Source organism: Ochlerotatus camptorhynchus, unplaced genomic scaffold (assembly GCF_037179485.1).
Source record: "Ochlerotatus camptorhynchus isolate MF236.1 unplaced genomic scaffold, CSIRO-AGI_Acam_v1.1 ptg000022l, whole genome shotgun sequence".
Classification (NCBI taxonomy): Eukaryota; Metazoa; Arthropoda; class Insecta; order Diptera; family Culicidae; genus Ochlerotatus; species Ochlerotatus camptorhynchus.
Genome location: NW_027040514.1, coordinates 1,469,462 through 1,541,550, shown reverse-complemented (window position 1 = coordinate 1,541,550; position 72,089 = coordinate 1,469,462).

The window sequence follows — 72,089 nt, the reverse complement described above, 5'->3', positions numbered from 1 at the left end:
GCCATGTATTGTGGAAAAATTGTGGTATGTTTCAAGAATATGTGATAGAAGGTGTGCTTGGCTTACGTACGCCATTCACAAACTTGCCACCCACCACCCAAAAAAGCTCGCTTTTAGATGCACTATTTAACGAGTTTTGTCATGGTAGTGTTATCGACATGCTTAGAAATCAATGCATTAGGGATTAGGCAGACCATCCGAACTGAATGTAATCCTTTTTGAAGCAAACTTAGGTCGAAGATTTAATTGAACCACACTATAAAATAGTGTATTCATGGTCACTTGTGGTCTGCAGTAAAGAAGATCAGCTATAATGTGACCATAAAATCTATAAAAATCTGAACGCATTTTTTTATTATTTACACCTGTGTCGTGCACAGGTTGTACATGTGGACGCGACGCCACTGCAATAAAAGAAAAAATTGGGAGAACCTTCATTAAGTTCGGAGAATTTCATGAAAATTACATGCATTTAAAGGAAATTCCGAAAACTTTAGGGTGGTTTCATGAACTTTAAGAACGTCCAGAACAACATGCAAGTTTTAATATAAATTAGCGTAAGTTCCGACAGTTTCAGGGCAGTTCCATTAACTTCATGAAAATTGCAGGACTTTACAAAAGTTTCCTAAGCTGAGAACTCAAGGCAGTTTCATGATAATCAGCAAAATAGTGAGATCCTCCAAGAATTTTCCAAAATTCAACAGTTCCAGACAAAAAATCAATCCGCCTTCTCCGACTTGTATGAATCTTTGCCTAATTGTTTGTTATGGGCAATGATTAACGTATAAGCTAAAATATGGCCATTTTGGATCTTGTACAATTTTCAAAATGACGCCCTTGCACGTCATTTCGATCAGAAGTGCCGTTTATGTGTTACCATTTATTGCAAATTTTCAAAACCATTATTTTGAAAATTTAACAACATCCAAAATGGCCGATTTTTTGCAAATTGAAACTATGCAAGGTTTCATGCAAATCGGAACTGGTCGAGTTTTTTCCGATTCATCATTTGTCGTGAACCCTCTCAATTATAGATAGTCTAGAGAACACCAGGCAAGTTTTGAGAACTTAAGGAAAATGTCGGAAGCATCACAGATGTTCCGAGAAATTCACGGAACTGTAGAAAACGTCGTGACAGTTTTAAAGATTTCAGGACAATTCTTGGAACATAATCAGAAGAGTAGCAAGAACTTCAGGGATGTTCCATGAACTTCAGGAAAGATTAGAGAACTTCAGGGTGGTTCACTAAAATCGTAGCAACTTTCAAGATGTTCCGACGAATGAATAGACTGCCGGATAAGTAAGGAAACTTCTGAAAAATTTCTGGTGCTTCAGGGAAGCTTTGAGAACTTCATGATGGATCCATCAGCTTCAGGGAAACTACTACTGTCTTATAACGAATATACGTTGTATACGATTACCCCGAATACAACTATAGTTCGTCTAATTTTACATTGCATATGCTGTGCAAAATTAGACGGGTCATACGTTGAATACTGGGTACTCGTATACAACGTATATTCGTTATAAGATTAGTAATACAGTAGGAGAACTTCAAGTAACCTAGGTCTACCGATTTTCAGGGAAGCTCAGAAATCTCCAGAATCACTTCAGGAAATTCCAGACTTTCGGTGAAGTTCAAAGGTCTGGGTGGGTTAGTTCAGATCAATTCAGCACCATGATCGTCATGAATGTTTTGAGAAACATTCTGAAGTTCCAGGAATTTCAGGGAAGTTCAGAAAATTCCTGAACATTTTAGGTAAGCTTTAAACATGTACTCTGCTCTTCATGGAATTCATGGAACTGCTCTGAAGTTCCCGGGCTCAGAAAATGGTCATTTCGCCCTAAATCTGTGATTTTTATGACTCTACTCGTATACAGACATTCCATAGCAAAACAATATAGTGGTCAGAGCGTAAAACTATTGACAGCTTAGGCTGAATGTGACAGCACTGCACTATTCAATTCATTCCTCTGTCCAGACCGTTTATACCAAACGGTAAGGTAAAGGAGGAGGCATTGATAGAACCAACAAAAAACATTCAGTCACTCGTGAACAGGCGACTCACACCGCTTACCTTCACTCACACAACATATAATTGAAGCATTTTTCAACAAGGATTGGGTACCATCACCGAAGAATAAACGTGCTGACTGAGCTACTGACTGAGTGCTCGGCTGTCAGTGACTCGTTTACTTCCCAATCATTTGGACTCTCACGAGACAGTGAATGGTGAGGCGGATGGCTGTTCATATTTATATGAAAATGACTCATTGAACCTAACTGTTTTGTGCACTGATAGTGGTTCGCAGAATTTCGTAAAAATTTATTGTTTTGTCCCTTATCGCAGGTTTTTTTTTATTTATTTTGTCATTAGAGTGACTATTTTGATATGAAGGTGACCCAAAATTGTTTTTTTTTTTTCATAAATTACTTTTTGCAAAAATGTATAACTTTTGAACCACTAGGCAAACGTCAAAAATCAAAATTTCAAATGAACGGTAGTTAAAAACATTTTTTTTTTGGAAAAATTTGATCTTAAAAAATTAGTATTTTGTATTGAAAAGCATTGATTGTATTCTTCTTTTTTTATGGTTTTCGTGGTTTGTAGATGCGCAATATGTTTTTAAATTTTTCCTTGAACAGTGAGATACAACCACCGCTCAGAAATGGCAAATCATTTACATTCATTTGCCTCTAACTTGTTTCATCAACAGAACTACACAGACATAACACATTTATTATTTCTCACTGAAAAACATCGTCGCTAAAACATTACCGCCATCTCTTGAGTACACTGTGGTGGGCAGTAGCTGAACAGATGGCGGTAGTGTGCAAACGTCAAACGCAAGGGATTTGACTATGCGCGCCACAGGTGGCAATACTACCAACTACGATACTTTTAAATTGACCGCTTAATGCTTGTTCGATGAACAACTTGCGAGTGTTATGTCTGTGTGAACTCCATGAAATGATGAATGAAACTTTTGAAGGTTTTGATATTAGCTACAACATTTCTAAATGACTCAAATCTGTATATCTTATGCATGATGATCTGGAGCGAACAGAACTTACCTATGTTTTTCAGCGAATGTAAATTACATTCACTGAAAAATAGTAACATGTTCTGCCCGCTTTAGTTCGTCATGCATAAGAGGTACAGATTTGAGTTATTGACAAAAGTTGTAGTTAATATAAAAACCTACAAAAGTTTCATTCATCATTTAACGGAATCCTGTTGATGGAAAAAGTTAAAGGCAAATGAATGTAAATGAATGCACGAAATAAATGTTAATGATTTGCCATGCCTGCCGCCGCATGCCGAAGCAGCATATCCTAAGTTAAAAATCATAGGGAATCGAATGGTGCTGCTTCCATTCAATGCCTGGCCCAACAAGTGCCTAATTTCACCCTAAATTGAGATGATTCTGCTCCTATAGCTTAAAATGGCCGCTGAATGAACCATAGCCAAGGCTGTTTTTCACACAGATGGCACTGGTCTATTGGTAGTAAGTAATACAAATCCCCATACAGATATTTGGAAAAGAGTAAATTATACGCTTTAAATGCATATTCAGATCAAAAAAAAGTGAACGACAACCTACAGAAATTAGTCAGGGACTTTGTCGTTCAGTTTTTTCCCGGAAATTATTATTCAATAAGCTACAATTAAATAAAAACGATGTTTCCCCATACAGTTTAACCTGCTTTACTACCTTTACATAAACAGCCAAAAAATTCAAATTTGATAGAGAAAATATGCTCTCACTACTTCAATTTCTCAACATGTCATATATTTTGATGACACTCTACTTGTGATTTCCCTCTCGCAGACTACAAAATAGAGTACCTGACACTACAAAACATGTCTGGTACCTCTATATATGCATTTTGATTAACATCCGACACAAAACGTCAAATTTGACTACAAGACGCTTCCGGGAGACCAATACAACATGATGATGGTCAGGAAGTTGAAGGTACCGATAAGTCAAATTTTACCGAAAAATTTGGTATGAAGGCCATGGTTCGGCAAGCGATGTGTGAGTGTGGCAAGTTGTCAAAGCCATTTGTGACGAAGGAGACGATGAACACTGAAATTTACGTTCGGGAGAGTTTGAATCGGCGTCTGCGGTCCACAAGTCCCCGGCAAGGTGACGGATAACCTTAGTTTCACGTACCCACTTGCAAATAGTAGATGTCGCCACCCAACATAAACAAAGGGATTGTCCTTCACCGCCGCAATGACATTTCTCTATGGGAATACAACTTTTTGTTTCTCCATGTGTGGATGTCAAACAACTGGCAGGAATGCTATATGATAAGAGCGAATTTATTATGTTCGTGGTGAAATGAAATAATCTAAAGATTTTTTTTTATTAATGTATGTGTACAGGTTCAATAGAATAAACTTTACAGAGCCAAATTGTCTGTTGCGTTATACATTATTAATGTCTAATGTCTAATGTCTAATCTAAAGTTAAAGGAATTGAACCGATTATTCGCGGTAGTCTCGAGGTTAGTGGAGATTTACAGTTTCATGGATGAGGAGAAGGAAAAGGAGGTTTGAAATATGATTTACGATACATTATTCCTAAAACATGAACTTATTCAATTCAACTTGATATCAGCAGTGTAATTCTTCTATTATTACAAAACAAACATTAAAAAAAACCACACACACAAAATACAAACTAAACACAAGGTTAATCAAACCTACTATTTAAAGTTAATATTCTTTAAGGAAACATATATGAGTTTCATAAACTCCAGATCGCGTCTACCCAATATATCCCGAACTGGAACATTAGGTTGTCTACCTCGAGCCCGAAGGGAATCGTACAGCTCAGATCTGACTCCGCGATGCTCAGCACAAGACCAAATAATGTGATCTGCGTCCTGGTAACCTTGTCCACATCCACAGAGATTGCTGTCCGTCAGCCCAACACGGATCAAGTGACCGTTTAACGAATAGTGATTATACATCACACGGATGAAGTCTCGACCCACCTCCAACCCTTTGAACCAAGGAATCTTAATCCAAACAAATTGAAACCGATTGATGGAGGTTCATTTTCTTAAATAATCAAATGACAATAAAAATACTTTGCTGTCTTCTATTTTATTTTGCTGTTAAATATAATCAGCTAGAGGCTAAAGGAATATGCCAAAAACTTTGGAAGCATGAAGAATTCTATCCGTAAAAAACTTACAAAATTAATTCTATTTCGCGGTGAGTAGCAGTTTTGCTGGGCGATGAGGAACCTTTTTTAGTGAATTTGAAGTGATAATCTTTTGTTACACCCATCCGTATCATTAACGTTATTCCTCACCAAACTTGAAGCCTCAAGAAACAGATGAGCCCATAAATTTGTATGCTCTATTATTTAGTTACACAGCTATGGGCATACTGACAATGACAACACTAATACCATGAAGAACTCTGAATAATGAAGTGATCATATAAGTGAAGTGATTGTTAATCAGAATTTTCTAGAATATCAGCTAAAATTGAGCTCACAGATCCGTTGTAGCAAGATATATAAAATTCAGTCAAATTGAATAACAAATAAAATATATAGCTGATGAAGAATGAATCTTAAATTATAATTTTGTTCACTGTACATCATTTCCGCAGTCGCCCTATTCAGATAACACTTCTGAAATTTGTGAGTTTGACAGAACCACCAGCACCAAATTGTCGGGGTACACTGGAAATATACTGGGGCTGCCAAGTTGCCCCCGAGTTGGCGTCAATGTGCTACTCGAAAGACACGGTAGCTTGGTACAAATCAAACAATGTGCAATACGTGCCAAAAGAGATGAATCCTTCGGATTGTCCGAAGGCCCGGTCAATCGAAACTTTATGGCAGCGATCTCAATCGATGAATTTGAAAAAGACTGGACAAAAGTGTCCAAAATTATCCCAAAGGAATCTGTGCTGAAACTCACGGGCAGCGTCAGATCAAAAGCTTGCTCCTTGGCATACGATTAAAGGAACTGCGGATTATTTTCAAAATGTTGGAGCAGGTTCGTGATTGGCGTTAAAAATTTAACCGGTGGGGAAATCCAATGTGGGTGGATGTGTGAGCGTCGGCTTACACTCCAGTTGATTCTTGCACAGAACTTTCGGGCTAGGAGTCACTTCTTTGTTTACTATTAACTTGGGATACACTTTAGGTCTGGTTTTGCTGGATAGCTCGAATTGGAAGGTGGTGTAGGATTGCTGAGTTGTTGACTGGGGATGGAGTTCGTGTGTAGGTGGTAGAGGTGACTGGAGCGTGGTTTCGATTCTATGATGGCCTAGACTGATGAAGAGCTTGGCTGTTATGGTGTTGCACAGACGAGTGGCTAGGAGCTTCGTTGTAGTTATTCATGGTGTGCAGCATGGTATGGTGTCTTCTCTGGCAGTGTCGGCAAGAGTATGTGGATTGGCAAAAACGGTTGGTATCGATTAGTCTTAGACGGTCAGGAATACTCATCCTCTCGAATCGAGGACATTTGATGAGAAAATGACGTTGATTCCAAGCATAGCATTTCGGCAGCTGGTCCTCCTAGACAGTGTGGGTGGAAACTTTATGCGGAAATGGGTTTCTATTGGAAAGGAACTGATTCACTGGTGTGTAAGAATTCTGCGACTGCTGGTTGACGGACATCAACTCAAGTACCCGGATCGGTGGCGTGATCTTACCATGCTTTGAGGGTTCCATCGTCTAGGTGAATGCACAGTAGGTCCTCAAGAATCGTACTCCATTGGTCAACAGGTTCCTCTAGGTGGCGGAGAATATTGGTATGGCGTTCAAATTCATCCACTAGGCTATGCAAAGCCTCGGTCGTTTGGGTAGCGTGAAGTCAGCGTCTGCCAAGCGATGGAATAGTTGACAGAGCTGATGGAGATCGATTCGATTAACTGCGCCGCTTCACCCTTAGCGGCAGCACGGAGGTAATGAAATTTGTGTACGTCGGGGACATCAACGTTGGCGTGAAGTCATTGATTGTAGTCGCTATCGAACTCTGCCAACGAAATGGTGGGAGGCTTGATGTCAGATAATCCAGCAGGCGCAGGGTTTGCGCTTTGAGTCGGAGGATTGGCGGGTAAGTAGGATCGCAGAGCAGCCATTGCTTTGAAGTATAGGGATTCGAATTTGTCACGAGTTTGGTTGGTGGTCACTTCTTCTTCAATTTTCGACTGAACAATTCCGTCCACACGTCGTTTAGGTTCTCTATGTGTAGCTGTATCTCCCAACAAACAATAGGCTATTGAAGAAACGACTTGTGGACGATTTTATTCAACTGCTTGCTTAATAATACTTGTACTATTTTTAATAATAACTTCTGTTCAGGCTTTGTTCACACAAATCTGAAAAATGTATTCAACCACAACATCAAAATATTTGGTGTAGAATAAGGTATGTCGAGAAGCTTTTATTCGACTTACAAGAGTTGTAACAGAGCTTATTCGACCAAATTTTTGAATATTCAGCGTTTATTAGACATCATAACTTCCTTAAACAGCGATGGGATGGTATAAAGGTGTATATAGAGACGTTTGATTCTCATGTGCAAAGCACATGACAAATCATTTATTCAATATATATGCTTATTTGTGACTCTGAATTGTTTGTTGGGCTGAGCTTGGTCTCGATCGGCCTGGTACTTTGAATCGAACTGGTCGGCTCTGCACAGTGATGTTGTTAAGGCAGTGCGACGGTTCGTTAGCTGTAACACCCGTTATTCGTCCATGGAGATGCGGTTGGAACGCGACGTAGCAAAATAGCGGTTCTAGGTGGAAGAGACACGAAAAGGACCCGGTACTATAGAAAACATTTATGAGGGGGTTAGAAGGAAAGGGGTGTAAGTGACTTTGATCGATTCTCTTCATCGGCTTTCTCTTTTGATAGCCACAGCTTAATAAACAGATTTTGCGCTATTTCTGCCACATAGTTTGATAAAGGAGGTTTTCATCTAGCATCCAGAAAGGCACACGAATCAAGGAATGTGTTTGCAGCTGAATTGTTAACGAAAGAGAAAGTCGATGAAGAGAATCGATCAAAGTCACTCACACCCCTTTCCTTCTAACTCCCTCATATATGAAATAAAAAAAAGTTCATTAAAATAACGTTGTTTTATTCCAATAATAAACTGTGCCTATACTTTCTGGGACACCCTATATATTGGTTTTTGCTCTAGGTGTCTTGTTTGGATGTATTCGTACAAACCGCCCTGACATATTTCGACGACAATTTGATGCAAAACCCAAACCATTTTGAATTTTCCTTATACGTGTAACCATAAAATAACAACTCTCTGAAAAAAAAGGGATAAATCAGCAAATAATTGATTCAACTATTTTCTTCTTAATGAGTTGTCACTAATCGTATTTATTTTTTGTTTATTCTTCCAGAGAACATTCACCACGTTAGTCGGGAAATTATCGGTATGTAACCTGCTTGTGAGTTGTCAGAATGATTGGACCGTTTGAATGAGAGAATCAAGTTACAAAGTTGCACCAGAAAAAAAAACCAAATCATCGTAAATGTAATTCCAATTCTCTAAATGACATACATTCTCGTTATCGTTGAACTTAATCAAATTAAGTCACCAGTCGATAGCAAATTACGGTTACCCAACTCAATTAATTTGGCAACGTGGGTGTATTACCGAGTTCCACCAAAAGGGGGAAAAAAATTATCTCCACATCCGATCCAACCACCACCTGATGCACTGGTTGTAAAAGTGACTCCGCATGTGTTGAGCAGCATAAAATCGTGCACCACTCAATTTTTTTTTTTTCTACCTTCAACCTTTATTGTCGTCATCGTCGTCGGTCGCCGAGGCTCATCAAATTCACATTGCAGTTTGCCGAAGGCAAAATGCGTTACGTGACAAAACATGAAACACCTGCGCCCAACAATGGCAACCACAGGCTCCACCAAACCACGACCGTCCCCCACCCCCGAAGAGTAAGTCGATAATCCTGCTTGGGAGCAGAAGAAGAAAAAAAAAACTGCCGGAAAATCCCACGCAAACTGTGTACAGCTTCGCATTTGAAAATTTGCCAACAGTGATTTAACAAAGCGGTTAGTGTGCTTCGTGCATCACGTTTCCGTTCACTCCCCTAATCCCGAGGAAAATAAAACTGGCTAATTGTGAACAAAGTCGTTGATCCTAATTAAACACACTTCACATTGGGAGTCAGCCGGTCGGGGATGAGTAGGATACAATCAAGTGAGCTATGCTGTGACACATCGTAACGCCATTTAGCCTTTCACCTCATCATTCACTCTCATACCCTCATAGTGGCATACAGTGGAAAAGCAGGCAACCTTTAATGAGCAAACTTTCGGTGCTTTGTGCAAAAACTAGGAAAACAAAGCACTCTCTCACACACACACGAATTTTATCGGGGAGTTTATTCTGCGGGGGTGGTGGTGCACCAGGTGCCGTTGAAATTAATTAGACAAGTTTGACTTTGTGCGGGTAAATTTTGCGCGCTCACAACGAAGCGTTAATCGCTTTGTGGTTTGTGTATAAAATCCATCATCGTTGTCACGGTACCACTGAAGCACCTCCCGGATGCAGTGATAGCTTGTTAAATCTGGTCAAAACTTCCTAAACAGGTCCTTTGAGTGCCTTAATGCACGGTAGAATGCATTTTTCCAGGAACTTTTGCTTGTAAAGCTTCGAGTGCATCGGTTTGTTTGTGTCGAAAATCTGGGTTTGCTGCCACCACAACTTCAGACCTAAAGCAAATACCTATATCATATTAACAATATGATCCATTCATGCCTTTCCGAAATGTTGCAATGGCGACCCACAAAATATTGCTTCACGCACCATCAAGCGTTGAAAAAGGTCAGCAACAATCATTCAATTACAATCGAGGGGTGCGAATATAGCACTTATTACAAAAGAAAGAGTCAAATTATTTTCATTAATTACATTATGTATATTTCTTTAAAATTTATCTGACATGTCACTGTTGACATCAAATAAAATAAAATGCTGAAATACATTCATTTGAAATATTAAACAAATTTTCATTTGGTTTACCCCTCGTGACGATAAACAAATACATGGGTAGCCTTTTTGACCACAGAGGTGCTTCCATCGCTAAAAATTCGGTTCGTCAGCTAAGCGAAAGAGTGGATCATATTGTTAATATAATATATTTGCCTAAAGGCTAACTAAAAGTAAATGTGCGTACAAAAAACAGACCTGTAATTCGTGATTCAATAATTTAAAAAAGTCCATTATTTGTTGCTTTACAGTACTTTTCATAAAACTTCAAAGTTACAGAATTAGATGGTAACATGTCTCCAGTTCGAACGAAATCTCGAACCTTCCTCTTGATGGAACCCATCAGCGCCCGCACAGTGGAATAGGACACGGAATCAACGGATTTCTTCCATTTTGCCCGCATTTGCTGGATGTCCTTGACTGCCCCACCGCTTCGTCGATGTCGCTGCTTTAAAATTTCCCACTGTTTTTCGATTGGTCGTAATTCCTTGCAATTCGGAGGATTCATTAGCTTGGGGAAAAATCGATCTTGTTGGCAGTATACCACTCCAGAACCACCTTGGAGTAGTGGCAGCTGGCCAAATCGGCTTTGCCCCTATGCTTGCGGATGAACAGCAAAACACGCTTTTTCAGGCATTCTTCGATGTAAACTTGGGATTTCATCGTCGAGAATGTGATCAATGGTTCCGTTTTCAGGCCACAACAGCAAATCGCTTGCCAAAACATGCCCTTCTGCGCGAACTTGTCGGCAAACAAGAACTTGAATCCCCACGTCCAGTTGCGATGTAAAACTTTTGGCCGGGAAAGCTGCTGAAAATCGAGTTTGACGTATGTTTCGTCATCGATCAAAGTGCAGTCCTAGTGTTTCGTCAAAACACGATCGTACAAGAGCCTTGAACGCTTTTTGCCCACGGAATTCTGCTTCATGTGCCGGTTCGGATGTTTACTGGCTTTTTACGACTTCGTTTCCTTCTTTCGAGTTCCATTTGACGTTATTTCTGAACGCGATCGACTACTTTGATCAAACTTGCACCAGTTGTTCTCTATAGAAATGTAAACAAACCACTGTCAAAGATTTTCGATTACCAAGACTAAAGACGGGCTAGCGGCGCGTGAGGGGCGTTCCAATTTAAATTTAGTCAGCCTTTACTACCAGATCGTCAGCTTTCAGGCGAATAAGAACTTAAGTTTGCTGCTGTTTTTTTTTTCTTTTTTGTGCATCATCAATATTACTTAAATTTCGGCTGCAGGTTGATGAAGTATTCACAAAAATGTCGGTATGACTCATAGCTTAATCAGCCAAGCCTTTATGAAAGAGAAAATTAAAGCAATTTTGGCAAATTTCTTCTTATTTGACCACCATTTTTCGATCAGTTATTGATTCTTGAAATATGTACACTACCGAAGTTTAAGGACACCCCAAAAAAACCATGCAAATATGTTTTGTTCAATGATCTCTCATTTTACGTTCAATTTTCGATCTCCAAAGGTTAATTGAAGGGTGTGAATGGTATAGCATAAGTGTTCTACTACTACTTTTATTTCAAAATTTGACCAACCCAATTCTGAAAAAATCAGTCACGATTCATCAGAGTAAATTTTGAAAAATATTGTAACTTTGGGTGAACTTTTAGCACACAACATTTGAAAATTATATTGAACAATTTGTCTACGAAGAAAGTTCCATTCAAAACCTTTCAAAAGATCTAAAGAGAACGAAAATTGGACGTAACATGACAGAGATATGAACATAACAATTTTGTCATGTTTTTTTGGGGGTGTCCTTAAACTTATGATCGGGATTGTACAGTAAACTAAATTAGCTCAAATTTGCCTCATATTGAGTCAAAACATTATTCTTTTAAACAACTCCAAATAAACTAAAATCCGTTCCCAACGATAAAAGTTACCACGGTTTTATTTCTATTTTCGCCGACTTTTAATTTAAAATATAGGCGTTTTGATTCTTCATTTTGCAGCCAATAGTTTAAGCACAAACGAAGTGACAGACGGAGCGGCTCGAAAGCTTTGGTGACGAACCTGCTATTGCAATTTTTCAGTGTACCACATGGCAATACTACTACTGGATTGTACCACATGGCAACACTAAATGTACTAGAATGTTTTGGTTCTATCTCTTTCACTCAACTCAAAACTGAAATGCATAAAAAATGACAAAATGATACACTGTCAAAGATCATTGCACACAAAATCAACTTTGTTCAAATCACATTAAAGCCCATCTGGTGGATGATGGTACAAGCTTCTAAGAAAATTATAAAGGGCGAACACGAAATTATTGCGACACCGAAAATGTCATGCCAATTTTCTTATAATGTTTAGAATCAAACCAAAATTTTAGGGTAGTTTATACATATATTTATTTCACAAATCAAAAGAAAAGTTAATCGATGGAGCCTTGAGTGTAAAATTGAACGCATTTTCGCTTGATGCCCTCCATCAAAGTCTTTACAGTGTCATCCGGTACCAGTTTCTCAGTTTTTTTTTCCATTTTCTTAACGTGTCCTTCTCGTCTTTGACTGTCTTCTTGCTCTTCCGAAGTTCCCCCTTCATTATTGCCCAGTACTGCTCCACCGGGCGCAGCTCCGGACAGTTTGGATGATTCATGTTCTTTGGAACAAAATGGACAGAATTGGCCTCATACCACTCCAGGACACTTTTAGAATAGTGGCATGATGCCAAATCTGGCCAAAATAGCGGAGCTTCGTCGTGCTGCTGCAAGAACGGCTAAAGGCGCTTCTCGAGGCACTCAGATTTGTAGATATCGCCATTTACTGTGCCCTGTGTCACGAAAGGCTCACTCCTCAGTCCGCAAGAGCAGATGGCCTGCCAAATGAGATATTTGGAGGCGAACTTCGACATTTTCTTCTTCTTAAATTTGTCGTCCACATCGAACTTGCTCTTGCCGGTGAAAAACTCCAACACCGGAATTTGCTTAAAATCGGCTTTTATATACGTTTCGTCGTCCATCACACAGCAGCCATATTTTGTCAGCATCTTCTCGTAGAGCTTCCGTGCCCGAGTTTTAGCCGTCGATTGCTGCCGCTCATCGCGGTTTGGGAAGTTCTGTACCTTGTATGTATGTAGTCCAGCTCTCTTCTTTGCATTCTGGACGTAGCTCTGCGACATGCCGATCTTTTTAGCCAAATCACGGCTTGAGACGTTGGGATTTGCTTTAATCATCCGCTTCACCTTTCCCTCCGTCTTTTTGCTCTCCGGTCCCGGTTTTCTTCCAGCTCCTTTGCCGTGGTCCAACGTCAACCGCTCCTGGAACCGCTTCAACACTCTGGAGACGGTTGAATGGTGAATGTTCAACATTTTTCCCAACTGCCGGTGCGACAGGTCAGGAAATTCCAGGTGTTTGGAAAGAATTTGTTCTCTCAACTCGCGTTGGTTCACCTCCATTTTCATTGAATCGAAAAACACGACTTCGAGTTTGACAGCATGTACACAATACACATCAATGAGAAAGTGTGCAAAATTTGGTTGATTTTTACCCAATGGTAAAAAAGTTATGCCCTGTTGAATGTGTCGCAATAATTTCGTGTTCGCCCTTTATTACAGTGAACCACATTATTTTAATGGATTTCTTCGCCAGTTAGTCGTCTGCCACTTCGTTTGTGGTTTAAGCATGCTCCTCCAAAAATTATCACGTTGGAGTATATTTTACGCCCATTTGAAAATCATGAGCCATTAGTTTGGATTCCAAAACAATGTGTTTTTTAGTATCATATATTTTAATAATTTTGTTAAATTATTACTGCTTTTGCTTGTGAACGCAATTTCAGATTTATAATGTTTTGACGACATATGATATACTTTATACTTTTACTATATATTTGGTTCATTTTACTTAATAAAATAAAAAATTGAAAAATGGAAGTCCAATAAGAAATTTTGATGCAAAAACTGAAAAGTAACAGCTTCTTGAACTTTCACGGGAAGACAAACAAAATCACGGTGAATTATTTCTACTGTTCAGTTTTGTATATCTTAATTCGCATCTTACCGAGTAGGGGCCCATGCATTCATTATGTCACGCTGAATCGAGTAAAACATTACCCCCTCTCCCCCCCTATCGTGACGTTTTTCCTATACCTAATGCATTGCTTGTCACAAAATCTTAGACCCCCCCCCCTCCTCCATAAGAGCGTGACATAATATATGCATCAAATCTAGTCGGTAAATACGGTGAGTATTTACAGTGCAAGTTATTAAATTTTCAATTTTAAGATAACAGAAGCGAGATTTGTTGATCAACGTGAAAATTAAGCCGAATGCAGTTTTTCCACGAACTAAAGCCTTATTCACGCAAATCATCAAAAGAGAATCCCAAGACACATAACCAAGAACATCAAGTGTGATTCTGTAGAACATTAAATGGAATTCTAGACTATCCCAAGCAGGGCTCTACATGTTTGCAGCTCTAAAATGAACTAGAGCTTTGTCCCTTCCATACAATTTAATTTCTATAACATTCTAGCTAGACTATCAGCACGAAACAAAATTGAAAAAGAAGCACGCTTTGAACGAAAGGCTGACTGTGGATTTTCTCGTCGTTGCTTTGCTCATCACTTTCAATGAAAGTACCGTCGATTATCGAGATGAAACGAAACCTCCTTATGGCTTTCAATTCCTTTCACTGACACTCTATCGCCGCTCTTTCAATTTGTTGAATGTGCGTTATGTCCCATTTTCGTTACCTTTTTTAATTAAATGTGTGGATGGAAGATGAATGAAACATATTACGTGTTATCTTCAAGTACCAATGCTACCGACGACAGGCAGGCAGCTTACATACATGGACCCTACGTATCGACTCATCAACGCATGGACTGGGGACCAATGGCTTTACTTTCGTCGTGATCAGAGATTTTATACCTCAGAAAATCCCGGCGGCGCCGAGTGAGATTGAACCCAGGCTTTTGAGGTGAAATGCAATCACTACACCAGCGCCGCCGCTAAAATCGTCCACTTCACCGAAGCCTGAAAGAAACACCAATGAAGCGACGGGAGAAAGAGAGACAAGCGATTGGAAATTTGTTTGTCGACGCCGACTGAGGTTCTCGAATACTGCGAAGCTGTTCGAGTTCAACAGAAAAAGATTTTGTCGATTGAAGCTGATATTGTGACACCCTGATCCCAAGTGGCATTCTCGGTCAGACCAAAACCCAAAATAAATCTAAGGAAAATTCTAAAGAATTTCAATTGCAATTCCATTGAATCCTAACAGGAGATAATGAAGATCATAATAACGAATTCTGATGAATTCCTCGGTAAATTGAGGAGATATATCTTATTTGGAACTTTACAAAACCTATCGAGCTTTCCATGCTTGGGAATGGAGGCCTGTTTGTTTGAATAAATGTACCCTTCACTGTGCTTTTTGCCACTATCTGGAGGATTGAATTTTAACCCCTCCATTTCCCTCTCCCAGGAACAGAAGAAAATAGAACAACATACGCCCTTCAGTTAGTGTCAAAAAGCGCAGTGAAGGATACATTTATTCATACAAACAGGCCACCATTACCGAGCATTGAAAGCTAGATAGAGACATTATAGTGAATTCCTTCTGCGCGAACAGGAGCTATTGAAATTTGAAACATTTTTACTTTTTTTTCCTCAGTGTGTAACGGCTGGAAGGACCCTCTCAGATTCCAGTGAAACTTTGTGGGTGTATTTATTTCGTTTACTTAAGCAACTTTGCATAATTATTGTCCTTGAAAATAATCCAAACTACCGGAACTTTTCTACAAAAAATATAACTTAAAATTAAATAAGACCTACAAACATGTTTGAGTGATTTGCAGAGAAAAATGTGAGCTTTTATAAAAAATGTCACATAATTAAAAAAAAAATAATTCCACGCCGAATTAAAAAAAAAAAAAATTTTAAATGATTTTTCAGGCATTTTTAATTTAAAAAAATAAAACATCCCAAGATGAGCAAAGGGGAGAAATTTATTCTAACAAACCCTTGTTCGTGTTTGCATTGAATTAAATCTCAGCAGATTACTTTCCCAAGCAACACACATGTTCTATAACAGTTGATATAACATTTGCATTACTGGTATGGGTTGTTTAATTCTACGAATTTGTGTTACTTCCCTAATAAACAAATACCATAAACGAACTGTATCCCGGATGGGTAAACTATCTCACAAATGGTCTGGATGATACCCCGAACACGTCGTTAAGCTCTCTTTTATGGTTATTTTTATTAGGGTTGGGTTCATCTCAAAGCAAATACACTTCATTCAGATGCCTTCCAAATTAGAAGCAAACATTGCTGGTGCAAACATTTTGGCTAATTAAGCAATTTAAGCTAAGTATGCTGGAATTTTGACGTAGAACTACGTCTGTGATTTCTATATAGGGGTACACTTTGTGAAAACTGAAAATGGAACATTTAACGAAATTATGAAAGATTTTGATTGTTAATAACTCAGCTGCCCCTGGACCAACTTCAATAATTTTATCACCAACCGATCAGAAATATTTCCACGCATATTTCCATACTAACTGTTGATTTTTAACAAGAAACTATTGAAAAGTGGTAAATGTCATGCATTGTCCAAAAGCGTCGAAATAACTAACAAATCCACCAACTACGTACATGCATATGCTGCTTCCCCAACACAGGCATCAGAGAATCGTTTCTAGACAAAACATGTCGATTTAGCATTGCTGCTTCCCCAACACTGTCGTCAGAGAGTCTTTAGTAGACGAAACGAGTCGAAGTGGTATTCACGTCCGATCTTTGGGCGTGTGCGAATAGGGAGGATGTAATTCCGTAACATTGTACACGCTCATCGCCATATTCAGAACCACACGCCCCCAACGACCGCACAAAATGCTCTTCAGAGTTGTAATCTTGTAACCAAACTTGGAAACAGGGGTGCAAGTGATTCATTCTCTTCATCGACTTTCTTCTTCGTCAATAACTCGACGGCAAACACATTCATTGATACTTTTGTTGTTCTGGATGATAGAAGAGCATAGCAGAAATTGTGCGAAATAGGTTAGTAAATAACACTTTTTCGCATTATAATACCTATTCCAAATATCTATTTAGCTGCAATAAACCGGTAATATTTCGATTCCTGTATCCAACAATTTTAGTTAGCAAATTTCAGCAATAAATTCAATAGTTTCTCTTAGAACACGTTATATTAATAGCTTCATTGTTATCTGCCTGTATATCATTGTTCGTCGTTCCTTTTGTCATCGTTGACAGATCGTCCTACAGCAGGTTCAACCGTCACGCATGAAGAACGCAGCTCCTTCATCTCATTGCGTGGCCGGGCTCCCAGCTGGTCTGTCTTTGTGGCATCAATCTCCCTCCGGTGGAACCAGTGAGCCTCCTTGGTTCCATATTCCTAGACCGGTCTCGAAGCTTGCAGTTCGTGATGTGGCCAAGGAAGATGGAACCAAGGAGGCTCACTGGTTCCACCGGGGGGAGCAATGACGCGAAGGAGCTGCGTTCTTCATGCGTGACGGTTGAACCTGCTGTAGGACGAACTGTCAATGATGACAAAAGGAACGACGAACAATGATATACAGGCAGACACCAATGAAACTATTAATATTTTATATGTTCTAAGAGAAAATATTAGTGAAATTTGCTAACTAAAATTGCTGGATACTAGAATTGAAATATTTCCAGTTTATTGCAGCTAAATAGTTTTTTGTTTATTGCAGTTTATTGCAGCCCTTGTAGTTTTTTTTATTCTGTGCAGTTTAACAAATAACAAAATTTTCTCGGCACCATCTAATCGAATTGAACTCACCAACCTCCATCTAATTCAGGAGGATAGCGGCGCCGGTGGTGTTGTGGTAAGCGTGATTACCTCTCACCCCAGCAGGCCTAAGTTCAATCCCAGTCGGCGCCGCCGGGATGTTCTAAGGCTTAAAATCTCTGATCACGCCTTCCTTCGGAAGGGAAGTAAAGCTGTTGATCCCCGGTTCATGAGTTGATGGGTCGATAGGTAGGGTCCAGGTGTGGGAGCTGCCTTCCTGGCGTCGGTAGCATTGGTGCTAAGCACGGAAAACAAGATCAACGGAAAACAAATCAAGGAAAAAAAAATAATTCAGGAGACCTTCAAACCTTCGGGATGGTGAATAGTTCTACTTGAAGCTAGATGGCACTAGTGAGCATGTGAACTTTCGAGTTGGGACAGCAATCAGGGGCAGATGCCGAAATTTATTTTCGACTTCGGCGAAGGTTAATGTACCGTAAAATGTTATAATAATATTGTATATTATGTAAGTGTCTGTGCAGCTACACACTCACTGCACAGATTTTACTGATTTGATTAATTTGGAGGGGTGGGCTTTTATTTGCACGGAATCGACGGCTAAGGCCATTGTTTACAAAAGCAATTACGCCCCTTTGAAATATTGGCACTGATTTTCTATTTGCGTCTAGCTTGTCAGGCAGGATCGGAGTTCGGATTTAGTAAGACGTCAGTCATACTTTTGGTGTGAACCTAGAATGATTTTATTGAAACGAAATATGGAGAAGGCAAGTTCGGAGAGCGAAGCGAAGAGTTGGTGACAATATTTGTAAAATAGAGTTTATTGTTGATGCTCATGTGGTAACAATTACGAAGGTCTCAAAATAAGGCAAACGGAATAGGCTTAGCTGCTGACTGTGAGGTCGCAGTTTTGAATGCATAAAGTGTGTCATAAAATCTAGGACACACACAAGGAAGTATGAATCTATATTGTTGGGTTTTGACACATGTTAGTCATGTGCGCATTATTGGATGCTACTTTACATGGAAATTAAGGAAGAGTAGTATGGCTACTACACTTGGCTTCGGAAAGCTCATCGATCGTATTTCTTTTATTTTTTTTAGCATTGCATACCATATGCCAGATCAGCGTGAATCCACAAGCTCGCGCAACAATGCGATAGGCGAATCCAATAGAAACTAAATGATTCTTTCAGCCTCTGGCGGTCAATAGGGCAACCCTCAAAAGATTGACGAAGAGAAACATATTTTCACCTTTTCTGATAAATGTATCCATCGCAGGTGCTTGAAATCGTCATCCACGTGGAATATTTTGTTTTCTGTATAGATTTTGCAGTGATCCGGCTGCTGCTTCCATATATTTTTGATGAGAAAAATTAAGATTTTTCAATGAGTAGTTATTTCAACTGTAAATCAGTTTCGATAATCGAAAAATAAGACCACTCTCGATGGAGATTTGCAAGTTGTGCATCAAAATGTACAGTTTTGAAATCGTCATATTGATGTAAACAAATGGATTGGATCAGTTTTCACTCGGCTGTCGACAAAAGCAGGCCACTCTCGATGTGTGCCACGCGATCGTCTGTTTTCTCGGCAGCAACCATTGTGTGGTCCTCCTCATTGTTCTTCATCAGCAGTTCTTTCGGTCGTTGCGTCGTCGACTTTGGAAAGCAATTGTTTCGTGATGAATGTGAGAGGGCTGACCATGTTTTGCGTCCATTGCTGCGCTCTGACCCCCGTTGGCAAATCTTCCATACAATGAAACCACTGGAAGCGGCTTCCGTTCTGGTGGAGGAGGCTTATTGGATAGCGGAAGATAAAATGTTTATTGTGTTGTACCTTTTGACTATAGTTTTAAGACGTACTGTATAGTGAACAAGGCTCTGGAAAGTTAATTCGGTTGAGCCTTATCAAATCTTGCTTGGGACTTCGATGAGGACGTCAGAGGATTTCTGCCTCTCAATGCTTCATCAGAACAGGAACTCGCTGAAGTGGAGTCCATACCCAACAAACATTGATCGCTGAATAAGAGCTTATTCAGGCAAAAATATGCTTCTTCAGCTAATTAATAGCTTATTCAGCATTTAATCAGCTCAAATTGTGTGTTGGGTACTGTCTGCTGGATTGAAGCAAATCAACGATCTGGTGAACACGAATCGTAAGCTTCTTGACCTGGTTCTCTTCAGTGACTCCGATTTCATCGAGCTGTTTGAACCACCCTCTGCAATTATGAAAGTTGATTGTCACCACCAGGCGTTGGTTCTAAAAGTTGACTCCCGTTCGAGAGATCATCCGCTCCCGTACCCAGAAGCCCACAGTGAGTGTAATTTTGCACAATGTGATTTCGATGTTGTTAACACGAGGATTGCCGCCTTGGATTGGGTACAAATACTTGACCAACCCACCATTGATGCCGCCGTCTCCGTATTCTACGACAACATCTATAAAGTAATCCAAGATACTGTTCCGGTGAAGACACGAAAATCTTGTTTGCAATTCCAACAACCTTGGTGGAATCCGCAATTGCGTAATCTGCGTAAAGCTCGAAAACGTTACTTTCGTTCCCGGACCGCAGCAAACAAGTATACGGTGCAGCTAGTAGAAGCAGAGCATAATAGTTTGCAGGAAGCTCGCTTTCGTGAGTACGTCGACAACCTCCAGAGGGGTTTCAAGGAAAATCCATCGTCGTTCTGGTCTTTTATCAACTCTCGGAAAAGATCAGCTGGTATTCCCGTGGACGTCACCTACGGTAGTAGAAGCTCCACCACCGACACCGCTTTTGCTGACCTTTTCACTGACTTTTTCCGAAGCGTTTTCGAACCCGATCAAACTCCTCCACCGCAGCAATACATTGATCAGCTACCTGCAGCAGCTCATCTTCAGTCAAGACGCTATTCTCAAAGCCCTTTGCTCAGTCGATCCATCGAAAGGTCCAGGCCCGAACCGTATTCCATCGTCTTTCGTCAAGAACTGTGCAGCATCGTTGGCCACTCCCGTTATGTCTATTTTCATTCGTTCGCTTAAGGATGGCGTTTTTCCGGATGCCTGGATGCTCGCCTCAATTACACCAATCTTCAAGTCCGATAACATGCACAAAGTGGAAAATTACTGACCTATCTCGATCCTGAACTGCTTGGCCACAGTTCTCGAAAGTCTTCTGCATGAGAAGTTGTATCCAGCTGTTCAAACCATCTCAGAGTTTCAGCATGGATTCATGAAAAAGCGCTTGACAGTCTTTAACTTGATGACTTACACGAACACTCTTATAGGTAGCATCGAGAAGCGTCAGCAAGTGGACTCCGTTTACATCGACTTCTCTAAGGCTTTTGACAAAGTCTCTCACGACCTAGCCATTATGAAGCTAAACCAAAAAGACCAAGGCGTCCACCGTGGATCGTTTGTTGGTTGAAATCATACTTATCATCCAGGAAAGCTTTCGTTATGGTACGTGATTCCAGATCAGAGGTATTCCATATACCATCGGGGGTTCCACAAGGGAGTCACCTAGGACCTCTTATTTTCGTTCTGTTTATTAACGACGTGTGTGATATGCTAAGTTCCTGTAAGGTGCTATATGCAGATGATCTTAAGCTGTACCGTGAAATCAAATCGATCGTGGATTGTTGCGCACTACAATTTGATATAGAGCGATTGTCATCCTGGTGTCAGATGAATGGAATGCAAGCCAATGCTGCCAAATGGAAAGTGATTACCCTTACCCGCTCTCACTCTCCGATCATTTTTGATTACTCTTTGAATCAATCGCCGCTGGAGAGGGTTAATGCCATTAAGGATCTTGGGCTCATTTTGGACAGCAAACTACGGTTTAACGAGCACATATCCATGACAGTTGCAAAGGCCAACTCCATGCTAGGATTTTTGCGCCGCAATTCTGCACAATTTGACGACTTGTACGCCCTGAAAGCGCTGTACTGCTCTATGGCCCGCAGTGTTCTTGAATATGGAGTACAAATTTGGGCTCCATATCATGCTGTTCATGTACTGCGCATCGAGAGAATCCAGACACAGTTTATAAAGTTTGCATTACGTCGTCTGCCATGGACAAATCCAGATAGCTTACCTCCGTACGAGCATAGATGTGCGCTTATTGGACTGCAAACACTAACAAATCGCCGAGTCTTTCTCCGAGTCTGTTTAATGATGTGTGTGATGTTTTTGATTTTAATATAAGTAGACCAGTTTTTAACAATAGGATTAAGTCACTTTAAACAGTTTGTATGGCTTAAATGTCAAAGATGGTGGTTAAATAAAAAAAATTAATAAACAAATGGATTGGATGACTTTTCCTTTGGCTAGCGCACTCTACATTGATGGTGCCTATGGCGGATGAACTTCTTGCTTGGTAGTTTCACAGAGAACAGACATTGAGGCTCGAACAAAAATTTTCTAAAAACTAGTGTGAAGATTCCTATTTGACTTAAGCACCACTAACGGCGACTTCCCCACTTAAAAGTCTTCTTTGACAACATGATGGCGCTGATGTTGCAAAACTTACACTAGAAACTAAGTGCTTGTAGCGCCAAGAGGCAATTTTCAACAGATAATGTATCGATACTAGCGCCCAATTGGTAGAAAGTGATAAATTTATAGAGGAAATCAGGAGATGCTAGCGGCACGTAACGGCGATGTTCCTACCTATCTTTACACAAGTTTCTGACCGAAGTTGGACGTCTGTTCTCTGTGAAATAAGTGCACTGAACCAAAACATCCGCAATACTTCGAATGATTATTGCATTGCTCGAGCCCTTTAAAAATATGCATTCGAATTTCGGATGATTTTCTTTTGGTTGAATTCGTCGTCCATATGACTGTCATCCAAATACAGGATGATTTTCGTTTGAAAATTAGCTATAAAACATACGGCACTCAGAGGACAAACATTTAAGAATAGTGTGACATGCAAGTGCTTTTAATAAGATTTATAATTTGATAATCTACAATTCCATTCTGAATAGCCATTATAAGCCATTCCATTATGCATACAAAAAATTTTCGTGGTGGAGAAAACCTCCTCCACCACGAATTAGCCAAACATTGGTTTTCATCCTTTACCTTTTTTTCGTAACAGCTCTGATAGCGATGCATATGCTTCCACCTCGTTTGTCAGCTCAGATCAGCAAATGACGTTCGATAGAATTATTTACATCATCGTTTTGAATGATTTGCGTTATTGGGCTGAACCAATACCATATGCATTTCCATTTAGTATGACAGTCATTCTGCAGAGAGCATTACGCATTTCAACTGAAGGCCCTATTCCTTCTCATAACAAGTTTCATCCTGTATTCGAGAGGAAAATCATCTGATTTCAAAACAACCGTCATCCGGTTGCAGCTATCATTCGAAAAAGCGATTTCGGTGTTTTGTTTTGAATAGTCTGAGGTTTCATTCGATCAGAGGATGATGTTTGTGTACAGTGTGTGACTTCTGAATACGCATTTTCAACTTTTGCCGTGAGACTTAGGAAGCGGAATACTTTTTCAATTTATCTGTTAAATTGATTCAGTTGAAATGCTCCCAAAACTTGATCTACAGTTGAAAAATGTAATTATGTATCGTTTTTGCAAAAATCCTGTTGTTGTTAAGGCATATGTTGCTGAGAAAAATGGAAAATTAAGATAAAGCTTTGGTGGTCTGCATGATTTCTTGTGTGAGAAAAGTTTAGGTGCAAATCAGTTCAGATCTGTGGAGAATCGTAAAATAAGACAATTACTGATGAAAATAAGCTGGATATCCAATGAAAAATGCTTTAATTTGCGTTGTTAAAAATCCTTATTTTGATGTAAACAAACGGTTTGATTGACGCTTCCTCTCCAACTCGCATGGTGCACTCTAAACTCTTAACACAGGCCTATTTAATTACAAATGTAATTTTCTCAAGGAGTATTTTCAGCAGGGCTGGCAAATGTCATTTTCAATGAAAGATCTCACGCGATATTTACAGAGATACTTCTGTCACTATCATCGGATGAGAAAACGATGGTAGAGATTTTCTTCAAAATCTCATCGAATGTTTTGTCATGACAGAACGTGACAGTGCTGTGATCATCGTGATTACTAGGTCATGTATTGCTATTGAAGTTACTTGTACCAAGGAAATCTTAAAAATATATTCACTTTACCGATTACACATGGTTACTTGGTTAAGTTCATCTAAATCAGTTAGATATATTGATGTCAAAACTGCATACGAATTATTCTCATGAGTGCTTGATCATTTGAAAATGACAAGAAAGCTAATGCTCGGTAATTTCGTCTCGTGACAGTGAGAGGACCTGTTTTCTCATTGTCACACGATCTGATTTTCAGGCCGTTTCCATCTTTTTAGACGGTGTGCCTTTTCAGGATTAGGACACTTTAGAAAGTTATTCCATCGCAAAAAAAAAAACTTCAAAAGAACTAAACCCCATGAAAACACCAACCAAATCAAACCCCTACACCGGGAATCCAATTTGCCAACCAATTTGAAACGTCCAAGACCTTTCGGTGTCAACTTAGGGTTAACATTATTCCACACATGCAGCCACATGTTGTTGGCGGCGGGTTTACCTATGGGTAACCTATGCAAATGCAAATGCGACAAAAATTCCCATGCAAGTCACAGGCAACCTTCGCTTGTTTTCAGCTCCCAAGCACGTAACGAGAGATCCCTCGTGAGGGCGGTTTAACCTTTTCTTGTATCTCTTCTTTCGTGCCAAAAATCCACTACATCTACTCCACATGAGGGTCGTGAGGTGCGAATTTATGAACAGCACACCGCGAGGGACGGAAATTACACACAACTGTCGCCAACATGAATGCGGAGGGTTGAACGAGATTGGTGGGTGGTAATTAGCTAGATGGAGGGTTGTCTTGTAACCGCGAGACAGTTTTTCCCCGAGGAACGAAAGGCGTGGGATTTGTTTAATTGGATGGATTTGGAAGGAAATTCGGAAAATCGCTTCAAGGCTTGATACAATATTCTCTTCATACTTTTACGAGGTAGATAATTTAAGCTTAGACTAAATGAATGTCTCTGGTAGGGAAATAAGAATTAAATGCTAAATATTCAATGTTTAATCGTAGCAAAAATTATGCCTAGCTTGAATTGCACCTAAACCTAACAGTAGACCAGTAAGAACGGCGGGGGCTTCAGTCCCGCAACATTTTTGTACGAATGGACTCACACAGCACAGTTGGCTATTGGCATTTTTGAAGCTCACTGGAGCGAATTTGTGATTCTTGAGACACGTCGAGAGTCGGTGGCAAAGATGGATTGTGTGGGATCCAGAATAGAAAAAAAGGAAAACTATTTTTGTAGGAGACAGTTTACAACAACACGCTAAGCACAATAGACGTAATAAGGTATTGATACATTAATCAGAAAACTCACAACAACAGTAGTCAGTCAAGCACTAAATATATTCGTAGATGTTAAGCAAAGAGTTCCATGAAGCATAAGCCTGGAAGTGATTGTCCGGAAAAAAAAACATTAGAACCGATCTTCAATGTTCATTGGAGGCATGAACCAGATCGGTGGGATGGGTTCAAGTTCATCAACCCACGTCCGAGAAATTATACCATCACATCATCCGTCAACCCTTCCGGCCCTTGTGCATGTAATGTGATAATTTCCCAATAAGAAAAACAACGGTGTTTCGAAAGTGGGATTTTCCCCAAAAAAAAAATGGGAAAATTCTTGACCTTTTCCGAGAGCCGTCAGATGAAATAAATGGAGTCCCTAGGGGAGGAAGTCCCCCCTCCGAATGAACCATCTTTGCCCACGTGGATAGAGATGCTTCACCGGTAGATAATTTATTGGGAAGTTATCTGGAGCCACATAGAAAACTAAATAAAATAAAAGCACAGGGGTCCGGATGAGGAGCTCACGGCACCGAAAGCTGGCATGTTGGCAGGTAAAAGTGTCAATATTTATGCGTCTTCGGTTCGAACGCGATGGGATCACGTTTGTCGCATGTGTCGAACGCCGAAGATGATGGCATTGGAAGGGAATGGGACGATAAATCGACCTGACGAAAATGAAGTAAGGCGTGGGATGGAAGGCAAGCACGAACCGCCCCTCATGTTGGATGACGAAGGATATGTGGATATGAAAATGGGATTTTGATAAAGGTGAGATGAACGATGATATCGAGACGAGAAGCTTAGCTCGTAGCGATGGTGCTGGGTTGCGGTGGAAGCCATAACCGGTTGAGTTTAATGGCCATACATTTTTTTTTTAGTTTTCGAGTTTGAGCGCTAGGCGAGTTCGAAAGGAAATGTCAACCAAACCGTTTTTTTTTTAACATTAGAATAAGGATTTTTACAACGCAAATTAAAGCATTTCTCATTGAACATCTAGCCAATTTCCATCGGTAATTGTCTTATTTTACTATTTTGCACAGATCTGAACTGGTTTATACCTCAACTCCGGAAATCCGGAAGATCATTGTCACTAAGGCACCATTAAAATTTTCCATTTTTCGCAACAAAAACTTTTCGGAACACCAGCAGTATCGTTGCAAAAACGATACAGAATTACATTTTTTTTTCAACTGTAGATCAAGTTTTGGAGCATCTCAGATGAATAAATTTATCAGGAGCATGAGCATGAGCATGAGCATGAGCATGAGCATGAGCATGATTGACCGGTCTCGGTTGCTATTGCCAGATCAGCTGTAATTACACAGAGAACCAATAGACGATGCTTGGGAATAGCAATCATCCTCAATTTGTAAAAACTGGTGATCTCAAACTAGGCAATACCAGCGCCGTCTACGCCCGAACACAGGTCAAGAAAAGAATGGGTAGGAATATGTTGACCTGACACTCGCTTTGATGGAAGCCGAGAACACCTCTGCACTTCCACGAGGAATCACAGCAGGGTTCGTTTTGGTAAACGATAAGCTGAATTGATGTCTGAACGATCATATAACGCGAACGAGCCTGAGATTGAACCCACGGTCTTCTGCTCAGTAAGCAAAAACGTTTGCCACTAGGAAAATGAGCTCCTTTTAATCTTCGAGCTGCTGTTTTTACCATATAGTCATAGGGAAGAGCGCTACTTCGTCGTAATCGCCCATTTCCGTTCTATCGAGTAGAAATCATCAATAATATCAATGATTTCACAATGCACAAAACAATAATACGTTTGTTCCGATGCGTTAGTTCATTAGCTACAACATAAATCCTATTAGAGCGCATTGTATGCACATTTACGCTCATTGTTCTCAAAACAAAAGAAGCGCTCCTAGCGCATCCCCTTTTTCTCCGTTTATCCGTAGGACGAAGAAAATCTAATGGCGTTTCAATGCGTTTGGACGGAATTGAAACGCGTAGGACGAATTTAGAAGCAAGAAGCAGTGTTAGATTTTTAATAATATCTCAACATTGTTTGACTCTTTATCAAATCCAACGGTACGTATGGAAAGGTGGATAAATTTAGAAGTTATCTTTAATGAAAACATTCCGTGTTTTGTTCAAACCCTTTCCAAAAAGCGTGGTAAAGTGCGCGATGTCCTTAGTAGGACGGAAATTAGATCAAAAACCCTATTAACAAATAAAATGATTGACAAATCTTGAATGTGGATGGGTTTGAGATAAGACTCACGATGTTCTGCTCAGTAAGCAAAAACGGTCGCTCTAAGCCCACCGAGCCCTTCATATCACAACATACCGCTATTCGAGTTGTTGTAACCCTTCAAACCTTGATGGAATGCACGATAAACAAGCGATTTGACCATAAATCTCTTTAATATGAATATTCATGGGACTGTATTTTTTCTGTTCAGAAAGCAAGCCACTGCAAGTGATGATTTTTCAAATCCGAAAACTAAAAGCTACGAAAAAGCACTTATTTCACGCGACGTTTTTTTCTTTTCGATATGAAATACACAATATAAAAATACATAACTGGAGCGATCACTACCCGAGTCTTGCCACTACTAACAATGCACACAAAAAAATAACAAGGTCCAAAATGCGTTCCTTTGCTTACTGAAAACTACTTTTCTAGACTAGGGTCCGGTGAAAATTCCTACTCCAGTAACGCAACACCAAAATTTTATCTACCAGCGTTACTAAATTTAAAAGATAAAAATTAAAAAAAAAGGAACGAACTCACCAAGTTTAGCCAAAGGCAGCTTGAGCTGTGTTGATTGGAAGTCCAAATGGTAGACGGTCCGCTTGACAAAGACCAACATGAACTAGTCCAGTTTGTGGTAGAGCTTGCTGTGCACTGTCTTCTTAATCTTAATCACCGTTAATGTTGATTCGAGCAAATCAAAACAAAACAACTATCGAGCAGCCGCACCTCAAAACTCGAACACTGATCTCACTTTCCACACGATTTCGAGCTGTTTCACTCTCGCCCACACAAGCATAAGTTTTGGTCACTACACTGTTGGCGTTTCGACACTCCGGGAAGCTTCTCGTGCCTTTGGTGTGCGAGCACACTTACACACCGCTGGTCACAAAAAACACACCCGTGCAAATGAACGGATCCAATAAACGTCACTCTCGCTAAAGGAAACACGTCGTCGACGAACAGCGAAAAAAAAGAATTCGTTGAGCAATTTTGTGATACGCAATTTCCACTGAAAATCAACCGGGAATGTACGAATTTTACAACACCCAACTGTGAAACACGTTCAGAAGCACTTTTAGTACACTTTCGATATCAATTACGGTTGAAAATACTTAAATTTTTTAAAAAAATTGTTGCTAGCGAACCAACATCAACACTTACTGTGCCGAGCTCTTTCACGCACCTTATAACGCGTAAATAAACTGAAATTAAAAACCATCACTCGCGATGCCACAAATTTCTGGTCCGGGAGAAGAAAAAAAAAACAAACAAGCAACGCAGATAGAAACATCTCTTCTGATGCTTGCAAACCCGATGAATCTCGTTTTCTTTCTTGATTCTAAAACTTTCCAGAAAGCGAGAAAGCCACAAATCACACACATGTAACCGTCCGAGAGGCAAAGTGCCAGCGCTAATCAGGCAAATGCAGCCGAAAACTATGAAAGCGAACGCACGCACAAAACAGAGAGTAAACTTAAAACACAACCGTATCCGCGAGGGTTCGAAACTGCACTCAGATGAATAGATTTATCAGGACAAGTGAAAAAGTGCCACGCTTCCTAGTTCTCATGGCAAACATTTCTGCTCACAACACTCTTTTTGACGTTCTTCTTTTCACCACCAGAGGTTGAATCTGTCAATTTGGCAACCTACCAATCCGTTAAAAAAAACTTCAGAGCTTGAAGCTACAGTCTATTTCGACTAAGAGGGTGCATGTCCCTTTCGTCCAAAGTATCCCTAAATTAGGGCCATGCCTTAACTCCGGGATAAAGCATTTTTAGCGTATTTTCTTAAGCAACCAATAATAGCCATTTATATTATCGAGATAACCTAGTGCTCAAGAAATACTAAATAACAGCACAGACTTAACACTTCACTCTTAACACTTGGCAACAGACCACTTACATCCACTCCCACGTCCAGTAGACCAGTAGAAAAATTCGTCCCCTTAATGCTACAACTAGGTATCTCAAAAATCAAAGTTTTGAGAAAAACGCATTTCAAAATTTGACCTATTTTAAAGAAGATGGCTCACGTGTCAAAAAAAAGCGTAAAAAGGTTATTTCTACGCAGTATACATGAATTATACTATTCCCCATTCTAGCCAGGTGAACATTACGGTGCCTTTGTGGATGTATGGGAAAAAATAAAGATATTTAAAAAAAAATACCGAGTTACCTAGTTGTAGCATGCACAGCTAAACATTTTCTAGAGCATTTGTTCTGAGATAGCGGTTTTTCTGATGAATGAGAAAGAAGTTGTTAAACGCAAAATCGAAATATTCATTTATTTGGCAACTTTTAATGTATGTATTAACACGTTTAAACGTTTTATTCGCACTTTAAAGATCTTCTTCACTCTCCTCAGAGCTGTTATCTTCGTACTTACCTTACCAATCAGGCTAAGGCCTTGTTGTCCTCTGCTGTCCGAAGAAGTCGTCTCCACTCTACTCGATCCATGGCCACAGTTCGCCAGCCTCGTAGTCTGCGAAGGGTCCGCAGGTCACCTTCTACTTGGTCGATCCACCTTGCCCGCTGCGCGCCTCTTCTTCTTGTTCCTGTTGGGTCGCTTTCTAGAACCATTTTCACTGGGTAGTCGTGCGGCATTCTTACGACGTGCCCAGCCCACCGTAGTCACCCAATTTTTGCAATGTGGACGATGGATGGTTCTCCCAGCAGCTGGTGCAATTCGTGGTTCATTCGCCTCCTCCACGTTCCGTCATCCATCTGCACTCCACCGTAGATGGTACGCAACACCTTCCGTTCGAAAACACCAAGGGCGCGTTGGTCCTCCACGAGCATAGTCCAGGTCTCGTGGCCGTAAAGGACCACCGGTCTAATCAGCGTCTTGTAGACAGTCAACTTCGTGCGGCGGCGAATTTTATTCGACCGGAGCGTCCTCCGGAGTCCAAAGTAGGCACGATTCCCTGCCATAATGCGTCTTTGAATTTCTCTGCTGGTATCATTTTCGGCGGTCACCAGTGAGCCCAAATACACGAACTCATCGACCACCTCGATTTCGTCACCGTCAATCTGAACTCGGGGTGGGAGGCTAACATTGTCTTCCCTAGAACCTCTTGCTTTCATATATTTTGTCTTTGATGCGTTGATGGCAAGTCCAATCCGTCTAGCTTCAGCCTTCAGTCTGATGTACGTTTCCGCCATCATCTCAAAGTTCCGTGCCATAATGTCAATGTCATCGGCGAAACCAAGGAGCTGGATGGACTTCCTGAATATCGTGCCACTCGTGTCTATCCCAGCTCTTCTGATCACACCTTCTAACGCGATGTTGAACAGCAGACACGAAAGTCCATCACCCTGCCGTAACCCCCTTCGAGATTCAAAGGGACTCGAGAGTGTCCCCGATACTCGAACAACGCACGTCACTCGATCCATCGTCGCCTTGACCAATCGCGTCAGTTTATCCGGAAATCCGTACTCGTGCATAATCTGCCATAGCTGATCTCGATCGATTGTGTCGTATGCGGATTTGAAATCGATGAACAAATGATGTGTGGGCACGTTGTATTCGCGGCATTTCTGCAGAACCTGCCGAATCGCGAAAATTTGGTCCGTGGTAGCGCGGGCACCCATGAATCCCGCCTGGTATTGCCCCACGAACTCTCTTGCATATGGTGACAGACGGCGGCATAGAATTTGGGAGAGTACCTTGTAGGCGGCGCTCAGCAGTGTGATCGCGCGGTAGTTGCAGCAATCCAACTTGTCGCCCTTTTTGTAGATTGGGCATACGACACCTTCCATCCACTCCTCCGGTAATATCTCCTCCTTCCAAATCTTGGCAATTACCCAGTGCAGCGCTCTAGCCAGTGCTTCACCACCGTATTTCAATAGCTCACTTGGTAGTTGATCTACACCAGTTGCTTTGTTGTTCTTCAGCCGACCGATCTCCTCCTCAACTTCTTGAAGATCAGGGGCCGGTAGCCTGTCGTCTTCTGCGCGTGCTCCAAGGTCTGTTGCCGTGCCACCTTCGTTTTCTGCTGCTTCACCGTTGAGGTGCTCGTCATAGTACTGCTTCCACCTCTCAATCACCTCACACTCGTTCGTGAGAAGGTTACCGTCCAAGTCCTTGCACATATCGGCTTGCGGCACGTAGCATTTGCGCGAACTATTTAGCTTCTCGTAGAACTTCCGTGTGTCGTTTACGCGGTACAGATTTTCCATCGCCTCGCGATCTCGATCTTCCTGCTGACGCTTCTTCCTTCGGAAAACCGAGTTTTGTCTGTTCCGCGCTTGTCTGTATCGCTCCACATTCAATCTCGTGCGGTGTTGCAGCATTCTCGCCCGTGCTGCATTCTTCTCCTCTACTAACAGTTTGCATTCGCCGTCAAACCAGTCATTTCTTCGGTCCGGGATTGCAGTACCTAGTGCCGCTACAGCAGTACTACCTATGGCTGAACGGATGTCCCTCCAGCCATCTTCAAGAGAAGCTGCGCCAAGCTGCTCTTCCGTGGGTAGTGCAACTTCCAGCTGCTGCGCGTAGTCCTGGGCAACTCCGGTGTCCCGTAGTTGCTCAATGTTGGGTCGTGGCGTTCGACTTCGACGTGTGTTATGCACCGTCGAGAGTTTTGAGCGCATGCATACTGCAACTAGGTAGTGGTCCGAATCTATGTTCGCACTGCGGTACGTGCGGACGTTGATAATGTCGGAGAAGAATTTCCCGTCGATTAGAACGTGATCGATTTGGTTTTCTGTGTGTTGGTCAGGTGATCTCCAGGTGGCTTTGTGGATATCCTTGCGGGGGAAAAAGGTACTTCGAACTACCATACCCCGGGAGGCTGCAAAGTTCACGCATCGTTGGCCGTTGTCGTTCGATACGGCATGCAGGCTGTTTGGCCCGATTGCCGGTCTATACATTGCCTCCCGTCCTACCTGAGCGTTCATGTCGCCGATGACGATTTTGACGTCCCGTTGCGAACAGCCGTCGTACACCTGCTCCAGCTGCGCATAGAACGCTTCTTTCTCGTCGTCGGGTCTCCCTTCGTGTGGGCAGTGCACGTTGATGATGCTGTAGTTGAAGAAACGGCCCTTAATCCTCAACTTGCACATCCTCGCGTTGATCGGCTGCCAACCAATCACGCGTTGGCGCATCTTACCCAGCACTACAAAGCCGGTTCCCAGCTCGTTGGTGGTGCCACAGCTCTGGTAGAAAGTAGCCGCTCGATGCCCGCTTTTCCATACCTTTTGTCCCGTCCAGCAAAGTTCCTGCAGTGCTACGACTTCGAAGTTGCGTGGTTGAAGTTCGTCATAGATTAACCTATCGCAACCCGGGAAGCCGAGCGATTTGCAGTTCCATGTTCCGAGTTTCCAATCGTAGTCCTTATTTCGTCGCGTAGGTCTGTGCCGATTGTTCCGATCCGTATTTCTTTCTTCGGTATTTGCAACTTTGTTTTTTTTCCAGGGCGGCTTGTTGGGCCTGCCCCAACCCCCTGTCTCGCCGGGGGACCATCGTGCACAGCTCTGTTTAGAGTCCCACGTTGGCACTAGGACGGTGATCAGCCGCTCCTAACATGGAGAACAGACGCCGTTTTGAGTCGCACCTCCATGGTGAGCAGACGCTCAGGTTTGGTGAAGCATTTCCTCTATCACCGTACTATGGTTACCGCGCCAGTGTTCGCGTCGCACCTCTTCACTTTGCTATTGCCGGACTGGCAACATTGCCCAGGCTACGCCAACCAGCTGTGTCCATGTTTCAGCTGGTAGTCTTTTGTTATCATATGACTCGAGGAGGCGTGAAGTAGGAACTTGTGAGGACCAGGGCTAGGTATTCCGCTCCTTCCAGGTTGTCAACTCACCATTTTGTAGCCCATCTTCGTCTTCGTCGTTATCTTCGTCGTTGACTTGATTGTCGTATGGCAGATTCATATAGAACGATTTGTAGCAATCTTTAAGGGCAGGTGGTTTCAAATTGAAGAGAGACTTAAGGTCATTGTATTTTGCTGTCGAGATTGGTATCGGTGAACGGTGAAGCTGCTGTAGAGGCTTATGTAATTCTCTTTTACTCCGCTTGTTGAAATCAATGTAGCGAAACTCCTCTTCATACGATGTTTTGATGGCCATTTTGTATGGCTCTGATTTCAAGAAACGCATCCAAATCATTTTAGGCCACGAAATGATGTCTCCACTGGTGTCCTTCTTGCGCGAAGTCATGTTGTGCTTGAAGAAGGTTTTGTAGTCCTTGATCTGCTCTTGGTTCAAATCATGAACCAAGTAGGGTTCATCGTTCCCCCTCCGTGCGCTACGAGCTATTTGTTTCATGTCCTCGGCCATGAGGCTTGGCCAACGCGCTTGAGTTCGGTACTGATGGCCGAATGCATGGAATCGCACTCCATTTCACTGTGGCCAGATGCGAGAAATTTGTGATCTATTTTCTCAATATGTTCCAACTTCTGCACTGCCTGCATGAACATTGCAGCAACGAACTTATTCAAATTCTGCCCTCCACATCTATCACTGTAGAATGTTACTTCCTTAGTTTTTGAAGGAAGTGACATTAAGAAGACGTTAATACAGCTGGCTATTTCACAACTGCCTCGGCCACCTTCGGTTTCATTCCACATAAAACAATTCCCTTGCTTGTTCACCATGTCATAAATCGTAAGGTTATACGTTGAAAGCTTCCGCTTGTAAAAGAGAGCACTGTTCTTCGGGTCGTAAGGTACAAGCAGAACTTGCTGCAGATCAAATGAAGCACATACTAGCTTACCGTTCGATGATTCAGCTTGTAGTTTATCGTTCCGCTTTTCATTTCTAACTCTTTCCTTTTGCGCCAAATGCAGGTTGTGTTTATCTTTCAATGAGTCCTTCAACTCATTATCGGCATTGTCATAGTAATTACAGACACGGCATTGATCTTTTTTGGGGTTGTGGAACCCCATGTTGAAATATTCATTGAAAATTTTGCGGTACGTGGAGGCGTTAACCTTCTGATCTCCTCCAGAGTCGCAATACTCACAATATAGACGATACATTAGGGTGATATTCAGCGAAGGATCAAGATATTTCCGATTAGTTTTCTCCCGACAATAATGCGACGGTACAACCGGAAAACTTTGTATGTGACGTTTCACATTTTGTACCACTGATGTAGGAAAACAGTATTTAACGTGTTTTCCACGTTTGTCATCTTTCATAACATTCTGCAATGACCGCTTAGTCATGGCGATATCCACAACCCCGTTTTGTATGCCCAGTGTGTTGAGGAACATGGTCTTACATACCTTAATTTTGTCGCCGATATGTGGAAGAAAATATTCGACAGAAAATGTTCTTCTTGATGCAGTAGCAGCAGTAGTCACACATTTCTTCGGTTTCCTTATGGTGTGGCTGTTGATGAACTCGCGTTGCCGGATGTAGTCAGCAAGTTCGTAGTAATTTGTGAATATCTCCAAACGTTCGGCTTCCAACATCTTCTCCTGGCACTTCCACCTGCATTTCTTACAGGAATCTTTCATCACTGCAGCAGGAATGACGCGTGTTCGCGTAGATACATAGGCTTGTCCAGAAAGTCGCTTAATCTTACGGACATTTCGTTCCCACTTGCCTGGACACCTCGTACGTTTTCGTGGTCGATTTGTTTCTTCTGCGAAAGTCTCCATTCCCTCTAGCATAATGCTAGGCTCACCAGCTTCTGAGGTCTCGGTAGTCTCGATCTCCTCGCCAGGTATATCAGACATTTCTGAGAGTGTAACGACTTCTGTCGTAGCTTCAATGCTCACACCACTCTCCAGTAATGCAGACTGATTGAAGCCGAACGTATCAAATGAATCAACTATGGATTCATCTGAATCGATGTTTTCAGGAACATATTCTGAATGATCCGTGGAAAAATCATCGTCACTTGAATTCGAGAATCTTGTTCGGAAAACAAATAGCTTTCGTCTAAGTCATCATCAGAATCCGTAGGAATGGAGCCGATTTCTCTTTCAGAATCATCTTTATAGAAAGAAGAAGCAATGCTTTTAGATACTTTAAAAATAAAAACACTTAAAATGAGCAGCAAGCTACCTTTCCCTGATTCCGTATCCACCAAACTTGAGCCAAATGATTCATCTGATGACATAGATTCGGTATCTTCACCATTTTCTGATTCTGACGTCGAACTAAACATCAAGGAATATTTTGGTATCATCACTGTTTACCAACATTTTTCTGTCTCTTTTACTTACACGTCGGTTGTATATTCAGATGCCGATCCACTCGAGTCCATTTCTCTACAATAACAACTTGCAATTCACGAATCACAACAATGCCAGAAGTACGAACAACGCAATGGTTAAATCGCTAATGGGTGCTGATGTTATGCGTCCTTTGCTATTATACGTCACTCAGCAACGATGTTCATTGTCTTTAGCGTATGTTTGTGTGAGTTTTTCTTCTTTTTGGATCTCGCGTCTATGGTATTGCTGTTTTTGCTGAAGATACCTAGTTGTAGCATGTAAAACAAAAAAATCTCCGTGAATAAATTTCAGTGCAACAACTGGATAACTTCAGTTATCTATTTGTAGCATAAAAAGCATATTATAGAAAATGCTGGTGATTTGAGATACCTAGTTATAGCAAAGACAATTTATAAAATAAACTTGATATTTTAAGTTACCTAGTTGTAGCACCCAATATCGTTGTTCTATGCTGAGATACCTAGTTTTGAAAACTAAAAATATCTTCTTTGTTTGTTATCGTAATAAGACGATCTTTTGATATATTATAGAGCATCAAAAGATGAATAATTTGGTATACTGTACTCAAAATCGACAAATTTCGAGTTACCTAGTTGTAGCATTAAGGGGACGAATTGTTTTTGACAAAAGATCAGTAGGCTATGCTTCAAAGGCAGGCTTTGCATTGGAAGTACTTGGATCACTTGTGATTATAAGTACCTTTTTTAAGCATGTAATTATACCTATTTAATTTTTAACAACATCTTAATTAAACCAAATTAAAAATTAAATGCGGATGTTTCCTCAAACTAAGGATGTTAGCTTATAAGACAAGTTGTTATAATTCTTAAATATATCGGTATATGAGTATTGCATTCGCCAAGTTGGAACATTCAATTAGTAGTAATACCAACAATCAATACGAAACTAACGATTTTAAATTGGCTCACCACTTTAGTAGCCTATTGGTCCCAAGCAAACGATTAACGTACCCTATTCTAGTTGAAACTCTATTACTACACTATGTTTGTTTTGATTCGCTATGAAAGTTTGACAGATAACATCAGGGGTGTGTGGATTGATGCAGAACATGCAGGGGTGAGTGAAATAGCTTGGGACTGCTTGGGACCGTTGTTCTGGTACTGAGTGAGCCAAAAATAATAATGATTTTCTTCGGGACCCAGTGGTCTTAGAGTTACCTCTATGGTAATACCAACCGGTGGAAACTAATGATCTAAAATTGGCTCCCTACTTGACTAGCCTATTGGTTCCAAGTACATCTATAAGCGTACCCCATTCTAGTCGAAATTCTAGTACTACACTATGTTTGTTTTGATTCACTATGAAAGTTTGACAGATAAAATGGGGGGTTCGTTGATTTCCTATGTTTCGAGGGGTGCATCGATTAGCTTGGGACCGAAGAGAGTACCAGAGCTGAGCCAAAAATTTGAGCACATTTCATGGGGACCTTCTGGTCTTAGAGTTACCTCTATGGTAATACTATAGAGGTAACTCTAAGACAAGTAGGTCCCGAAGAAACGTGCTCAACTTTTTGGCTCACCTCTGGTACTATCTTCGGTCCCAAGCTTGTCGAATCACCCCTCGAAACATAGGAAAAACCAATAACCCCTCATTTTATCTGTCAAACTTTCATAGCGAATCAAAACAAACATTACGTAGTACTAGAATTTCGACTAGAATAGGGTACGTTAATCGTTTGCTTGGGACCAATAGGCTACTAAAGTGATGAGCCAATTTAAAATCGTTAGTTTCGTATTGATTGTTGGTAATACCAACAATCAATACGAAACTATCGATTTGAAATTGGCTCACTACTTGACTAGCCTATTGGTCCCAAGCAAATCGATTAACGTATCCCATTCTAGTCGAAATTCTAGTACTACACTATGTTTGTTTTGATTCGCTATGAAAGTTTGACAGATAAAATGGGGGGTTCGTTGATTTCCTATGTTTCGAGGGGTGCATCGATTAGCTTGGGACTGAAGAGAGTTTCTTCGGGACCTACTTGTCTTAGAGTTACCTCTATGGTACCAGAGCTGAGCCAAAAAGTTGAGCACATTTCATCGGGACCTTCTGGTCTTAGAGTTACCTCTATGGTAATACTATAGAGGTAACTCTAAGACCAGAAAGTCCCGAAGAAACGTGCTCAACTTTTAGGATCAGCTCTGGTACTATCTTCGGTCCCAAGCTAATCGATTCACCCCTCGAAACATAGGAAAATCAGTGAACCCCTCATTTTATCTGTCAAACTTTCATAGCGAATCAAAACAAACACAGGGTAGTACTAGAATTTCGACTAGAATGGGGTTCGCTTATATATGTACTTGGGACCAATAGGCTAGTCACATAATGAGCCCATTTAAAATCTGGTTTCCACCGGTTCATTTCATTTATCGCAAATTTAACAGGCATGTGTCATATTGGTTCAGTGTAGATTTCTAGCAAGGGTTGCAAGATAAATTAGGTGCAAATCCCTGCTGCCGAATTGTATTTTGTTTTCTCCGCCCATCTCTCCCTCTGAGTATTTCTAGTTGACCGCCTTTTTCAGTCAGGCGCCACATTTTTGTTGCCAGTTTCTATTGTGAAGTGGCAAATCTATGTTTTAATTATCTAAGCTACAAAATACATCCTATTAGAGCCCATTGTATGAATATTTACGCTCATTCTAGATAGAGCTGGAATTAGGGCGTAACAGCCTTTGTAAACAATGACTTCTCTCGATGATTTCTACGAATTCAAGGCACGCCTACATAAAGCAACATGTCCATCGAGTAGGGGAAGTCTTCCCCTAATCGCTGGGGATGTCGATTTGCCAGGGCGAGCAATGACTTTCGAGAAATCATCGAGAGAAGTCAATGTTTACAAAAGCTGCTTCGCCCTAATTCCAGCTCTATCTAGCATTGTTCTCAAATCAAAGGAAGCTCTCCTAGCGAATCCCCTTTTTCTAAGTTTATCCGTAGGACGACGAAAATCTAATGACGTTTCAATGCGTTAGGACGAATTTAGAATCAAGAAGCCGTATTAGATTTTTAACAATATCTCAACAATTTGTGACAGTTTATCAAATGCAGGAGATTTAAATCACTTACTGCTCCAAAATTTGGCAAATTTGCGTAATAACCCATCCGAGTGAAGGGTGGGACAGTTTAAAATTATTGCTCACGGAAATCTGGATGAAAAAAAATCTCCGGAGGGAATTTCCGTAGCTTGCTGCGAAAGCGTGGGTTTGGATGAAATTGAAACACGCACACGCAAAAACGTTACCTAGGAACATATGTACATTGTTGAACTTGTTCGCGAAGGTAAATGTTGATTTATGTTTTGAATGATGATTTTTTTTTCCTGGAAAGCATCGAGTGTGATTGCGATAAGTACGAGGAGGAGGAACTTTTTTGTTGTTTCTCGGTGTAGCAAAATAAACTCACACGCACGTTGTGGTGTCATGTGTGACGTCTCTCGAGATCAGCTGCTTTGCTGGGTTTTCCGCCGGAACTGGGAACCGGAAGAAACGTGACTGCGGAAGTGGAATGGGGCGGATGATTATAGCCGGTATACCTGAAGCTAAAGCTGTGCATAAACAGGCTATGAATCATTTATGAGCAATAACTTTATGATATAGGAGGGAAGATTTTTTTGCAGCTCTGCTGCCATCTAGTCGGTTTACCTGTAGGAAGACAAATACAGAGGGAGAGAGGCGGTGGGCAACAGTAATGCTGTGAATTGGGAAAAAAAAAGTTATTCTGTGGCGATGGTTGAGGTACAATTTTCCACATCTCACCGAGACCGAGAAGGTGTGTAATGCATTGAGACTACGAGACAACAAAGGAAGTTTTTCCCGAAAACCCCGGAGATCAGACGACGACGGTGTAATTGTTTTCCGTATATGCTGAGAGTATGACTCGGGAACTTCTTGCACGTTGTGCATGTGGTTCGGTTGGCTCATGTTAGTTCTGACGGGGGACTAGCCACGTCCAAGTGAATTAGGATCGATGGCTTGGTAAAAGTGGAGGGAATTCGGTTATTTATTTTCCTACACATTGCAAAATTGATCAAATATTCATTCAAGGTATGGCTATAAAACGCTGACTGGTTGAGTCATTGAGGATGGCGATAAAATTGAAAAGAATGGACCATTGTTTGTCGTCCTGATCAATTTCACCGCAGCCAAGAGGAATGGTCGATCCTTAGCTGACAGCGAATGTGATGGGCGTAATTTATGATTTGATGGAGGTAGTATTTCCAACTGAAGTGAAACGTTGACAAAATAGTGAACTTTTACATTATCTCATTTTCAACTGCAAAGCAAAAATCAACAACTAATAGCAACTATTTCCTCGCACTCGCATTGCGGTCTAGCGGTTTGTCCGTGTCTCTTGCTGGCATACTTAATTGAATTGCTTCCAACGATAACGGTACCTAGAAGCAACCTGCCAATGCTAAGGATCTTTTCCGAAGCAAATCAACGAGAGTAGTTGCAACAGTAGAGAGGAACAAAAATATACACCGCGTTTACACACACACACACACACACACACACACACACACACACATGTTCACAGCCCCATTCACCATTTATTCAAACGATCATCAACGGTAAAATGTGAACATTTCGTTCCATCGCGTGCCGCCTCACGTTCCTCTTGAAACCATCCTAGTTTGTGAGTAGGGTAGATGAGCCAGTTCTCGCACTTGCTCCAGTGTTTGGCCCTAGTGACAATGGCAGCTGAATGAGTTATGCTCTGGACAGTTGTATTTCTAGTACTTAAGTTCAGTCCATAAACCTTGATTTGAACAGCTTTATTTTGACTTCCAAATACACAGTTCAAAATAGTAGTGTAAAGTTGGGTTCCATATGATGCCCTTTTTTAACTAAATTTTTTGTTTATTTACTTATTGTCTTGTGGTTTCCAATTATTGTACATTTCAATTGATTTAGCCCGAAAGCTCTTCATTTTTGGTGATTATGTATGTAACAAGTTTTTTTTATCCTCTGTTCGAGACATAACACCACTGCGACCAGCAATTTGATCTATTGTAATATATCCCTGAGACGATGTTTTATAAGAGACGCACGGAGAGAATAAAAGTAAATCTGGTTGCACGGCCATCTAAGTTATTTTGTCTGTCAGGTTTGACAGCCCACAATTTTGTGTCTGCTTCGAGTGACTTTTAATTTAAGCGAATACTTTTTACATCGTTTTGAAAGTATCCAAGGGGTAATCAACTCTGCACACTGTACCGAAACACATCACGGCACACTGCTCGAGACTCACAATGAATGACAAGAATGACACAGAATATATTATAAAACGGCATCACTGTTTTTTGCTGTCGATTTTTCAATAGTTGCTAAGGTTTCACACTTTGTTGACAGTCGCTGATTTAGCTTCAGGATGAATTTAATAAATCCATCGGACTAGACGATCGTATCCCGGATTAGAAGTCAACCCTATAGGACTTTGCTCGGATCTCTCCTGCAGCCAGTACTTCGTCTAATTCCCTGCAAGAGTTGTTAAAGTGTAGTGATAAATTGCAGCGCCGAGATCATAACCAGCAAAAGCAATAACATCCACTTTTGCAACCAACATGATTGCAACAATTCCTTGTCGTTTCCGATAACGGCTTACATTACATCACACGGTTCCATTCCACAGTCACGGTAGCCAAATACGTAGCATGATACAAATCATCCTCCTTGGATGAGCGATCTTCATAGCCACCGGTAGCTCATCCTGTTTATGAAACCCTACTGTGCAGTCTTCGACATATTAGATAGGCTTTCTTTAAGCATTGTTTTATGTTTTCTTATTCGTCTCACAATACAGGTATACCTCAATATAAAGTAAACGTTACTTTTGACTTCCATCGCCGATATCTCACAAATAACAGTTCAATTATTCAAACGATGGTTGCTTGATTTAATGGTTGTTAACTAGAAATCAGTGATGGAAGTCAAAAGTGACAGTTACGTTACATCAAGGTATACCTGAATACATTTCAACAACCTACTTAAACCCTATCCTCAACCCATTAGAACCTTATTAAACATCGTCACTGGTATATCCCGTGTCCTTAGTTAAATGCATGTCGTATTACCATAAAGGTAACCAGAAGGTCCCGAAGAAACCTGCTCAACTTTTTGGCTCAGCTCTGGTACTCTCTTCGGTCAAAAGCTAATCGATGCACCCCTCGAAACTTTCATAGCGAATTAAAACAAATAGGCTAGTCAATAGAGTGATGCAAAATTTGAAATTTTCGCTCCACAATACTTAAACGATTCCAAATCGGATCCTGACTAACCTCTCAAAATTTGAACCCATTTGGTGAGAAACTGAGATGGCACAAACCATTTGAAGTTTGTATGGGAATTACTATGGTAAAACCAAGATTTGTGTTCATGTCTATCTAATAATTCACCATATCGGTCACCATTACTTGTAGGAAATTTTCCCAGCTACAACTTTGCTGGAGACCACTTTTTGATTAAATACAAGGATCGAAAGTTATCAATGGTTCAATACGCTGATGTCTTATGATCACGCTCAATCAACTGCTCAGCAGGCAACATTGGTGTTTCTAGGGCGTTGAATAGGACACACAAATCATGGCTACTATGTCACACTGCAAAATATAGTGTTGCCTACAGAGCAGCTGCTTGATCATGTCATAAGTTTACCAATCTCTTAAATAATTAATAACTTTTTCCTGTCTCGTTTTACATAGAAACAATCTTGAGCAACGTTGTAGCTGAGAAAATTTTCTATAAGAATAGCTATCGAACTGTTTCGCAGCTCATATGGAAAAAGACTAGAAGGCAATGAACAAATAATAATTTACATGCAAACTTCAAATGGCTTGTGCGAAGTCTGTTTCTAACCAAATGAGTTGTAACTTTGAGAGGCAAATTTTGCATCAGCCTACTAGTCAAGAAGGGAGCCAATTTAAAATCGTTAGTTTTCACCGGTTGGTATCACTCCATCACTGTTGAGAAATGATGAAGTATTCGGTATTGATACAGTTGTCATTCTAGCCTTCATAGCAAGGAATCGATTGTAATTGAAAGGTTCCGCTATTTATACCCTTCGAAGTGTTGGAACAACGTCCCTTTGTCAGTCGAAATTGGATTCCTTAAGGTACGTTTAGAGTTTAGGGTGAGAGGCAGTTGCCCTCCCTTAAACTCAGCAACGCAAAGGCTTTCGGTGAAATGGCGTTCGGTGAAATGGCGTTCGGTGAAATGGCGTTCGGTAAAATGGCATTCGACCAAATTTTCCATAGTAAATTTTTTTTTTCACCCCTCCCTAGCTCAAAACCTGGCTACGCCCTTGGTTTAGACTATCTGATTTGTTGGTCTGATTCGAGTGGACTGTTCGATAATTTTGTCGGATGCAATGTGCGAATTCGTTCACACTTTTTCGACATGATGATTAGATTTGACGTTTGATTTGTGATTAATTTTAATTCGATTCGTTCAGCAAAATGGGTGCAAGTGAAATGAAAATATTGCTTTTTTTTTCTTCTAAAATTTCATCGATTTGATTTGTGTTTTGATGGCATCCAGCAGCAAGGTAAACCGATTTCAATATTCAATGTGTATAATTTAATTGATTTTTATTTTCCAGTGTGTTTGACCGTCAACAAAACAGTGTTTATATAATACGAAGTATGTATTATATAAGAATAAGCATGCCAGACAGCAGGTCTGAGAGCCTAATAAGAATAGTTTAGAACTTCAGATAGATTTGGAGATTTACTGATAATTTTTTTGAGCTTCAGCTTAGTTCGCAGATCTTGAGAACAGAACTACAATACTTCAGAAAATTTTACAGTAATTAAAAGAAATTTGCGGTAATTCAGAAAAAAAATCACAAGAGAGATCGTAGATCTTCAGAGTTTGGAGTTTAGAATTCTACTGAAAAATTATTGAACATCAGAAAAGTTCGTTGATTTTCAGAACAAAGCTACAGAACTTTCGAAAATTCTCATACTACTACTACTACTACTACTACTACTACTACTACTACTACTACTACTACTACTACTACTACTACTAATACTACTACTACTACTACTACTACTACTACTTCAGATAATTTTTAGGCCTTCAAGCAAGAGTGCAGATTTTTTGATTTATTTTTAGAATGTCAGACATTTTAAGGGATATTCAATAAAATCCTCCGATCTTCACGGAAGGTTTGAGGTTAAAACAAAATTTAAACGGTTTCAGGGAAATTTGATGATCTTGAGAGAAACATTCAAAACTGCAAGGAAGCTGAACTACTTTCAGCTATCTGAAAGTAGTTCAGCTTCCATGAAGTTTTGAATGTTTCTCTCAAGATCCTCAAATTTCCCTGAAATCGTTTAAATTTGGTTTTAACCTCCAACCTTCCGTGAAGGTCGGAGGATTTTATTGAAGATCCATTAACATTTCTGACATTCTAAATATAAATCAGAAAATCTGCACTCTTTAAGAACTTTAGGTAATTTGGAAGCTCTGCAGAGACATTTTCAGATGTTCAGAGTAGCCCGAGAGCCTACAGAGGAATTTTCAAAACTTCAGACAAGTTTGCAAGTCTACTGAGAAATGTATTGAGCCCCAAGGTAATTCGTAGATCTTGAGAATAAAACTACGGAGCTTCAGACAACTTTACAGAACTTTAAAGGTATTTGCAGAACTTCAGGAGATTCGATATTTAGAGAAATCTGAAGAACTGCAACTGACATTCAGTGATTCAGTGTTTCAAAAAAGTACTCCAATTCCAAAAACAAATCTCACCGAAGAACGAAAGTCCAAGATTTTGCAGAACTACATGGAAGTTGGAAATAGATAGCTTGAGCTTGAGCTTGAGCTTGATTGACCGCCCACGGTTGCTACTCTGTTACTGCCAGATCAGCAGTAATTACACAGAGAACCAATAGACGATGCTTGGAACTAGCAATCATCCTCAATGTGTAAAAACTGGTGATCTTAAATTAGGCAATACCAGCGCCAGCCGCGCCCGAACACAGGTCAAGAAAGGAATGGGAAGGATTGTGTTGACATGACACTCGCTTTGATGGAAGCCGAGAACACCTCTGCACTTCCACGAGGAATCACTGGGATGTTGGATAAGAGGGTTGGGTTTGCAGCAGGGTTCGTTTTGGTAAACGATAAGCCGAATTGATGTCCTAACGATCATAGAACGCGAAGGAGCTTGGGACTAAACCCACGGTCTTCTGCTCAATAAGCAAAAACGTTTGCCACTAGCCAGACGAGCACCTTTTTAATCACCGAGTTGCAGTTATTACCATGTAGTCATATTAACAAATAAAACGATTGACGAATCTTGAATGTGGATGGGCCTGAGATTAGACTCATGATGTTCTGCTCAGTAAGCAAAAACGGTTGCTCTAAGGCCACCGAGCCCTTCATATCACATAATACCGTTGCTCAAATTTGTGTATCCATTCAAACCCGGAACCAACGACAACAACGAGTTTCGCAAAATACACGATACACAAGCGATTTTACCATAAATCTCTTTGATATGTAAGGACCTGGGACGGCGTTTTTCTGCTCAGTAAGCAGGCCACTGTAACCGACGATCTTTCAAATCCGAAAACTAAAAACTACGAAAAAGTACTTAGGCCTTCATTAGGTTCCACTTTCACGCGACGTTCAATGACAGGGTCCTATCCAGGATTACATCTGAAAAATCCAAATCTGGCCAACGCCCACCCTAAACCTAAACCTGTTCTAATCCACCTGAAATGACTAACGAATGGAAGACTTTGACTACCCAGCCATGCAATAGTCTCATTCCGTGCCTTATGGCAACTTGATGATTCTATTGCGCTCATCTTTTGGCACCACCCAGGGGAGACTTGGTCCTGTACCCAATGCTTAACTTATCTCCATTCCACTCAGCTACTCGCAATTTCTTGTGATATAGTGGGCGGAATATTATTATATGAGACAATTCAATGCAGACGTCTTTCCAAATTTGGCAGATCGACAGGTAATCGGTGAGTTACCACGATAGTTGCTATTCAACAAATCGACAACGTCCCATCGTAAACGCCTGCTATGAGAATTTCCCTTTGCAGACGCCAACGAAATGACGTCATTGAGCTATCGATCAACTACCCTGGTTATCGCCTGGTACTTTATAGAACGATGCTAGGAGGCAAACCGGAAGAATCGATGAGCTACCTCTCCCCCATGGAAGTTGGAAATAGATAGATCTGAAGAACTTCCGAAAAGTCCATAGACCTTAAGAAAAGTCTGTAGAACTTCAGGAACTTCGTATATTTTTAGAAAAAAAATGCAAAACTTCAGCAAAACTCACAGAACTTCTGCAAAGTTCGCCGATCCTTAGAAGTATTTACACAACTTCAGAGAAGTTCAAATATTTTAAAAAAATTTGCAGAGCTTTAAGAAATTTCTAAGAATTTCAGATAAATCTGTAGAACTTTATGGATGTCCAAGAATCCACAAAGAACTTTAGAGAAGATCTGCTGAAAAATCTGCAGAATTTTATTCAGGTTCTTGGATTTTAAGTGAAATTCACAGAACTTCTGGGAAGTTCGCTGATCTTTATAGATATTTGCACAATTTCAGAAAAATTGGTAGATCTTCAGAGACCTTCCTTAAATTTCCGGGAAGCTCAAACATTTCTAGATATTTTTTTTACTTAAGGGAATTTCGTAGATGTTCAGAGATATTTGCAGATATTAATTGAATCATGATAATCTACAGAGACAATTATATAACATTGGAGAAATTCGTAGATTATTAGACATGTAGTGAACATCAGAGATAATTGTTGATATTTAAGGATCTTAAACCTACATGGATTCAGGAACTTTATAAATTTTTAGAGAAATTTGCAGAACTTCTAAAGAACACACAGGACTTCTAAGAAATCTGCAGAACTACTGGAAAGTTTGTCGATCTTCTAAGATATTTTACCAGAGAACAGAAATAAAACTTCTGGGACGTCCGAAGGTCTTCAGAGAAATATGTAGAATTGCGATCTTAACAAAAAAAATTCAGAACTCAAAGAATCATGTAGATCCATAGAGACCTTTTCCCACTAGCTTGCCGAAAGCTGGTATCGACATCCTGACAAAGTTTTGAAATCCCTTTTTCGTCTTAATATCGCAGTTCTTGAAGGACAAGATGAGCCAGATCCCTGCCGGTGTTCCTCCTGAGCAACCATTTCATACTCCACAAAGTTCAACTTCTCATTTTATTTAAAATAATAAGAGCAAATACGCCTGCCAAATCTAGAGCAATTTTCCGGAAGCATTTACTTTTTAACCCGGATACAATTTTGTTTTGAAATCTAAATTGACAATTATTTCGACACGTGTAAGTAGTGTGAACACCAGCAAACAGGGGGGTTCGACAAAGTGTGTCGAAAGTAAAATCGAGCAGATTTTTCATTATGGCGGCGGTCAATGACCATGCATCAGAACCCTAGTTTTAACCACTTCAAACTATGGAACAACGAATAGAAGATTAGTAATCACATAGATGAAGACTAACTAACTCATTTTTCCCTTGTTTCAAGACCACCCTCGGTGGACAAAGCCGGGTCCACTATCGACAAGGCATAAAAAGTAACAAGGACTAAGATGTGTTTCTTTGATTACTGAAAATCATGTTCCCCTAGTTTTAAGTAGTCAAGACTAGGAATCGGTGGTAGATCCTACATCCCGTAACGTACCACGAAAAGGTGAACTACCCACGTTACGGGGCCTGTAACAAGTTACTGCTCGATTTTAGTTTTACGAACTGGCTGGTTTTGATCCAAACGAACTGTCAAAGCCAGAACCAATCGAGCAGCGCCTATCTTGATTGCATTGGAAGTATTGCTAGAAACCATCCAGGCATAGGGTTGACAAGGCAATTTGTTTTGAATCCGCTTCTCTCTTATACTAGACCCTCTCTAGTTTATGTACATTTTGCTTTCAAGGAAAGTATGTTTGTTGATTTTAATTAGAAAATTTGTTATTAACGAGCCAGAACCCTAATGATCTGTTGATCGGAACGCATGCAGCAATTTTTGAACCTTTTGATGGTAGCAGTTCTCCGTAACGCCAAGGTCTGAAGACCAGCCAGGTGGTGGACCTAAGAATTTCTAGTCAGCGGTGGACTGTTGAGGATCATCCTCAGGATCTTGTTCTGGATCCTTTGTAGTTTGAGGTGATGAGAATTTGCGCAACTCTCCCAGATTGCCAACCCGTACTCTACGACGGGAAGGATTATTTGCTTAGACAGTTAGATTGTTTTTCAGGGATAGGGTGGATCTCCTGTTCATAAGCTGGTACAGCCACCTTATCATGATGTTGTATTTTGTTTTTGTTTTGTCAACATACCTGAAAATCAGCTTGACCAGCCTCTTTTGAAAAATCCACCAATGTGCCGTTCAGGCAGATTTTATTATTCTCCGAAGGAACAAGTTTCGGAGATTCAGAGGGTGAGTCTTTGCCGTGTTTATACAGATCTTCCGGCTGTTGAAATATTTAGACAGGACGTCCAGTCCTCTCTGAAGTTTGACTGTCAGAGCTCCGATCACCCTACCCTTGTATACGATGGATGTGTCTTCCGGGGACAGAGACAACGATCAACCATCAGGGAGAGCCAGCCTATCGTAGGTGAACAGGTTGAATAGAAGGGGGGCCTAGGATACTTCCTTGTGGAACCCCGGCATCGATGTTGAATGCAACCGATGAAATGCCATTCAGAGATACTCGGAACGTCCTTTCCTATACATAATTTTGGATGATCTTCACGATGAAGATTGAAAGACCGTACTGCTGCAATTTATAGACCAGGCCATCGTGCCAGACATTGTCGAACGCTTTCTTAACGTCCAACAATGCCATGGCAGAAGTTTTCTAAACAGACTTGTTCCTACGGAGAATGTTTGTCACTCGAGTCAGCTGGTTCCTGTTCCTCGAGTAATAAGTTGAGATCTTCGGCAGATGTGTAACAGTTGGGGTACTCCCTGTCCAGCATTAATGAGACCCCCTCTACACTGCCTCAGGGTCGGCATACACGTGTGACTTTCGCGACCAAGGAAACACTCAAATACTCTTAACCCACCCCGATGAACTTTCACACAGGTCTCGTTTATTTCCCTAACTTTCCCACTTTCTTATCGGTTATCTCCTACCTTAGCCTTCACTAGTTCTTCCTTCGTCTTCCGTTGTCGATGGGGGACCCCTTCTCCACCGTTCCGCTACACCTTCACCTTCACTTTCTCCTTTCCTTTGCTTCTGTTCTTCGTCCCTCGGTTTCGACTGTGGGTTGCCCAGTCGATTCACCTCTTATTACTTCACTTTCCTCTCCTCCTACGGGTGCTCCCGCGGTACCGTTTGCGCCACGACGCTCAAGGCAGGTCCACAAAGGCGATGAACACGGACTAGTAAACGCGACTGGTTCGCGCCGTAGATAAATTTAAACGGTAAACTACGGGGTCCTGTGGGCACAATAGGATACCATGATGGCGGTTAATGATGAGGACAATTCGGGTTTTGACTTGAAGGGGTTTTTACCTGGATATTTCAGTAGGTTGGCTCCTCCTCCACTACTGATCGAGTTTCACGCCTCAAGACTCGGGCAGACTAATAACTTTATCTCGAATAACGATCTTTCACTATGATGTATATCACATTCGATTTGGGGTTTGTCTAGTTTGGTTTTCGACTACCACTTTTGACTTTTGCCAGGCAATTAGCTAGCAACGATGGCGGGTGATTTCCTTGCGCTCTCGATCGTTGATCCATTTTCCTTCAGCGCAATTTCGCCCCATCATGGCCCCCTTTACACCACCTCCCGATGGCCTCCCAATCCTGCTGTCAGTGGTATCTGGCTGTGAGTAGCGGAACATCGTGGAGTGGTTGCGTGCTGTCCAGAGGGTGGTGGGTGGTGTTGGCACTAATACTTGAATCCTTTCCTGGCATTCATAACATTTAAATCGAAACACTAAATTCGTGACAATCTCAACAATCTTAGACAGATAGACACACCACTGGTTACAGATGTTAGTAGCCGATGATAGACTGCCCTTGCGAACAGTTTGGATAACCGTGAGAGAAGGCTGATGGGTCGCTAACTTGAAGGATCCTTCCCAGGTTTCCGAATGGGGATAACTTTAGCTAACTTCCAGCACGAGGGGAAGAAGCCAAGTCGAAGGCACTGAATGAAAATCAGTGCCAGATGGTTGTAAAATCTGGCACTAAAGTGCTTGAGCTCCAGATTCAGGATGTTATCGAAAACTGGGACCTTTGTTTGGATGTGTTTGTTTTGAAGTTTTGATATAAGCCAACAGTTCGTCAGCCGTGATCTCAGATTCCTTGGGAAGGATGTTAGGAACCTGGTTACATTTTCAGTAACCTCAGCTGCGGGATGGCTGGTGATGTTTTGTTCGATATTGTGGGAGCACTTAGTTCGCATTTTCCATTAGCTTTTTTGAAAAATGAAATTTAAATAAATAGGACAGGAACATTTTGAGATATTTGGGAATATTTTTTTAATTTTAACTCAAAGTTTAAAACAAAATTTAAAAAATAAAGCATTTTTGGTTTATTTTAAAAAGAAAGACATTTTTTCCTGTTTTCCTGAACAAATTTGCATCAGAAGTCAATTTGATCAGAAATGCCATTTCCAATCTACATTTTTTTTTAATTTTTTTTAAGAACGCCATTTTGAATAAAACAGCAAAAAAAGGTTATCTTCCATTTAATTCCACTTAATTAATTTTGGTATCCATGACAGATACGTATTTCGACTACAATGTGCAGTCTTCATCAGTGTCATTCCCACTAAAGAACTTATCAAAATCTAACCCCCTTAAGTACTCATCCCCTAGGTATAAAAGTCAAGATCACAGGTATATAAATGAAACTACAATGTGTTGAATCGGAACCTACCTAACTAATTAAAACCAAAGATTTAAGTAAGCTAAAGGAGAAAAATCTATTCAACTCTCTAATAAGGAAAATCCCAAAGGCTTGGTAGCCATCATAATGAAGTAATGAAATTGGGTTGTTAGCGGAATGCTTTAATAAAACAGCAAAAAAAGGTTATCTTCCATTTAATTCCACTTAATTAATTTTGGTATCCATGACAGATACGTATTTCGACTACAATGTGCAGTCTTCATCAGTGTCATTCTGATTCCGCTCAATAGCGGTGCAGCTTCTTCCTCGTTCCATGGGTGCTCATGTGGGCTGCAGCTCGCTGCTTGCACGCAGCCTTTCATTGTGTACTGGAGAACAATGTTCAACGCAACGCGTGATTGGAACTGAATCCGGTCAGCGGTTGAGGGCAGCCTTGATACCTGGCTGCTTGCAGGCAGCCTTTCGTTGTGTACTGGAGAACACCACCACTCACCACGCGGTGATTGAATAAACACCGTTTGTTGAGACCGGATGGAATTCAACTTTGAAATCTGTGTTAGGGAAATCACTTTTCGCAGGCAATCGGTGATTATTTTAATTGTCATAGCAACAGTTGCACATTTGGGCAATTTTCAATAGTGACATTTTGAAAAATCCTGAAGTATTAAATTTAACAGATGCGTAGAAATATTTCTGATCAATTGGTGATAAAATCATTGAAATTGGTCCAGGGGCAGCTGAGTTATTAACGTTCAAAATCTTTCATAATTTTGCTACATGTTCCATTTTCGGTTTTCACAAAGTGAACACCCATTTAGAAATCACAGACGTAGTCCTACGTCAACAGTTCTGAGATTTTCATAGAAGCTCCAACAATTTCAAAGCTTCTGGAAAGTCCCAAAGGTTTAAGCAAAATTCACTCCAGTGAAAACCAACGAGCTTGAGTGCGGTTCCATTAACTTCAGAAAATCTGCAAGAACTTTTCAGTGAAGTTCAAGGCAATCCTGAAAACATCCGTGAAATTCTGGTAATTTTCGAATGCTTTAAGGACCTCCCACATTAGATCCGTTTGCGTTGCGTTGACGAAATTTTTGACGTAAATATATTTAGCTGTCATTTTGCAACGCGTCAGAGCCGGGTCTGATGGAGGTGGCGGTTTAGGGCAATTCCTTTAATTTTAGGAAAATAAGAGGGTTTTAATTTGTGTGGTGCAGTTCGTCCTTGAGTTACCTTGCTAAAGTCTTTACATCGCCTGACCAGTCGTTGGCGAATAGGTGTACTCCACAGCTTTCATATGACTTGATTTAAATTTTACTTTATGTCACTGTTTATTACACAACAAAGGGGTTGCCAAAGTTGGCTCACCTACCCTACCTGTACTCCTCCGGGTCACATTAAATGAACGCATCATGGCAGGAGGAAAACCGCTCTTGTGCAAAACAACTTCACCTTTGTAGCGAACCGAAAAGAAAAGCACTTTTCCCACTTTCCGACGTGAAGCACTTGACTCACACCTGGCAGCTGTTCGCCATCGCCATTCACCATCAGCATCATCAACGACGAAGACGACAACGATAGCTCAAGCAGTCCCCAAAAGAAGGAACGCACACATCAAGACGGAAAGTAATTTACATCCTTCCCGCACCATTTCCTCCTACCGACATCAGGATCGGTTCCGCCTGCCTGAACCGTGCAGTAGGCAACGTCACTTACACTCCACTTCCGGCAGTCAGCTGGTCGGTCGGTCTGTCGGTCGTGCCAAGTCACGTTTGAAATTGTTTATTTCCAACACAATGCCGCCGCCAACACGGTAAAGGCAGTGTTGGGCAGCGAGGGGATGCGGGTTCTGGGTGGAAACGAAGGTAGATTCATGTTTCATTGTGAAATGAGAGCAGCAAGTTCTAAAAATAAAACACGGCTCCGCTCATCATCATCATCGCCTCCACCACGACCACCACCACCACCGTCAAATCTCCTGTAGCACGTTGCCCGGGATTTTAGCAAGTGTACGGATTAAGGAGATCAACCTTGTCGAAACCGTGGCAAGTCCTGTTGCTATTCTCGCCATGATTGCCATCATCGCCGTCATTGTTCTGAGAAAGGTGTAAACCAGTCGAGCAAGTGTTGACAGATTCAGAGTTTTCTCCATGGCAGTTAGAACGACTTTTCAGTGCGAAAATGAGCTCCGCAGAAATTGACTTTTCAATTGAAGCGAGATTTTTTATAAAGGACGCATTTCTATGAATTCGGGCTTATTATAACTACGATACTGATGGACAAGTATTTAATGACACAACTCGGCTGTGCAAGTTTCACAGCTGACAATTATCGCATATAAAAGCCCCCTTCCGGTGTAATGTTTTACGCCATTTTGGTACAACCTGGTCTATACGAGGTGTGGAGATCTAGCCCTGACGTATGTGTTGGTAGAGGGAAAAATGTAAACTTTGCGGGAGACGATGGTGACGACGTCATAACACTCGAAAGGAAATTTGCGAAATAAGAAGTAAAACAAATCCTAGCTATTTTTGCATGATGATTTTGCTTGATTGTATTCTTTTGTAAAGTTGCCGCGAAATATCAGCTGGCAATTTTTATTTATGATAAATCCTTACTTGAAAACAGGCAAAAACTCACAAACAGGCTGTTTTTTCATGGTATACAGTGTGAAAATTCAATGATCAATAAATTATCTCAATATTTAGTGGCAGACCATTCATAAATTTTGTTAACATACATAGATTCTATAATATATATTAATTTTCCTGTGCAAGCGCCGATCGAAACAAACGCTATGACGTCACTAAAAGGGTGATTGAGTGAACGAATGAAACGAATCGTGCGAAACGGAATGAAAACCGAGTGAAAAACGAAGCGCACCAATACATTCAGGCCTACAATTCCACACCTTGTATAGACCAGGTTGATTTTGGTAGGCATATTTAAGAAAATGTTTACCTTTGGTGAGTTCGGTTTAGAATAGAGCCTACAGTCTCTTTGTTGTGAGAGCATATTTGTTTATAGATGGAACATATTGCCCCACCTAATTGAACAACCCATCTTTTCAAAAGGCCCTAAGTAACAAATGTAAACAAATCGAGTTAATCGAAACAAGCCCGATATTGCCCTTCCATCATTGTAGTTATAAAAAACACCCATCCAAGTTCACTTTCATTTATTTTAGATAATCATATGTACTCTATTCTGAAATCTGTGAAAGGGAATCTAGTATCATCTGGAACAATACGTTCAATGATTATTTCATTGAGAAAAATCGTCCAATGTAACATGTCCGATGTACAACTTGACTAGTCGAAACGTCCTATGTGATTTTTTGACGTAGACTACGTCTTACGGGAAGGTTCTGGGGGTAAATCGAAAATCTAAAATTGCGACCGCCACGAAAAGGTGTAAGATTTTGAACGCTTATAACTTTGTCATTTTTAATTGAAATTCAAATCCAAATACATCAATCGATAGGAAATACCTTTTCGCTTCGGACGGCGGGTAAGCAGGTAGCAGCAGCAGCAGTAGCAGCAGTAGGAAGGCGGTTCCTGTCAAGCGCGCAGCGTTCGAGTTTTGCACCTCGAACTTTGCGCGTCGTTCCCATCGAGATCACTGGCTACTGGTAGCAGCGTCGCCTCGATGGCGCAAGCACTCCTTGGCTGAATGATAACTACAAATCTCGATTACTTTTCGAAAGGACATATCAGCTTTTGTAAACAACGCATTTTATCGTCAGTTTGGCATAACTAATAGCTTGCCCCACATACTATCACCACTATATCAGGTAGGGGAAAATTTTCTCTATCTCATGGTAGTCTTAGCATGGGTGGGTGAGCTACCGGTTACGCCAAATCGACGATCAAATGCGTTGATTACAAAAGCTGATACGTTCTTTCGAAAAAGTAATCGAGAAATACTTCGTGGGCTGTGTACCAATTGCCAAGTTTTTTATCGTGACATTTCGAAAGTTATTTTCAATGTTCGAAAATGCCGGAAATTGATCAGTTTTCAAACAGAGCTCAGTCACGGTTACCAAAATTTAACTTCTAGTCGGTCCGAAATAACCACGCTCGTATAGCAGAGTTATTCGATAACTCATCTGTCACTTTTAACCAGGGCTGTAAATTTTCATATCATTCGATTGAAGATGAACCAATACACACAGCAAAAAAAGTTGTTGAATATTACATCGAAACTGCTGCAACCAGGTCAATCCATCGGTTGTGTAATATAACGTTGTACGATGTACATCGATTTTGCGAACAAAATTACATCCACTGATGTAATATTGTATCTGCGTTTTGCTATTACATCATTATTTCATACATCAGCTTGAATTACGTTGATCGATATTACATTTTTTTTTGCTGTGCAACCATTCAATCAAGTCTGTGTAAATGAATTCTCACATGACCTAATTTGAAGAGCCCCTTTCTCATTCGAAGGTCATTGTCACTGTCAATTGAGTCACTCAGTATCATTTGATATACGACAGTGGAGTATGGAAGAAATCCAGCAAAATTGTCCCGAACAGACAAGTCGACCCGATGTCGGATCAATGTAAGGTTAATTTAAGGTCGATGTCGACCCAATGTCGTGTTGTTGTCGGGTCAATTTTGAGTTTATGTCGGGTCAATGTCGGGTCAACATCGGGTTGGGGTTTGAAAGAAGTCAGGTTGGTGTCGGGTTGGCTTCGCTTTTTTGCCGCAATGTCGACCAGAGCTCCGTTTGTGTGTAGGTTACACTCAATTGAATGATATATAGCGTTTCTCAAATTAGAATGATCTATGCCTTCGTCAAATGACTAAGCAACTGATATCACCCATTGGAGGCGAACCAGCCCAAGGCTGAAAGCCTCCTTAATAAAGCTAAATAATAATAATGATATCACCCATTCGGAGGAGGTCCCCTTTGATAGCGAATAGCTACTTTTCTCATTTTCATCAAAAATGTTCAAATGATTTTGAGAATTTACAGCACTGGCATTAGGTCCTAAGTATCACTGACAAGATTCTCTTCGTCGACTTTCTCCTTGAATCCACTCGGCCCAGGTATTTTCAGCACACATATTGATAAAAGATGTTTTTATCACGCATCTAATAGGGCAGAGAACTACTTCAGCCTAATCGCCCATTTTGGGCCAATCGAGCAGAAAACTTTAAAAAAAATCCGTGATTTCAGAGTCAATTATGCGTTTGGTACGATAACTTTAGTTAATAAGCTACGGAACGAAGTCAATGAGAACGCGTAATATGAAGGTTTGCACCCATTATTCCCAAAAACAAAAGAAGCGCTCCGACCGAATCAATCTTTATCTTCATCCGATAGGCCGAAGTGAATTATTTGGCGTTTCAATGGCGTTTCAATGCGTTAGGCCGAGTTTAGAATCCGTAGGCCGAGTTTGGCGTCAAGAAGCAGTGTTAGACTTTTGACAATATCTCAACATTGGTTTCTCTTTATCAAATCTTACGGTACATACGGAAAGGTAAATAAATTTGGAAGCCATCAGTAATAATAACATTCCGTTTGGTGCTAAACTGCGCTAGATTAAGAAAGACTAAGTACAGGTTGTGCTTAATGGGCCGAAAATGAGGTAGTTAACCCTACAACAAACACAACATGAAACGATTATGTGCTCAAGTTATTAAGGCTGTGTTCCATTTGGTGAATGTTTACTTAAATTTGACAGATGGAAAATTTTCAAATAAACCTGCTTATCCAGCAGACTTATTTCTGACAGACAAGGAATCAATTTTGACAGACGCTCAACAACAGGGATTTTCGAACATCTTAATTTATTTTCAAAGTGTCAAATCTAAGTGAAAATTTTCCAAATGGAACACAGCCTTCGTATTTTTTTTTATGTGTTCAATCGGTAGATAAAAGATGTACTGAGAACTTATTGGAGGGATTCATGGCTAATTGATATCCCGATCAACTATGAAATGTTGCATAACATTGGTGCAAAATTGTGCACTCCGTTTAGCGTTTTGAAGTTGAATCGTTGAGGAAACCTTATTTCTGATCAATCTCATTACCACATAAAAATTTCAAGGGTACAGATATTAGCTCTCATAAAACTTATAACAAAGAAACTGGAACTTCACGTTTGTTGCAGTCCAGTACACAAGAAGTTTCAATTTCATGAGTGATGTCACAACCGTCCAAGATTTGTGTCTTAGAAATCTTGAAGTGCTAGGGGATATCAGCCATCATGACGGTCATTGTTGGACCTGGAGAAAGCCTTACTCATATCTGATTGTTATTTAGGAACCAAATTTAATAGAATATGTATTCACATTTTTATGAGGTCCTGAATTTAACCAAGTTTTACTAAGTAGGATATCCAAAATATGAACATATGACCGAAATCGTAGGTTACTTCTACTGCATTTTAAATCAATATTTAGAAAAACGCACGAGAATTTCACTACAAATAGAAATATTGGTGGGTGAACGGTACCACCCGCCGCAAATAAGGAGGGGCTACTGTTATTCCAAACACTGACAGAGTCGCCACAATCAAGGTGAAAAATCCTCGAAATCCGGCATTCCGGAAATGTCTCCTCCGCTAAACTAAAAATAGCATCAGCCCCGTCAAACGACGTATGACAAAAATATAAATTCAGACCACACAAAAACCGGAAAGCAAAAGACACATTCAAAGATTCACTCACGGCTAAAGAAAAGTAAGAGTCGACTAAAAATAGCACAGACCCGAAAGGAGAACCGAAGTATATCTTTGATGAATGAAAAGTACGATCGGGATGCCAAGAGATAGATAGAGAGAGGGTAGCAAGCTTTCAGCAACCACTACTGGCAGAATGCAAAGAAGCTCAAGAGGAAAAGAGAATAAAGCTAATAAAGGGAAAAGTTGGAATGTGTTTAGCCATACATACAAAACAACAACCGGAGACGGAGAACAACAACGACAACGATGACGACGACGCAGTCACAGTCACAGCAGAAAGTAACGATTGCATTAGTAATTCATGGAAATGAGATTCTTAATCTTATCTTATGCTCCTTTGTCGTCGCCCACCCCCTGAATTCCTCCGGACGAAACACACTGATAGCGCATGGTAACAGACGAAAGTTGATGATCATAGTGAGTGAGAGTCGTTTCTTTTTTTTCGGGGCGGGAAAGGACAAGGTCTTGATGGTGAAATTGAATGAAAGTTTCGCTGGAATTTCTCGGTTAGATGATGGGATGTACACGATAAGTACGGCTGATGTTGTTGATGTACATTTACAATGTTGCAATATTCAAAATGGAACAACGGGCTGAATCGTGACATCGGCGCTCATCTGAATCAGGTTGAGTATTCGGAAGTTAGGTCGACTTTGGAGCCGCCATCGAATGCAATCATCATTTACTGACGCTTTAGCACCCACTCAATCACTGCTCCGGAACCGCACTGTGAAAAACCACCACAATCACTGTGATCCAACCTCGGATCCGACCGCGAAATTTATAGCATATACCATAACCCGCGCCGAGCGGGGTACTGCACTGTGGGCTAGAAAGCTATTGCAGCAGAACGAGAACATGTGGATCAAATTGCTGGGAGCAGGAAATTGGTTGCTGTGAAAATGAATTATTGGTCACGCTAGTCACGCAAGCATCTATCAGCCAATTTAGTAAAAAATTATCACGGCTAGATGCAACGGTGGAGATGCTCTAATCACAGACAAACAGACATAGGACATTGAATATTTCTCACTGGAAAACATCGTCGCTAAAACATTACCGCCATCTGTTGAATACACTGCCCTAGAAACATTGCAAGCTTTATAGAGGTTTTATAGCATTCTACAAGCCTAAATCATGGTCAACAGAACCCTTATAAAACCAAAATTGTTACTTGGCGGTGGACACTACGCTGAACATATGGCGGTAGTGTGTAAACGTCAAACGCAAGGGGGTTAAAGGGCTGAACACAATGACAGCGGCATAGCGACATAGCGGTACAGCGGCAAACGCTCAATGTTCTAAAATTGCGCTAAACGCTGTACCGCTGCCGCTTTGCCGTATTCCTACCCACAATGCATGCGCGCAAAATCTATTTATTTTTCCTCTTCTGCTGCATGCTGTACGCAAACAAACCACGAAAAAGGGATAATTTTGATTGTAGTTTTGAGTTTGGGCGACTAACTTAATGGGCGGGCTAATTTCGGATTGAGAAAAACACGTAAAACACCGCAATACAGCACATAATCAGACCGCTTGTATTAATAGCTTTTTACATACTTTTAATCATGGAGCTGTGTGATATCTTTGAAAAGTAAACGTTTATCGGAAATTGTATACTTTATCAAGATTTTCGTTTGGTTTTGTGGATAAGCAGAGTCGGTTCATGTAGAGTCGGTGTATAATGAGTCACGCCAAGAGTGAAGCCAAGTCTACCTATTGAACTATCAAACCGGCTACCTATCGTGCAAAGTAAACAAGCATTACGATGCTATGAAAGGTCCACGAAAGGTATTGCAATTAAATATAAAATATAATCGAAGAAATGATCATAAACACGCAGTGAGCATGACATTTGTCATGCGATACGTTTTGTAATGGTTAGTAATGAGAATTTCTACTATTATTCGTTAAGATAAATTGACAAAATCACTAATTTAATGATGTACTTCAGTCGTTACTTTTTTTCCTCGCTAGAAGTCATTTGAAGTGGATGCAGAAGTCCTCTGTTGCCAAGTTAAAATAAAGGGAATCTTTCAAAAACCGTGTTGCGAGTTCAACTGTTTTTCTCTTGGCGTGACTCCTTATACACCGACTCTAGGTTCATGCACTTCCAATCAGTTGGAGATCTTCAAACTAGCTAATCGTCATGAAGTCATGCGGTTATTTGAATAATCTCTGATTCAGCTGACGAAGTGAAACAATATGTGAGAGATTAGCTGATTGAATAGTTGATCAGTATAAGGTCTTCTGAATAATTGACCAATCATGTAAAAATATCCAAGGGGAGAAGTTCAGAGTTCGTCTCTGAATTTGCATTAACTTCAAAAAAAATTAGGAACACTTTGAAGAAGTACCATTAACCGTGGGGAAATATCGAGAGCTCTTCGTAGAAGAATTATGAATATTAGGAAAACTTCGAGAGCTTAAGGAAAGCTCCATGAATTTAAGGGAAGTTCAGAGAACTCTAATTTATTGAGAAGTTTAAAGAACTTTGGGGAATAACGATATCTTTAGAGAATTTCCGAATATCGGGAAAGTTCAAAGATCTTCAAGAGATTATTCAGACAACTTCGTACATTTCAGGAAAATATTGAAAACTTCATCGCAGATCTAGAGTAGTTTAAGGAGAACTTCAGAGAAGTTCTGAGGAGAGCTTCAGAGTAGTTTTGAGGAGAATTTGAAAGTAATTCTGAAGAGAGCTTCAGAGTAGTTCTGAGGAGACCTTCAGAATTTCTGAGAACTCCAGAGAAGTTCCATTGGTCTCAGGAAAATTTCGGGAAATTTATGATACTCCCCGGGAGCACCCGGAACATGTCTGGCCAGTGTGGTCCTCAGTACTACCATAGAGGTAACTCTAAGACCACTGGGTCCCGAAGAAAATCATTATTATTTTTGGCTCACTCAGTACCAGAACAACGGTCCCAAGCAGTCCCAAGCTATTTCACTCACCCCTGCATGTTCTGCATGAATCCACACACCCCTGATGTTATCTGTCAAACTTTCATAGCGAATCAAAACAAACATAGTGTAGTAATAGAATTTCAACTAGAATAGGGTACGTTAATCGTTTGCTTGGGACCAATAGGCTACTAAAGTGGTGAGCCAATTTAAAATCGTTAGTTTCGTATTGATTGTTGGTACTACCATATTATCACCAATGTTCTTATTTTTGAATTCTCATGTAGTTTGATGTGTCACATGAGGATGTAGGTCCAAGTTTCACTTCTCCGGGGGTATCCAGAACGTGTCCGGATCTGGCCAACGTGGTCTTCAATACTTAATATGGACAAAAATGTTCATAATTTTTTAATTCTCATGTAATTTCTAGCTGAACATTGTATTAGGTCCAAAGTAACATCGACAGATTCTCTTCGTCGACTTTCTCTTTGCATCCCCACGGTCATGTGAAGACATTCTCAGTTATTTTCAGCACATAAATCGATAAAAGAAGCTTTTATCTAGCATACAATACGACAAGCACATCAAGAAACGGTTCGGTGAATAAGTTATTAACGAAAGAGCAAGTCGACGAAGAGAATCGATCAATGTTACTTAGGACCTAATGCAAAGTTCAGCTTGATTTGGAAGGATCAGTTCAGAAGGATCTGACCACTTCCTTGGGGGTGGAAAATGTGCGCAGGCCGCTATGCCGCTATCATTGTGTTCAGCCCTTAACTATGCGTGCCACAGGCGGCAGTACTACCAACAATCAATACGAAACTAACGATTTTAAATTGGCTCACCACTTTAGTAGCCTATTGGTCCCAAGCAAACGATTAACGTACCCTATTCTAGTTGAAATTCTATTACTACACTATGTTTGTTTTGATTTGCTATGAAAGTTTGACAGATAACATCAGGGGTGTGTGGATTCATGCAGAACATGCAGGGGTGAGTGAAATAGCTTGGGACTGCTTGGGACCGTTGTTCTGGTACTGAGTGAGCCAAAAATAATAATGATTTTCTTCAGGACCCAGCGGTCTTAGAGTTACCTCTATGGTACTACCAACTACGATACTTTTAAGTTGTCCGTTAAATACTTGTTCTATGAACAACTTGCGAGTATTGTCTGTTTGTCTGTGCTCTAATACTCGTGACATTCGGTACTGTGACGATGAACTCAGGCGAAACATGTCAGAAAGGTCTACCTCGAAACGTAAACAATTACTTGGATAGTCAGTTTCTAACGAATAACAACACACCCACTCAAAGTAACTAAATCAACTTACGGAACAATGTTTGTTCTATGAGGTGGTGTAGTCAGATTATGTGAGTGTGTGGTCATTCGTGAGAAATCGTTAAACGTCGATTGTTTACGTTTCGAGTAAGACCCTTCTGACATGTTTCTCTGAACTATCAGTTGAAGAGTCAATCTTATAGTCGCAGACTATAAGGCGGATAGAATTCCGATCTATCAAAAAGCGGAACCAATTCAATATAACGAAAAACCAATAATCAACGTTTTTTTTTATAATTTTGATAGTACCTTTTCAATTGTTGGTCTAAAATATATTGAATTTGTTCAGCTTTTTAAAAGACCGAAATTCTATCCGCCAGACTATGAACATTAGACTGATGCAAAATTTGAAATTTTCGCTCCACAGTGCTCAAACGGTTCTAAATTGGGTCCTGATAAGCCTCCCAAAATTTGAATTCATTTAATGAGAAACTGACTTGGCACAAACCATTTGAAGTTTATATTGGAGTTACTGATTGGATGTTCTAATCACAGAGAAGTAAAGCCATTGGTCTCCGGTTCATGAGTTGATGGGTCGATAGGTAGGGTCCAGGTGTGCGAGCTGCCTTCCTGGCGTCGGTAGCATTGGTGCCTAGCACAGAAAACAAGATCGATGGAAAACAAATCAAAGGAAGACAAAAACGACCATAGATTTGACGTAGCATTACGTGCTCGGTATCAATGTTCGGCGACTGTGTTAGGGAATCCACTTTTTCCCATTACTGAAACGCCTCATTTTTTAAAGACAAAATGACGCATTTTCATGCAAAAAACGGTCGGAATTTTTGGTTTATTCAATAGATAATAAAATAACGAAAACTGATAGGAGGAATTTCTTGCTAAAATTTTCCAATCGCTAAATATTCGCGATCAATCAAATTCGAGATTTTGTTGCTTTCTTCTAGCGTCGTGGAGAAAACCTTACCTTAATTCAAAATGTTTCTGGTTAATTGTCAAGGTCATGTGGTATTCAATCATTGCGAGAATTTGTATGTACCTCTTCAATACTGTTACGCATTTGACCACAAACGTTTGGCTGATGGGTGCATTATCAAAGAGCTTTGGGGGTGATGTGGCTGGGTGAGTTAAGGTGTATTCAGATCTGAGCGTACATTAGCGGAGCAGAGCAAAATTTGCGTTGGAATGAGAGAGACAACTAGTACTTTTCTCCCTCTCGTACCTTCGCAAAATCTCTCTCCGCGCGTGAAATATCGCTCAGATCTGAATACACCTTTATAAGGGTGTTCAACACGGATGAGGCTGGCGAGCTGTATGTTGTTTGATGACGTGGGTGACGCGCTTGGCATAGATGGCCCTTAGCGACTCATGAAGAGCTACTGAATCCGATCAGTTGCGGTGCGGCTTCTTCCTCCTTCTTCGGTGAATGGACGCTCACGTGGACTACTGCTCGCTGCTTGTGGGCAGCCTTTTGATGTGAGCTCCAGAACAATGTACAACGCCGCACGTCGAAATCACGTCTGCTGCTGATGACAACCGACCGGACACCACCACACACGGTGATTGAATAAGCACCGTTTGGCGAGACCGGATGGAATTCGATTCTGAAATCTGTGTTAGAGAAAGCGCTATTTGCAGGCAATCGATGATAATTTTGATCACCATTGCAACAGTTAGACATTTGTGTAATTCTTAATAGTTAACTATTGAAAATTTATAAAGTGTTCATTTTAGCAGATTTGTAGACAAATTTCCAATCAATTGACTTGTTGAGAATTAAAATCCATCCGTTATTGACAGAGTTATAAGTGGTCAAAACCTGACCACTTTTCGTAACGCGGTCGATTTTGGTTTTTTGAAATTGCACTCCCAATATGTTGCCGAAACACGCAATCCTACGTCAAAAATTTAAAATGGGACAGATGAAAATCAGGCAATTTGTTGCACCATTATGACCATCTTTAGTAAATAAATTCGCCTCCCGGAACCACCGTGCGCAGTGAGGGTTTATTGAAGCTTGTCTGAGTTTTATTGCCATGTAGCGATTCTGATTACACTTCACATCTGCCGTCGACCTTCGCCGATTATGACACTTCCACTCCACGAAGCTTTGTTCGCAATTTGCGTGGGCAGTCTCATAACGGCCAGATGGCTTCCCACCGAAGGAAATATTACTCTGCCAACAACATCAACAACAATAAAAAGATACCAAGCACATAATCCGGTCTCTTTTTCCCATCATCCGATGATTCGAAATTATCAGCCTTCCGGGTTTCGCTTGAATCTTGAAACCAAACTCAGAATCTCATCAGTCCTGAATCCGGTACTCAGAAGGAAGGCACAAAGAATGATGACGAAATAAAAAAAAAAAACACATTTCCAGGACCGTTTGCTGAATTTGGTCTTCCTTTCAAAGCATGAAAGACGAAGCACTCGAAAATGAAGTGATTATCCTCATTTCGGTGTGTAACTAGAGAGCAAAACGGAACGGTAAATTGACAATGTTCTCAATTCCTTCTCGGAATCCACCCCGGAAGGCCAAAAGTAGATTTCGTTAAATTTTCATCTCGCGCTGTTGAACTGAAAGCCGCTACATTGTGACTTGGTCTGGAAATACGTTTACTATCCCTACGCAAAATGAACTCACATTTCCTTTTAAAGCCCCGTAAATCCAATGGCACCATTCGGGCCTTATTGTTCCCGTACTAATAAATAGCTACAACGTAAATCCGCTCCAATCCCACCAGAAAACCGATACCAAGGAAACACAAATCATGTCAGTGTCATCAAATTTTAACACCCCCATCAGGTTGTAAAATGCTTCCTACGTTCTTACCTTTGTACTGTTGTAGCCTTATTGTCACCCACCTGTTGAAGGAAATGAGCCTCATATAGGAACGCTCACTCACTCATGCTCGTATTACGACTTACTTCCTCTCGTACGACGGGACGCTTCCCGATTCTCGTTTATTATTCCTCCCCCACAACCCACTGTCAACCGACGACGACGACGACGACGACGACGACGACACCAGCACTTTTTATCCAGACACAAGTCCAGATGGCAGGTGATTCCCTTTTTCTTGCTGCTTGATGAGGCACACGCTATACCGGAGACAATGGAGGATTATCAGGTTTCACAACTCTCCATAATGAAATTCATAATTTTCCGGTTGGGAAATTTCCATGAACAGAGAAGGAAGGCATGAACACGTTTTTATTTAAAATTAACCTTCCACGCGCGTAACTTTTATGTTCGACTGTGGAACACGAAAGAAAACGCAAAAATAAGTTTCAAGTTTCAAAGATTCTACCATTTCGACAAGGGTGAGGGGAAGACTTAATGAAAGTTCAGGAAAATCGATAACTTTAATTACCAAAATTAATGATGATGAAAGGTACAAGATTGTGAGCTTCAGAGTCTGCCTATATTCAAACAAATTAATAGAAGGCATTTCAATTTTCTTATACTTATGGATGCCTATCAGTGAATGGAAAACTTACAAATCGTGTATAAGCAAACTAAAGGTTGAATACGAAAAAATCCGGACACGAAAATCTTGCCGGGGTTTTAAACGTTCGTTTTATGTTTCATAGTTCAATGTAACAGCTATACATTAGTAGGTATAATGCTTATTATAAGACCATTGTTTCAGTCTTCCTTCTTACCATAGGCCAGTGGTTCCCAACGTTTTCGTTTCCGCGGCGCCTTTTGAAATTTTGTGGAAAAGCCGCGGCGCACCAATAATAAATAGAAAATAAGGGCGGATTTCTTCAAAGATAATGAAAAGATTTTTTTTTTTTTGTTCTTATATGGTTTTTTTTATTAAAACATATTGTTAACATAAGCATTAAATTCCAACATGTAAACATCACATGTGCATGTACATCAGTTAAACCCGAGGGAGAGTCGCAAAGAGCGAAAAATGGAACGTCAAATGCAGCCAGACGGCTGTTGTCACGAACTGTCATTGTCAGCCAAGCAATTTGGTGATGCTTTTCTTAAAGTTGAACAAGAATACACAAGGCGGTATTGACATCTTGCGTAAAGTAATTTATGACAAACTGTCGTTCCCAGCTATTTTATTCAACGGGACACCGTTTGTTTTTAACTCATCAAAAATACACACAAATTAATATTGAAAGATACCATTATCCAAGATTTCCTCAAAACATCCAGTGGTGTTAGAAGTGAAGAAGTTTTTAGAAATAGTTACAATGTTTTTAGGGATGATCGAAATTTTCAAATGTCACAAATTTTCATGACAAGAAGAACAAGTATACAAGAATTCCGTGTGTGCTATCTGCTTCTTCCTCCCAGGGTTAAACTATTCAATGCCACGGCTGAACTTGCTTGTCTTTGCACAACGTATCAAATCTCGGAGTTAGTTTGGAAATTGCTACACGAATCTCCGTCTCGATATCGAGCTTTGAGCGATATTTGGTTTTCATAGCTGCCACTGCCTGAAACTGATAAACTTCGCCGCTGCTAGAGGTATGGCCATCAGTAGCACCTACTTTGCACGCAAGAATATCCGAAACCACACCTGGAGACACCCAAATGGCGAAACTTGCACCCAGATCGATCACATGTTGGTGGATGGCCGGCACTTCTCAGATGTCATTGATGTAAGGACTTTTAGGGGGCCTAACATTGACTCAGATCATTATCTTGTTGTCTGCAAAATTCGGGCGCGTCTATCGATCGTTACGAATTCAACGAACCGGAGATCGATGCGTTTCAATATCCATCGCTTGTCAGTAGAAGGTGTTGCTGCAGAGTACCGCCAGAAGCTTGATGAGCGGATTAGCGAAATCAACGTGAACGAGGACCTCAACAATCTGTGGAACACAATCCACGGAGCGGTGAACACAACAGCACAAGAAGTGATAGGTACAGCTCAAAGACGACCACGTAATGGCTGGTTTGATGAGGAGTGCCAGAGGTTGACGGATGAGAAGAACGTTGCCAGAAGCCGGATGTTAGTGTCTGGTACCCGGCTGAACAGAGAGCGGTACAAGGTAGCAAGGGCAGCTGAGAAACGAACCCACCGCAGAAAGAAAAGGCAGTACGAAGAACGCGTGTTGCTGAGGCGCAAGAAAGTATGGAACAGAACGATATGCGAAGGTTCTACGCGACTGTCAATGGTGTGCGGAGTAAAACAGCGCCATCTCCCGCCATGTGCAATGACCTTGAGGGGAATTTGCTGACAGATAAAACAATGGTGGCTGCCAGGTGGAAAGAACATTTTGATACATTGTTGAATGGAGAGAGTGAGGGAGTATCGAGGAACAGAGTAAACATCGCAGACGACGATCAAGCTGTGGAGCCTCCAACGCTAGACGAGGTTAAAAAGGCAATACGTGAGCTGAAAAACAATAAGGCTGCTGGGAAGGACGAGCTCCCGGCCGAACTTTTCAAACACGGAAGTGAGCAGCTGCATCAAGCAATCCACCGTATTCTAACGAAGATATGGGAGGACGAAGAACTGCCTGCTAGCTGGTTGGATGGCCTCATTTGCCCATTATTCAAAAAAGGGCACAGACTCGAGTGCGCCAATTATCGAGGAATAACTCTTCTGAATTCGGCGTACAAAATACTGTCACGCGTTCTGTTTAACAGATTGAGACCGCTTGAGGAGTCCTTCGTCGGTGAATACCAGGCTGGTTTTCGTGAGGGCCGATCAACGACGGATCAAATGTTTACCCTGCGTCAAATCCTTGATAAATTCCGGGAGTACAACTTGCAGACTCACCATCTGTTTATTGATTTCAAAGCAGCATACGATTCAGTGAAGAGAAATGAGCTTTGGCAGATTATGCTAGAACATGGTTTTCCGGCGAAACTAATTAGACTGATTCGCGCAATGCTAGATGGATCGAAATCAAGTGTAAGGGTTGCAGATGAGATTTCGACCTCGTTCGTGACCTTAGATGGATTGAAGCAGGGTGATGCACTTTCAAACTTACTGTTCAACATTGCTCTTGAAGAAGCGATTAGGAGAGCTGGTGTGCAGAGGAACGGTACCATCATCACACGATCGTACATGCTCCTTGCCTTTGCGGACGACATCGATATCATCGGAATTGACCGTAGAGCAGTGGAAGAGGCGTTTGTGCCTTTTAAGAGGGAGACGGCGAGGATTGGGCTCACGATAAGTTCTACCAAAACGAAGTACATGGTAGCCGGTAGACAGCGTGGGAGCAATAGTGGTGTTGGTAGTGTAGTGTTGATAGATGGTGAACAATTTGAGGTAGTGGAAGAATTTGTGTATCTTGGAACACTAGTGTATCTTGGAACTGCATCAACAAATGGGTTTGTACCCAAAGTTTAGTTTCCAGCTCAATTTCAGGAAAATATTTGTCCAGTGCCGAAGACATCTTGGTTAATACATCTTGAAAAGTGTTTATTAACGTTTTTGGCATAGCAATTTTATTCTCATGCAAGGAAAAGTTGAGTTGCGTGAAACATGTAAACTCTGCATTTTGTATGCAGTTTTTCCACAGCTCATGCTTTTTCTTGAAAGCAGCAATCTTTTCGGAAAGCTGCAAAATATTTGACTCTTTTTTTTGTAAAGACCGGTTCAAAATATTAATTCTTCTAAAAAATCAGTAAGAAATCCGATTTTTGCCAAAAAATCTTGATCGTCAAATTTAGCAGCATATATGTGATGTCGTTCCTGTCGTGAACTGGTCGAGGTTTCAAGCCTCTTCCATTGTTCACTGTCAAAGGAGACGCCAGCCAAACTTTTCCGCGATCCACACTAGCGACTGTCCGCTTTAAAAATCGTTAACAGAATGACGAGCTAGTCTGAACGGGCTCGATTGACTAGTTCACACATCGTGTCGCACTCTTCCAACCCAAAGGCTTATTCTAATTCTTTATTTCATCTCCCTCACTTCGCATCTTTTGCATTCGTCGTTTCGAAGCCGATCTTCGATGGCCACTATATAGGCACGGATCATATTCGTGTATTCGGAGCTTTCCGAAGCTCAAGTTCAATCCAATCTCGGTGCGTATCTGTCAATAAGCTATTCGTGTACGTCGACGCTCAGTGCTGCCAAATTCAATTAGCTGACTTCACACCAAATGAAGGTTAATTGATTTTTCTTTAATTTGATTTCTGTCACATATACTACAGTTCCTTAGTTAGAAAATTCTATTCAAAGAGTTCCCAAATGATAACCATCGAGCACTGCTGTAAAACAGCAAATTTGAATGATCTGCTCCCATTTCATCACACAGTTTTGCGACCGTGTCCACGACATCACTGATATCTTTGGTCAGGCACTCCGCTGCTAAAGCTTCTTTGTGAATTATGCAGTGTGTCCACACAGCATTCGGAGCTTTACTGCGAGTCCGTGCTTGCAATCCTTGGAAACGACCTGACATGGCACGAGCTCCATCCGTGCAGATCCCAACGCAGTTTTTCCAAGGAATGCCATGTTCAACCATGTAAGAATTGAGTATTTTGAATAGTTCCTCGCCGGATGTTCCTCCTGAAATCGGCTTGCAGAACAGCAAATTTTCACAAAAGTTGACCTCGTGAATGTATCGGACGTAGCAGATCAGGTGCGCGTTTTTATGGTTGTCCGTGGCTTCGTCCAACTGCAAAGCATATTCTTTGAGTTTGACCAAATCCACGAGCTGACAGTTGATATCCTTGGTCATGTCATCGATCCTTTGACGAATAGTATTGTTCGAAACAGGTACCTTCAGCAGTTGGTATCTTGCCTGCTCCCCATCTTCTTCTTCTTCGCATTTCAAGCTTATTGCATTCGCATATTAGCTTATTGCGTGCTCTCAACGTAGTGTTCCACCAGATGCACTTCCACAGTTATTAATTGAGAGCTTTCGATGCCTGTACCATTTTTGCATTGATATGATTGTGCGGCAAGTCAAGTCCAATCATACCCAGGGAAGTCGAGAAATTTTCCAACCCGAAAAATTCCTGGACCGAACCGGGAATCGAACCCAGCTACCTCCAGCATGGTCTTGCTTTGTAGCTGCGCCTTTATCGACTGAGCTAAGGGAGGCCTGCTCCCCAATCATGGTTGAAACAAGATCAATAGCGGCTTTGTACGATGCCAGCAACGCGTTGTTGTTAACGTGGGTTTGTCGCGAAAATGAAGCTTGTTGCTCTTTATTTTCGGTCAACTTGCGATGGAAATATTCTCTGTCCTTGGTGACCAAATTCGGGAGGTGGGTTTCCAAATGAAGTTTCAACTAGCTGGGAAGCATGGATTCGAACGAGAGAAATTTGAGGCACGCAACATATTGAGGACGATCTTCACCATTTGCCACACTATGCGTAAAACCAAGCTCAATGTAACTGTCGTCGTAATTCCGGACCTTTGCTTTTCTTTTGTCGTCCTGTTTCTTACTCTCGTCGACCTGCCCAACATCGTTTAGTTGCTTCGAAATCAGGAATCGCTTCATGTTAACTCTGTAGAAAGGCAAACACTAGTTTGACTCTTAAACAATTATTTCTTTTTGAGCACCACTTACCTGATTTAGTTCAATAAAATTTCAACAAAAGTTTCACTCGAGCTTCAAAAATTTAGAGCAAAAGCAAAAACAGACTGCTCAGTGTCAAATTTGGCGCGCGTTTGCTAGTTTTTCTATAGTCCGCTGCTTCCTTTGCACTTCGCTCTCTCCATTCTCACACCACAAAGCAACCTACGCTACGCACAGTACACGCTTAAAATCAATTGCACATAGAATGTGTGTCTTTCACAGATAATTAAAACACGTGATTCACATCTAGTTCATACCACGTTTGTTTAATGCAAATCTAAGTAAAGTACATGCGAACATTGCAATGCACTTCATTGAGATTAGTACAAAATAACAAATACTGAATTTAATCTACATGAGGAATCTCACTGTGCGTGAGTGAAACACATGCTATGTGCAATTCACACATCAGTTAGCTGCTGTCCACAAAATTTAAAGAGATAAACAAGGAGATAATTCCTCTCACACACTTTTTACAGCACTTACATTTACATCTGTTTATTCATGCGCAAAAGTAGATTGCAGAGGGAAAAATTTGAGAACACTTCTCAACTACAGAAGTGAACAGAGAATGGTTCACATGAATGATTTTGAAAAAATTGACGTTCCCTAGCTGGATTTTAATATCTATTTTTTTTTTTTTATCATGTGTGTAATGAGCCCGCGGCGCACCTGGGAAAGCTTCGCGGCCCATTATCTTTTGCACGAGCCCTGTTCCCACTAGTTTGGCTGTCAAACTCCATTTCCGCTTGAAATCCTTTAGGTCAATTGACCACTTTGTCAAGCAGTTTTGGCGTGACTTTCTACCAGCGATTTCACATAACTGGACCAACTAATTTCCATTTTGACGTAGGACTATGTCTTTGATTTCTATATGGGGGTACACTTTGTGAAAACCGAAAATGGAACATGTAACTGTTTTAAGTTAGATTGTTGAATAAACTTTATTAACATCCACACGGTCAGAACATGTAAAACTAACTGATCAATCAGCAGTGAGTGACGCAGACCTACCTAGCTTGACAATGTGTGTCCCTATAGCAATGCATGGTGAGGTTGTATTGGTATCATAAAATAGATGGAATAGAGATGCACAGTTAGTAGGGTTGCTCACTTTAACAATTATTATTACACGCTTTCTTCTTGAACAAATTAGTACAGCCACTGTCCATAACGATCTGGAGGAACAATCGTACGTCCACTTCGAGTGAAACGTGAACTGCTAGCTTGCGGTTCTAGCAAGTTACGCTCAGGTTCAGGATCACATGGATAGAAGGAATTGTTTTCGTCATGTTGAACCCCCTGTTCCAATGGCTGATCAATGGGTTCAAGTTTGACATTAAAGGGTGTCCACGATGAAATAGCCACACACAAAATTGATTCGCAAAATTCGAGTTTTCATCCGATTGCCATCAAATTTTCAGGGATTGAGAAATAACTATTAAACTTCATTTTACCATTTTACTAGTATTTTATTTACAGTCTATACGCAAATGCCCGCACCTTGGCCTTAACCCCGGCCATAAGATTCTGCACAACCTGTGAATCAACCGTTTTTTGCATGTAAACCCATACTTTCTTCAGTTCCTCGACTGTCTTCACTACCTTAGGTCGTTTAAGAAGGTGCTGCTTCATAATCGCCCAGTACTTCTCGATGGGGCGGAGCTCCGGAGTGTTGGGAGGGTTGAACATTTTCGGCACGAAATTGACCTTATTGTCCGCATACCACTTCAGCACGTCCTTGGAGTAGTGGCATGAGGCCAAATCCGGCCAGAAGATTGTTGGGACGTTGTGGGCCTTCAGTAGAGGAAGCAGCCGCTTCTGGAGGCACTCTTTTATGTACACCTGTCCGTTCACCGTGTCCTGGGTCACGAAAGGTGCACTCCGCTTCCCGCACGTGCAGATGGCTTGCCAAACCAGGAATTTCTTCGCAAATTTGTACATCTTCTGAGTGCGGACATGCTCCGGAACGTTGAACTTATCCTTGGCCGTGAAAAACAGGTTGCCGGGGATCTGTTTGAAGTCGGCCTTCACATATGTTTCGTCGTCCATGATGCAGCATTCAACTTTCGTCAGCATGTTGAGGTACAACTTCCTGGCACGGGTTTTGGCGGACTTGTTCTGCTTCTCGTCGCGATTGGGGGCCTTTTGTACCTTGAACGTTCGAAGCCCAGCCTTAGTTTTGGCCTTCTGGACAAAACTTCGG